Source organism: Homalodisca vitripennis, chromosome 6, assembly GCF_021130785.1.
Source record: "Homalodisca vitripennis isolate AUS2020 chromosome 6, UT_GWSS_2.1, whole genome shotgun sequence".
Classification (NCBI taxonomy): Eukaryota; Metazoa; Arthropoda; class Insecta; order Hemiptera; family Cicadellidae; genus Homalodisca; species Homalodisca vitripennis.
In genome coordinates, this window is record NC_060212.1 from 35,564,347 (window position 1) to 35,618,372 (window position 54,026).

At 32.6% G+C, this 54,026-nt stretch overlaps 1 protein-coding gene across 1 annotated transcript; it reads right to left on the reverse strand.

The window, feature by feature from the left end:
- Positions 1–2,761: 2,761 nt before the first annotated feature.
- LOC124364273 (UNC93-like protein MFSD11) lies at positions 2,762–40,353 on the reverse strand. Its single transcript, XM_046819619.1, has 8 exons — positions 40,180–40,353; positions 20,578–20,747; positions 18,916–19,092; positions 17,163–17,428; positions 13,884–14,006; positions 8,168–8,342; positions 4,699–4,834; positions 2,762–3,385 (listed from the first exon to the last, which is right to left on the reverse strand). Exons 1-8 carry the CDS (start codon positions 40,285–40,287, stop codon positions 3,218–3,220), a joined length of 1,323 nt encoding a protein of 440 aa, XP_046675575.1. The 5' UTR covers positions 40,288–40,353; the 3' UTR covers positions 2,762–3,217.
- Between the last annotated feature and the right edge of the window lie 13,673 nt (positions 40,354–54,026).

Genomic DNA, 54,026 nt, shown 5'->3' on the forward strand with positions numbered 1-54,026 from the left:
ATCCACTACATTGTTGTATATACTTGCAATGCATGGATTTAACCTGTTTTTACGTTTGGTGCTGTAACTCAGTTATTTGTTATTCAATCTTTTTGAAACAAAAATTGTTGAATTGGTAATAAAATACGCTAAAAAAAGTTTATTCTGGTGAATTTGTTGTCAATGTAGCCGTTTTAAAGCTAATACAATTTGAAAATTTTGAACGGCCGCCATTTTGAAATGCAATGAGATATTTGTTTTATTTTTTCACTGAAAAGGACCAACACTAGGTTAACATAACTGTTAATTTTGAATTCTGTATCTTAAGTGGTTTTTGAGTAGTAATTTTTTTCCCAAAAAACACATACAGACAGACAGACGCTAAACGAAGTGAAATAGGGCACCTGTTATATTGCATTATTTGTTAGTTTTGGCTTGCTGAACAATGTGGCAAAGTTTGTTCGAATGGTTGCTGGACACCCTGTATATAAACACACACACACGTATATCCTTCACTCATTATTTACCTGTGACTAAAGTTTAATTTATTCCTAAGTAAGGGAAATGTATATGTAGCTGGGTCATGTATCTAAAAATAACTAACATTCAGTTAAAAATACTTTTTGGAGTCAGCAATTTTGTAACACCCTGTAATTAATTCATATGCCACTAAGATTGTTTAGATAGAATTTTATTTTCCTTCTATTTTACACATTAACCCTTTGTGGATGGCTGAAATTTGGCAAAAAAGTATAAAACGGAATATATCAAAATATGTTTTTCAGTACACATTTTGGTATAAAACAGTGTGTGATAGTAAATCTGTACCAAATAATTATTTCACGGTGGTGGGGAAAAAAGGCATTCTGATATATTCAACTGCAATGTCATCAAACGCACAAAACAAATTTCTATTAAAAATAATTAATTATTCAGTTTGTATTTCAAGAGTATGTATGTATATTTTCTTAAACTACCTCTTACCAATACTGTTTTAAACATTTTTAAATAAAGAATGAATTGGAATGGTTTTGCTCTGATTTTGCGGATATATCTATAAACCAACCACTACAAATATAGCCTCTAGCCGATATATCCATATATACCTGTAAAGGGTTCAATAATAATACTTATCATTTAAAAAAATATGTTAATATAATTACTAATAACTTATCAAGGTGACATCCAAAAATATAAAATGGATATTTGAATAAATATTCAATACAGTTGTTACAGAAATTATTTAACATGTTACCATTTTTAAGTAAAAAAGAAGAGTAAAATTTATAATAAATATATGATAAAGAAAGATACAGTACAATTTAGTAACATCACATGTAGGCTAAATGTCGTCAGGTTGGGAGATATATTTCTAAAATGTTTTGAGGCATTTTCTTACTTAATAGAAAAGCCAAAAAGGTCATTAACTTCAAACAAAATTATACCCTGTTTAGTCTATTTCCAATATATGGACAAATATGTTATCAATATAATAATCTAGTAGATTTTAAAATTTATCTTTGAACTAGCCTTTGATAGCCTTGTACTTATACAAAGGTCACCAACAGTTTTGAGATTATAAGATTATAAGTTTTGTTTGTATAAGACAAGAACGTAGCCAGGAAAAAATTTGCAGGGGGTTCTAGACAACTGATATTTTCCCGTACTAGACAGAGAGTAAGACCCCATATTTTTTCTTAAAAAGTTCTTGACCCGTTTCTATGTTGAGAACAATCTTTTAGTAGTACATGTCAGTAATACTGAATTATTTAAATAATAATAATCGTTTACTAAAAAAGTAATTGCATAGGATCCAGTCCCCCTTGCTGGCTATGTCCTTGGTACAAGGTAACTTAAGTGTATAATATTTGTGTTCAAAGTAATAACTCTAGCATCAATGCAATATTGTGATGTGAATTTCCATGTATTGAAAACACTCGGCTTCTAAAAACAAAATAACTGTTGAGCTGTTATTTTAGTTATAGATGATAAGTTGTTTTCTTTTGGTTTAGGAATGGCCAGAAATTACGCATAATGATATTAGGTGAGTTAGGCAGTAGTTAGTTATATCATATTGATGGCTTGAAGACTAAAGTTTGTGTTCGCACTGTAAGGTATTGAGGTCAAGCAGAGAATTTCTGCACAATTTATGACCAAAACTGTTGGTGAACTTGTGGAAATTGTTTTCCTTCAGCTCTAATAACCTTTACCAATCACATAATGTGGGTATGTGGGAAGGATTGATTCAATGTGAATGTTAAGTTTCGCTCCAGTTCACCTTCCTCTTAGTGGAGCATTTGGAATCTGACGTTGTTCACAGATTTGATGCCTGGAATCTGAAGATATGTTCGTCTGAAGAGATGCTAAAAAAAGTGGGTGACCAAGAAGCTGAAAATGTTGTTATGTGTAGGAAGCTCGGTTGCTCCACTGTGTTTAGAAATTGTGACAATGAGAATACCTCTTCACCTAGATTACACTATATTTTGTAGTCTAGGTGTCTTTGATGTCGAAACAATGTAAGGAGTTCATTTTTAGCTTCTTGGGTGCCTACAATTCCAGGAGTCAAGTCTGTGAACAGCGTCAGATTGCAGACACTGCTCTAGGAGGAAGGTAGACTGGAGCTAAACTCAACGTACACTTCACCAACCACTGTTTCTATCAGTTTTGGAGTCTGTAAATCTTTAAACATGTATATAGGACTCGAAGATTTGTCAATGCAGGATCTATTCTCAGATTTTTGTTCTCTTGTGAAGGAATTTAAGTAAAAACAATATTTCAATCCTTATGGAAACTCATTTATTGTGTTGGTGCTGTCAGTGTTTTTTAACCATAGTGCATGCTCATTATGTAGAATCAGACTATGACTTCAGCACTCAACAACAGTGTGTTTAATGCTGATTCAATACTGAAAGTAAATTTGAGATCTTTCAAATAATCTCAAGTAGATGTTAACAAATTTTGGGATATTGTAGAAAATCACATCACAATAACTTTATGCCTTCATTCTTTTTTCCTTCTTATCTTTTTGAACCTCTAGTGCACAAAATAATATTGTAGATCCTATAGCTATATATAGTCACAGATCAACCCTCTCAGATAAAGATAGTTGATTATCATAGTCTGTCCAACCCTAAATTTATCATGGGGGATGCTTTTTGGAGTGCCTACAACTCCTGGACTAATAAACCTCACCCTATACCTGACGACCCGTACTTTTAAACACCAAAGTCCAATAACATCAAAGTTTTGTTTGTTCTTTCCTGTCTTGCTCAGCTCGCCTGTGCATGTCCAAGCTGACGTAGATGTAGCAGAAGGCTCCGAGAGTCCCAGTGATGGTCAGGACGAGCAGCTGCCAGTAGAGGCCGATGTAATTACTGCTGAAGAAACCCACTGCAGAAAATAAACTCTGAAAACAGCACAAGTTAAGGGTATTATTAAGTTTCAAAAGTTCCTATGGTTACTAAACTTAACTTGAGACAGTTTTAAGTATTGATCAAAAGCAGTAACCATAGTATTGTGGACATCATTGTTACAAAAATTCAATTAAAATATATTCCATTATTTGGTTTAAATTAAGCTGCATCTGCAATCACAACGTTAATATAGCATGTGGCAATGCAAATGATCTGTTTTAGAATTACACACAATTCCATCTAGCTGATTTTTCCATGATGTGTTTTCTATTTTTTGTGTGTTTTTTTTCTAACATTGTATATTTTGATTGTTCTAAAATCGTGTTATATTAGGGATTTTATAAAATATGATAAATTTCATATCTTATTTCAGAATTAAAAATTCTGTCACATAACATAACAAATTCTGGATGGTAATACATAGTCTACAGTAACAGGTGACTTGTTAATAATTAACACTTGAGAGTCACGCTCTCTGAAATTTGTCACAATTTTTGAAATTCTGTTATCTATTATGATTAACAATATCAGCACCACAGGAACCCATCTTACTTCTTCTCACATCTGTCTTTACATCTGTTAGTCTGTTATTCACTTTGTTTTCAAAATAATTTGAATTAATATGTCCTCGCAGCCAATTTGGCAATAGAGTGAAAACCACATACGTTTTCCTGTCTATAATATTTATTTATAGTTTCACCAAATAAAATAGAGATATTTTAGCACACAAAAAAGCCTGCTTATAAAGTTTTCCACAAATCACTGTTTCCAACATAGTCTTGTGTGTTACCTAGTTGACGTACAAAGTTAGAGTGACGGTCTTTTCGCCATGGCCACCACCAATATCAGGGGATTGGTCAGGGGCTGTATCAGGGGAGCTGGTTAGGGGAAGGCAAAGAATGGTGTATCAGAAGGATCAGTGTCAAACGAGTGTTGATCATTGTAGTGTCATGTCAGGAGGATAGTGAGCTATAGTCATGTCACGAGCTGATTCACGCTACAGTGAAGCCGTGAACTTCTCAGCACTTTCCCTTTGCCCTCATTTCAGCTTCCAGAAAGAAGAAAACAATAATACAGAAACGTGAAAACACAGAGAACTCTTGGTCACATATAAGGTTTCCCGCTTGTAGCGTTGATGCAGGCTGTCAAAACGGGAAAACGTCATAAACGGGTTCAACTGTATTCTGTTCCAACAAGACAAGTTTCTCTTGTTTATGTTTTACTCATGTTTCATATACTTTTATGGTATTATTAATTTTAATTGATAGTGCTAAATTAATTTTATTTTAAATTACACTATACTTACAAAGACAAAGGTGAACATGGCACATCCGTATACGCTGTCGTTGGGGAATATTGTTCCAACAATAGATGGAATCATGGACATGTATATTCCATCTGATAATCCAATAAGTAACGCAGCAACAACTGCATTCCACCAGCTACAAAAAAAAAAAATATATATATATATATATATATATACATATTTATTCCTATAAATGAGTTACTATGATTTTAAATTTCAAATAAGTGTTTAAAGATTGTTAAGTCCACTAATAGAAATGCTTCTTTAATTTCAAGCAAAATTACACTGATAAGTAAAAGTATTAGTACTGACTAATAAATGTATTAGTGATTTTATTGGCTTAAACTGCAATGAAACCTGTTATTTATTTTTCTTATGTAATTTTTATTTATTTATGTAAACTTATTATAACCATAATTTAAAAAGTAATCTGCTAGACAAACTCAATTTTACTAGTTGAATCTGTATAGTAGTAACCTCAATAAATTGAATTTAGTAAGCAAAATAATTACTCATATGAAGATAGTAATTTTTATGCTATTGTCAATTATGTACATTTTAATAGATAACCTTTATGTTAAGCTATGGTCCTAGCTACGAGGCCTCAAACTATACCTAGGGTCAATGTGATTTTGCCTCCTAGGCTGTGGTCTCATGATAGTCTCATTTCTCTAGCTACATGGCCCCACACTACACCTAGGCTCCGGGTTACTCTGCTTAATAGGCTATGCCTTCATAAAAGTCTCATTTCTCTAGCTACAAGGCCTCACACTACATCTAGGCTCAAGGTGGCTCTACCTAAGAGAGCTCATAAAAGTCTTATTTATCTAGCTACAAGACCCCACACTACACCTAGGCTCAAGGTGACTACTTAAGAGGCTGTGGTCTCATTTTCTAACCCACAAGGCCCCACACTACATCTAGGCTCAAGGTGGCTCTACCTAAGAGAGCTCATAAAAGTCTTATTTATCTAGCTACAAGGCCCCACTCTACACCTAGGCTTAAGGTGACTCAACCTAATAGGCTGTGATCTCATAAAAGTCTTATTTCTGTAGCTACAAGACCCCACACTACATCTAAGCTTAAGGTGTATCTGCCTAAGAGGCTGTGGGCTCATAAAAGTCTCATTTCTCTATCTACAAGGCTTCACACTACACCTAGGCTCAAGGTGGCTCTACCTAAGAGAGCTCATAAAAGTCTTATTTATCTAGCTACAAGACCCCACACTACACCTAGGCTCAAGGTGACTACTTAAGAGGCTGTGGTCTCACTTTCTAACCCACAAGGCCCCACACTACATCTAGGCTCAAGGTGGCTCTACCTAAGAGACTGTGGTCTCATAAAAGTCTTATTTATCTAGCTAGCTACCAGGCCCCACACTACATCTAAGCTCAAGGTGACTCTGCCTAAGAGGATGTGTCTCATAAATCTTATTTATCTAGCTACAAGGCCCCACACTACATCTAAGCTCAAGGTGACTGTCTAAGAGGATGTGGCACATTAGTCTCATTACTCTAGCTACAAGGCCCCACACTACACTTAGGCTCCAGGTGATTCTGACTCCTAGGCTGTGCCCTCATAAAAGTCTAATGTCTCGAGGTTTAAATCCCTACAGTAGGCCTACATCTAGGCTCCAGGTGACTGTGCCTTCTATGCTGTCTTATAAAAGTCTCCCTTCCTTGTAAAAGACAGAATATTCATGAGTCTATGCTAAATATTCGGATATTCTCAGACTGGTAATAACTCGTCCTGAAGCACTTCTGCGATGCAATGCCAGAGCATCACACCAACACGGAGAGCTCTCTTTCTTTATGCTAGATCTTCCGTTTTAAGGGTTCTCACAGAGTTTCCCCTTCCTTCATTGCATGCCTGATTCTAGTAGGCCCTCTGATTGAATCATCACCCCCCTATTGGAAATATACACAAGATTTGTTTCTACAGGGATGATTATGCTATTGTTTATTGTAATGCTTTTAATTTTCACATTGCCAGTATATTTTGCCTTCTCCGAACAGGATGGTTGTTTTGTATTAATTATTTATTAGCGCTGTTTAATAGATTTCGTGTTAAACTTGGCCGTCTGTTCTTGCCAGAGTATCTGCCCTCTGAAATCAGTATCAGACAAAACTCACCAAGCACTCTTGAGTCCTGCCCAGATTCTCCAGGTTCACTTGTGAATGCCACACCATTTTGGAGCAGATAAAAACCATTGTCTTCAAACCAGCTATTTCATATATGATTCCTGTGTTAATGGCACATACATTTGCTTAAAAAGCAGAGATGAACATTTAAAGAAGCAAAGACCACAAATCATCTTCTGTAATTCCTTTCTCATTAGGAAGATGGCAGAAGCGTCCCCCTCAAACCGATATCTATGTACTATAGTGTAGGTTTTCGCAGGTAGTGCTTTTAATAATCATAGCTTTTTGAGCATTTTCTCTATAATGCAAATTGATTTTCAGTCTAAAACCTTAACTCATCATCGACCCAGCCTCACTTTGGGTGAAAATATCTGTTCAAAGTTAGCAATAGTTTATTTAATTGAACATATAAAGTTTAAACTATAAGGAAGGGAGAGATATCACCTGTTATCTTTTGATTAACCATTCCAAATTCAGCATGGCCAATCCGTCCCGATGCTTGATTTTTGGAGCTTTAATTCTCATAATGCCATGGTTGGTGTAATCTACCATTTGTTATTTTCATTTTAATCTCTTGGACTCTCTTGTGCTCTCTGCACAGATCTACTTCTAAATAAATCACTCACTCTTTTTTTAATCAATCTCTATTTGAACCTCTCTTTGTTCTTTTGAGTCCGATCCTTTGATGTATCTTATTGTGTGTTGTGAAGTCATTGGTTCTCACAAATATGTACTATTGTGATGATATAGTACTGAACAAGGTACAGATGACCAACACATGCGTAGAAGCTGGGAAGTTGGAGTATTTTTGGGATGCATGTGCCCTGCCTAGTCCAAGGACTCCCTCTTTTGGGTGCCTTCTTCCCCCTATGCTCATGGTAGGAAACATCCACAAGTGAGTGACGATTTGGCACATTCAATGTAACCTCTCCTATTTTACTGCAACCTGCTCCTTACCACCTCTCTTAAAACTTTGGAAGTTAGAGACCTTGACTGGTCCTCCAAATCAAATGTAAATAGGTTTTTTAAATAAATAATTATTTGTAATCTATATATCCATAAAATTCTCATTAAGAAGCAGTCTCAAAGAAATATCTATGGCTTACATTGGTGTACTCTTCAATTCCCAATACAGAAGTTATACCCTGTTTAATATCAGTAACTCAGGCAACTACTGAAAAGTTTAGTGGTAGCCACATGATTCAATGGAATAATCTACGGGTTTTCAGGAAATCAATTTTAACCTCGCACAAACATCTACCTCAAATTTCTTAGTAACATAAATATTCACTAATCTAAGTACGTTAGCTGTATTTAAATCTGTTTACCTGGCCGGCAAAATACTCAAGTCATCAGTTTCCCCGAATACAGAGTTGTTAGGCAAATTTAGATAAACCATGACAAACGCTGCATATTCAATAATCAAGGCTACAAGCACAACGGTGGTCTGTCCATATCTCCACTTGGCAACCCTCTTGCCCAGGCAGATCAGTCCAATCTCAGCTGAAACCAGTGGCAAAAAATAATTATACTTACATTAGTTCATAATCCATACATAGTTAACAATTTTAACAAACTAATATAAAAATATTTAAATAAATGTAAAAACTAATAAAAACTTAAAATATACTACAAGTGAAATGCAAATTCCTAATTTATTTAATACAATGATTAATATTTAATTACATTAAATTACCGTTATTATGATCGGATTGTACAAAATTAAATTTTTTATAACTGCTCTGCTTCATGAAGTATTTAGTTATGTACAACACAACACAGTTTATATTGTAAAATTTTTGCTTACTCTAAGTGAGGACACTGCTCCTTGCTGAATTTAAAATCATTTATTTAAATAATATTTAGCTTCAGGACTGTTGCTTTTTATTTCATTACGAGCTACACGTTGCAATAACTAATTATTTATTATTCTTGTGCAATACATTATTTTTATGCTCTCTCATTTGTATATAACAATTTTTATTAACACTCTTCCACTTGTGGTATTTTTATTACGAGGTTGTAGATTTGCATGTGGATGACCTGGCTATAATCCCTACTCTTAGTCATTGGCTGAGCATTAGCAAAACAAATTACTCAAAGTGCTGGGAAACATTTTTATACCTGTATGTTTGTCTGCAGAATATCTCAAAAACGAGCTGACCTATTGGCTTGAAATTTGGAATGAAGCCTTATGTCTATATAGACAACATTGAGTTCAATGATGGTGCTTTTCACTCTGTGTGATTTGCTGAGTGTTAGCGAATAATTTTACATTGGTCTAATGGGTAACCATGATGGCAACGATAAAATAAGAGAATAAATAAGTTAGTACATAGGCTGAGTACAACCATATAACATTTTAACATGTGGCAAATTAACATATGAAAATATGCATTAAAAAGAAAAAATAATAGAGTGGAATGTCAATGTTAAAAGTTAGTGACAAGGTTTGATTTCAGCGCACTCTTGTGTTGTAGTACCCTAATATATGTGCCAAGATATATAGAGAAAGAATGTTTTGCATGTAACTTCATTTCTGCATGGACCAGAATGAGTTCTATGATGGTTCATGTCCAACCATGGAATTTGGCTGAGCGTCATTGAAGGCTATCACTCAATAGGCTAACACAATTTCTCTTCTATCTGCCAAGGAGATAAAAATTCAAGATATTTAAAATTCACCATTATGTAGTCATTTGAGCTTGTTACTTAATTTTATTATTTTCTGAGTTTGGAAAGATATTACCATACAATTTCTTCTCAAACTGCAATAGGGCTATTTATTTTACAATGTGCAGAATAAAACTTAAAATGTCCGATGAACAGATTTTATTTCTTATTGATATATTAGTTCTTTTAGCTGTTTACAAGCAGTTCCACATCTTTGAAAATTTATTTGACACTGTCATCAATTTTATGGATATTCTTAGAAACAAAACAATACAATACAATTCTGTTATGTACAAAATGTTGTATTTAAATTAAATGTTTTTTTGTTACGAGATGGTGTGTGCAATGACATACCATCACCTATGATTTTTTCATGACATATGTACATCTTCATAGTTATAGCAGTATTTTTGGTTGTTTACAGAAGTTGGTTTGAGATCAGTTTTGATTGTATTAAACAGTCAACTGGCCACTCACCTAAGTCATTAATACTGCATCACACTCGATGCCCATGTATTTCCTCCATTTATAAATAATAAGCATCACATCAAGAATTCTTAGTTATAACAATTTTGGTTATTTTAACATTTTTATTTCCCAGTTTTTTGTGGCTTTTATTCTATTTTGCACTTTTATAGCACATCTAAAATAATCAGCTTATTCTTTACATAAAATTATAGTTTCTTTTTTCAGTATCATATTTGCCTATTTGATTCTTTAAGGACCTTGTAGAGACATTCATAAGGTTTTTTCCTCAATATGTTATCCATCAATCAACCAAATTCTTTGTTTAAATTAACATTGTGTACATTAATGATGTCTTGACAAATTCAGGTATTTAAAGATATTCCAAAGTATGAAAAGACTTCTGTAGCAGCTAGGCCTTAAGTGATGTCTTCAAATTCCTGTCTTCTACATATATCTTCTACAGGTTAGCTGTATAGTTTTCTTCCCATACAGATAGTTTACTTTTCAACAGTATCAGGTGGTATGTAGATAAGGCATAGTCATAAGGGTTTCTAGTGTAATAGTTGTGATTGTCACGTAGATGGTCAGGTTTCTGAGTTCTCTAAAGGCTTGATGATATAAGACGGGGTTCAGTCCCGCTAGTATTCAAACTGCCTTTTTTTAAAGGACTAGAATAAATTCCCTGTTTCCTGCTAAAAAGTTACCCCAAATTAATAATCCATACCTGAGTGAGATTAAAAAAGAGAGAATATTCTGCCCTGGTAGTACCACTGTTACAAGAGATTTGTACTCTTTTAAGGGCATAGATACTAGAATTAAGCTAACTACAGAGGTCACAATGTGTGAGTTCCAAGAGAGATTGTCATCAATTGTAATGCTGACATATTCTGCTACATTTTCTTGAGTTATTTCATATAAGCCTTGTTAATCATTTGTTCTTCAGCCTTTCCATATTAGTTGCTTTGTTTTATTCTCATTAAGAACTAGGTCTCATTAAAGTGGGCAGTATTGTTTTGTCATATTCAAGGCTATGAAATAGTTTTCATTTCAAGAGATATTGAGTATTTTGCAATGAGAAGGGCTGTATCATCTGCATACAACGTATATTAGTCCCAGTTAAGAAGATAACTTGGAAAATCATTTCCTAGCAGAATAAAAACCACTGGTCCAAGTATAGATCCTTGATGAACACCTCCAGTGTTTGGGAATAAGGTTTATCTTACTTCAGTATGTGTTATTTATTGTATAGTTCACTTCAACTATAGTTGACAAACCTCCAGGTAGAATACATAAACATTACTCCTTTTATGGGTCGTTTTAAATTTTTGTTGATTTCTTAGCACTGATTCACAAATCATTCCCATAGGAATTGTACAGTTGAAATGGAGCTATGAAAGTTATGTATCTTGAGAATCTTCAATAAGGCTATTGCCAAAATAATCCATTTTCTGAGTCTATTTTACTGGAGTATTCAGCTCTTTCGTCCTGACAATAACAGTTCTATTCCTGAAACTGAATATTATCTTGATGTGTGTGGATTAGAATAAACAAGCCAATTTGCACTTTTATTTCATTGTTTTTTTTATATTGTTACATCCCCATTTTTTCTTCTTAATTTTTGTTAATGCTTATTATAATAGCATCCTGTAAAGGTATTGTGTAACCTCTTGCATGTTATCAAAAGACTCGTTTGTCTTGGCATTTAAAGGGGCAGCATATACACAGATATTGTATACAATAGGGTTTATCTTTCCCTTCAATTTTGTATTTCCCTTCGTGGTTCTGGACCCTTTATTCAATGTATATAAAACGTTCCATATAATTTGCTTCATTAGGTATAGATTGTTAAGATTTTGGTATGCATTTCCATGCAGTAATATAGCATCAAATTGTTCTGTGATAAAAACATTTTTACTAAAATCACTGTTTTTGTACCTTAACTTTAATTTTGGTAATTGAACAATATTGAAACATTCTTGCCTATTAACATTGAAGACTTTGTTTCTTGATGTTTTAACAGGTGATTATAAATTGCATAAGTATGTAAATGCATAGTTAGTACTTAAATCAACTGCAGTATCTCCGTGTGATAAGATTAAATTATTTTGCAATACAATTTACTAATAACTTGTCTGTCCAGTGATTAACACTTCACATGAAGGTTATTTGTTGTATAACTGCATCAATATCCACACCTTAATCAGACAGGTTTCTGAAAGTTAAAAGATTTCTTGTAGGAATTTCTTTTGCCTCAGCTATGATGCAGAGTTTATTCTATAATTTAGTTTGTGTGTCCAGATGCATCTCAGGCAATATAGGTCGATGACAGAGCATGTCTTATTCCTATTAAATCGTTTTAAATTAATGAGTTTAATTACTGATTACTATATTGTATCAATAATAAAGAATAAATTAATTGTTGTGGAGGGACCAGGATTTTTCCAGACGTTTGTGATCATTCAGTGATACAAGAAATCAATAACACAAAGTTCGTTTTCGATCTGCATTGTGATCTCTCTCTCAGGTGGATAACTAACATAATAAACAACTACGATCTAGCGTAAAATAAACGATAAAATAAACTGAGCGTCATTGAAGGCTATGACTGGTATTCTCTCTATAGACTATATAGTTTAATGTGTCAAAACTATAATTAACTATAATTGTTTATGTGTCATTTATCCAAATTATAATTAACACCATCAACTAGGAGACTCCAGTAATGGGAATTCATGTTGAATCCTATTGAAAATTGGAGAGATGTTTCTTTTCCACAGTAGTTCTGGCTTGACATTCTGTAGTAGTGTTTTGAAAAGATCTATTGAAAGGAAATTCCATTTTTATCAAAATAGTTCACAATTTTGTAACAGTTCAGATACATTTTGTTTATTTTTGCACTTAACCCATCTCTCTGTTGGTAATGGTGGAATCGTATTAAGATTTCTTGAATTTATTTTATAATTACAGTTTTATTCATATGATATGATGTAGTTTTAGACTTGAACTTAATCATTGTAAATGATTGTTTTTAATGTTGTAAAACTGATTTATATAATAATATATTTTACCTTATTCTAATATTAATTTTCAAAGTTATAAAACTGCATTGTAATCTGGCATTTCCCCAGATACACTTCACTGTAGTAATCTACCTACTTTAAAAATCCACATTTTGCTTTGTTTTTATAGGGCACTCTGACATTTGTCCACACCAATAATAACATCATTTTATGTATTATTATTATTATTATTATTATTACCAGGGCATGCTTGGCTGTTTGGCAGTTTGTCATTAGTTTCAGGTTTATTACCTGAAAATATAGTCAGCCCATTTAAGGACTTCTTTTTTTTTGCAATAATTGCTTTTACTATCTAAGGCATGTTAATTTTGTTCTAGGTCAACCTAGATCAAGGTGTAACTATCACTTACATTTCAATTTTCAATTCCAATTTTAGAAATGTATAGGACCACATCATCTCCAGATGATGGTTGATAATCACAAGTTTTTGTCAGTGTATGAAGTTCACTGTTGTGAACTTTTCAACACTTACTTTGAACCAGACCTTGAACCTTCAGTTAGCACGTTCACCTTTAAAGAAGTACAGATGTTCCTTATAGCAAATGTTAAGAAAGGATAATTATTGAGTCTCTATCGTGCCTGGTAAGTTGAGTTTCTGAAACAGCTTAGAAGATAATGGAAAGGGTACAAGAGGAGCTGCAGAAAAAGATCGAAGTATTGACCCATGGCTACAGAAAGCTATCAAGACCATGAAAATTGACTTACAAATAATTTTTCCAGCTCTAATAAAATTATTAACCTTATGAAAGGGAGAAGCAGTTTGGAACATTGAACCAAGGATACAGAAAGCAATCAAGGCTGTGAAAGTTGAAAGTTAACTTACAAATAATTTCGCCAGCTCCAATTATCAACCCTATGAGTGGAACAAGCTGTTTGGAGTGATCCAACTGTTTGGTGAATCCCACACATGATCCATATACACCAGACATGAAGCAGATCTGAAGACCTAAATCAATAAAGAACTGTAAGGAAAAGTATTGAAACATTGTAATAACATTACTTTCTTTTTCAAACCAAGCACAGTATTTTGTGGTGAAAATGATAGAATCTTTCGTTTCAGTGGAAACATTAGTTTTGTAACCCCTGTTCTGAATAAAAAAAGTTGCCCTTGAAAATGATTGTACATATATGTGTGCAATTATGTTTCCACCATAAACATAAACATAAGCAAGTTTATGATCAAATAAATGGATCATTTTGGATCAAATTTCTCATACATTAAATTCTCAGATACATATTTTAAAAATGTTTTTCGAATTATAAATAACATTTAATTAAAAACAAACACTTTTGATTAAAAAAAACAGTTCTCTGAGAAACAGGCTCCACAAACCGTCTTCATTAGTTATGTACTAATAAGATAGTACAAACATAAATCCGAAAAAAACTTCTTGTTCAAAAATTATATGGCAATGATCTCCAACTACAACCTATGGGCCGGGTCCGGTCAGCAAAGATTCATTATTCAGTTTGTGAGTAAGTCAGCTAGCTTGCTGACTAAAATATTAGTTAGTTATTAGTTATTTTCAAAATAATTCTAATAGTAGATTATTAGGACAATCTAATAGCAATTTTCATTTACGGTACTATATTAAAGTATATTTTACTGTAACTATTGGCACCTGCTAACTACTTAAAGCTGATAATGTTATGCATTTAAAACATTTGAAAAGATAAATACCACTATTTCTTTTAGATTCTCAAATTATTTTTAAATGGAAATTTGTTACCCAGATGATATTTCGAGGTGGTATTTCTGATAGTAGCTTCTATTGTGTAAATAGGTTTGCAATGTTGTTACAGTTAAAAAACTACATAATGTATTTATCTCCTAAATGTTATCTGTTTATTTTTTATTCGCTCAAATAGTATCTATCTATCTTAAGAATGAGTAATAAAGTAACAAAATGTCCATATATTATATTCTTCAAACCAGCACATCACTATTGGTGCCATAACTTGGATAAACATTATCCAAATCAAATATTTACCATAAAGTGGACTACATTGTCAAAGATAAAACTATCTACCAGACACTAGGCACTGAGGGGATAGTGTGGACCCATTTTGACTTAGAGCCCATTAAGTTATTTGTCTGAAGTGTGCTGGTTGCCTGACCAAACAAATACTAATGGCTGTCCTCCTAACTGATAACAAGGTCACATTTAGATTGTGAGGGTTACTTGTTAAACTTTGCCGGTTTTGAGCATAGAACCTTTTTATGTAGATATATATTTTAATATATAAATTTAGATTTCTATAACTAAACATTTCTTTCAGAAAGGTCAAGTATGACGTAAAAAAAGTCCTAGAAATCTTATAAAAGAAACACAGATAACAATTTCTAACAATTTCAAACAATTCCATATGTAACATTTTATATATATATATATATATATATATATATATATATATATATATATATAAATACTGGATGACTGGGCACAGGTATGCATATAAACATAAAAAAACAGAGCAACCTGTAGTGGCACATGGCTTAATACATAATTTAAATTTTGAAGAAACATTTTCAGTGAAACCAATTAGAAAAATATCACAAAATTTAAGTACACACAGTCTGAGAACCATGGAACAAGCCCATCAACTCATCACTAAATCAAAATTTCCAAGTGGATTAAATTTAAGGTGACTTAGTCAACAAAGTGAATTTATAAAATTAAATCATATGTTCACCATTGTACATAATTCATTCTTATTTTTCATGTTCTGTGTTGATGTTTTATGTTTATTCTGTTCTTATAGCCCTATTTATATAATTTTTGTAATTTCCTGAAGACGGCTTAAGCCGAAATATAGAAAATGTTTATTACAATAATTGAAGAATTCTTATTGAAGATTAATATATATATATATATATATATATATATATATATATATATATATATATATATATATATATATTGGGTGTTCACAAAAAGGTATCACAAACTTCAGTGGGAGATATAGTACTCATCATTTAAAACAAAAAATGCCCTATAAACACAGGTCAAGAAACGTCTTGTTTAGCCTCTAGCTATTATTTTGCATTTTGTATAAAAAATTATTATCTCTAAACCTAGTAAAGTATTACCTAATATAAACCTAGATTAGGTACCAAATTTGGTACATAGATTGGATTAGGTAAAGAGGAAAATTGAACAAAATTATGATCTTATTTGCTTTAATAATTTAAAAATATATTTTTAATGTCAAACAACGTAAAAAAACCTGCATAGTTATAACATTTTCTAGGTACCAACTATTTTAAAATTTGTATACCAACTCCAAGGGTACTTTTTCAATGAAGTCCATCAACACATAAGTGAGCATGGGCATTTTAAAGATACGTTTGCATATGCCAGGAACATCAAACATGTCACAGCTGAGAGACATCACTTATGTGTATAATACCATATTTTGTATATATATATATATATATATATATATATATATATATATATATATATATATATATATATAATATATACAAAATTTACGATTCTCTACTTGACCACTTTTATATAGATATAATTGATCTTTTATATTTATTAATTATTCCCACAAAAAACGATTTTTGTTATATTAGGGCAAGATGAAAAGAAAATCCTGTCTTAATCCTAAAAGGATCTTTGCACTATTTCCAGAGTGATAGGATATTCAGGATGGTAAGGTTCGGGGTAGAAGCCGTCGCCACCTTTCAAAATCCCATGAGAAGGTATATTGGGCACTGTCTTCTCACCTTGGAAGAAAAGGAGGCTAGGTCTGTTCCTGGCTCTTCCAGCCAAAGTGGGCAGGTAAACAATACTCTCTTATGTTCAGACTTGCAAAAACCTTTAACGCTAAGGGATCCCATCCTCTCCAGCTGTTATCCTTTGTTGTATCCAACAGCCCTTTTTACCCCAATATCTTGACATTTGCAGTTAATGATGTGCCATCAATGGATACCCGTTGGGTTGCTAAGATTTAAGTAACAATCAGTTACTGGTGTACCCAGAATAGATTCTAGTAACAGGTATAAACCAACCTGCAGTGAACTCTCCTGGAGGAAGAAACTATTCACAGTAAATAAAACATCTAAATTAAAAACAAGTGGCCGACTTACCCATATAAACAAAAGAAATAAATAGTATCAACATATACTTTGTTGTTGCTATTTCCCAAGTTTTCTTGAGAGCCACAATAGGACCTCCGTGGTCTTCCTTGATCTTCTTCCCGTCGCTACTCGTCGGAGTGGGCAGAAAGCACATGATGGCTGTGGCAGCTATAGAGATGCCCAGCAGCGCTAGGATCACAGTGGTCCTTGTATCTCTGTCTAAGTGATCTTTACCCTCCAACACTAAGTAGGCAAAAATATTTCCATAAAACATTCTGAAACATAGTATAAATTGTTTGTTGATAGCAATTAATCAGTGCTATATACAAATTCTATAGTATGTTCGATGATGGAACACTTAGAAAAATTTTGAAAATCTTAATTGCATTGCAAAGTTTAATGCGTTTTGAACAGTTAGATCAAACGTTATCAAAAGAATATTTTCCTACATACACGATTATAGAGGAAAATTAAGTTATTTTTGAAAATGAGCTGCCTCAATTGAGTGTTTATAGTGAACTATGAATAAAATGAGTGTTAAAGCTCCCTATAGAATCCTAATACAATGTAAACTCAACCTGAACCTAAAAAAGGGTAGTTATTTAATAGTTCAATTACCAAGAAATATAAACCCCTGCAGTTTGATATGAGCTTCAAGCGATTCAAAAAGCCTTTAATCAAATTGTATTGACTAACTGTTAATGCTAATCTTCAGTCATCATCTATAGTATCTTCCTTAATTGTGCCCAAATTTACCATACATGTAGACACCCAACAAAAATAGTTGTTGGAAATATGTACCAAATCCAGAAGATATGTAAAAAAATAATGGCTCTCAGCTGCAAGAACACAACATGGTATCCCACATGGGATAACAAATTAAAAGAAATTCCTTCTTCTTTTAATTTGTTATCTTAAAGGATACTGTGAGTTAAAGAATCTGATATCGTTTAGAGAGGAATTTGTAACTATATGCGTTGTCCAAAAGCTGATGGTACTAATATTTTAGTTTTATGAAAGACATTTTTTTCATACAGAGATTTTTCTAAGACCAAAGAATTTTCAAAGGTAAAATGTATTAAATACAGATGTCTAATTTAATTAAAAGATGGGTAAAACAAATAAGAGCATTTTTTTAGTACCTATTGAATTTATGTTCAAGATGTTTCACAGAATCAATAGGAAACTGTTTTTAAAACTACAGAAGTGTTAATTTAATACAAATTTTGAGTTCAGCTCCATTTTACCTTCCGTTCCATTTAGTACAGCATCTGAAATCTGAAGTTGCCTTAAACTTGATTCCAAAAATCTGGAGCCAACATCCATATGAAGAGATAATAAAAAGTCGGTGACATATATGAGCTCAAAACGATTTTGCATTGTTTTGACATCAGAGACACCTAGACTATAAAAGTAAAATCTAAATGAAGAGTTCTCATTGTCCCAACAGGTTTTCTCATAAGCGGAAGTTGACTTGAGCTGAACTTAACATTCATATTGAATAAACCCCTATATTATGTGTAGTATTAATTAATTAAATGAAAATAAGTTGCAGGCTATGTTGTTAATAAGACATCTATCTGGTATCTATGCTTTAAGATAGCTATCAAGAGCTTCTAATATCAAATTTATTTTTCAACTATTCATTGAAATTGTGAGCCTATAGAATGGAATTTTGCCAGTATCTGACAACTAAGTTGCTTGATTACACTGCACAAATTTGAATAAAAGCACACATTTGTAATGAACCAGTTTGACTTACGCAGACTGCCATATGATGTTGAATATGGCTAAGTTCCTTGTGAGCGTCAGGCTGGATGAGATGAGCACCATATAGTTGCCCTGGGTGGTCCACAGCATGGAGGCACTAACGCCACAGCACACTGACCCAACATAGAGAAGCCAAGCCGACTCTGTCAGGAACGATGCTATGAACAAACTATCCATCAATACAGACATTGTTAACATTACTGTTGAACATTAATATGATTCATTTACCCTAGATGTCCACGTTAAAAAAGCATTTGGTCATGAATAAACTATTTATTTTTTGTTAAAATCTCATTTTGCCCTCCTAATGCCAAAAATGGACTGAAACTGAAAATAACTTTTTTGTGTTCTAGGCATACCCGCAGAGGCGAGGCAGTTTATACTCGCTTTTAGGTAGTATTTGATTTCAATAATTAAAAAAGTGAAATTTTCAGAAAACAAAAAAGAGGAAAGATATATTAAAATTTAAACAACTACCTATGAAAATATATTTCAATTTTCCACAATAAACTAATCATCTGAATTAAAAGCAAATTATCACAATAGATGTGGAATATCTTAAAGCATAAATTGTGCTTCATGAATATTTATCCGATGACCTTGGTAAGATGTGCACACTTAGGACACGTGCAAGCCACTTAGTACTTTATAGCAAGCGCTTGAAAGGTAAACATGCATGACAAACTACTGTTAAGAATTGTTGACTCAAAACAAGAGGTATTAAATCGTTAATATCCCAAAAAGAAATTGTATTTATACTTTAATCAGAAAATGCATTAATGAGAATTGTTTACCTGTATGTATTTTATGATTTTCCATATGTTCAAATAGAACTTTTAATTTATGGCTATGTGCTCAATTGAATTTTTAATTTAAATATTTAGGAAATAAATAAAAATAAGGACTTATTTTTGACAAATTTCTTTATTATAATTCCCTTTTCCAATGATAATTCACAAATAAAGACCGCCATTGAAATATTTTAAGTTGGAGCATGCTCCCTTCAGAAGGCATTCTTTATAAATTGTTATGACATAATAAGTATAGGTTCCAGTTACCTACAAATATCACCAAAATTGTCTTTCTTTATTTTGAAATCATTCAAAAATTAGTGTTTTCTATCAGCGATTGGCGAACCATGGGGTCTTTACCACTATGTACAAAGTGTAGGTACACCACACCATGTGATGCATATCAAGCTTTGCTAAGTTTGCATGCAAAATTTCAAAACTATAGCTCATTTCATTTTTAAGGTGTTCTGGAGACTGTCACTCATACAAAAATATAGTTCCCATCATGCTTACCAAAAAGGCCAATGTAAAAATATTCACTAAAGTTCAGTCAAATCACATATAAAATGAAGCTTCATGCACAATTTCATGTCTATAGATCAGTTTGTTTTGGAAATATCATGCAGACAGACAGATGGAAATTTAATTTTTCCACCCCCATGAGTGATAAGCTTTGCTAAAGCTCAGCCAATAATTTATTCTCTTATACTAGATTTATACGAACGTTGCACAAAATGCTTACTAATATGTGTAAGACGTCAGTAAGGGAACAATGGCAACCATGTTGTGTGTAGAACCACTGAAGTTAAATCACTGTCACATTTTGTAATTTAAAGTAATCCTAGCTATTTTGTATTATTTACCTGTAACCCAAAGATCCAATGATGAGTGTTATTTTTGGACCACATAAGCTGACAATCGAGGGCACCACCCACATGAATATGGAGAAGGCAATGTAGAGAATGGCCAGACTGACGTAGCCATCTCCTGTAAATGATGGATTTTCTGCCTGCGTAGACGCAAGGAACAATTTCTGAAACAAAATACAAGAATAATATGTTTATTCTCTTTTGGTTGTGGAAAATCCATCTCACTTAAAACTGCATTCTATGTACAAAGTTAAGTGAAAAAGTATTTAGTAAACAATAGACCAATTTCTTTTATAACGTCATATTGAAAACACACCTTTGCCATAATGGCAAGAGTTAATTCAATGTGAATATTGAGTTCAGCTCAATTTCACCTTCCACTTGGTGCAGAGTCTGGAACCTGACACTGCCGGACACTTGAATACTGGGATTTGGAGTCCACATCCATCTGACGAGATCCAAATAAAGTTAGTGACAAAGAAGCTCAAAACGAACTCCTTGTATTGTTTCAACAACGCATCCACCTAGACTACAAAATCAAGTGTAATCTAGGTAAAGAGTTGTTCTCACTATCTGAGTGTACCATGAAGTTTTCGACACAATCCCAAAGTACAATGGAGAAACCAAATTTTCTACACACAACACAGCTATGGTGGGGAGGGTTGATTCAACGTGAATGTTCAAGATTTTATTGTTATGTGTGTTAGGTTGTTTGGATTCAGTCAAACAAGAGTAGTGTAGGTTATATCTGACAATGTCATCTGTTTTATATCTATGCTATATTATCATGAAACGTTTGTGACAATAAAGATTTATTATTATTATTATTATTATGTTGAGTCAGCTCTATTTCACCTTCCGCTTAGTGCAGCAACTGACTGTGCCATTTTTAGTCAGCATTATATCATCTTCAGTTTTGGTTTAATATCTGTTGACCGAAGATAGCTCTCCACTGTGAGGCCAAAATATTTCAAGAATTTAATTATGTTAACAATGTTTTGATATAATGTGTACATGAACCGGAAAACAGATTTATTTCATATTTTCTGTTCTGTGTTTCCATCAATCTCATTATTTGTAGCTTGCATAATTCCTTTTTAATTGTACATGTTAAACTATAAAAATAGAGTTGAAATAAGAAACCAAGCTAACTAAAGATGTCTCAGATGGATATATACACCAGGACATCCTATTCAGTGATTTAAAATGTAGATGGATTAAGAGCCTTGGAGTTTTTCTATAAACGTAGTGTATTAAACCTTTAAAGGCAATTCAGTTGCAATTCAGCATTCCTAGTGTCCTTCATAGCATCTGAATAGTGAAGACTGTTAAGATTCCCGGAGAACTCTAAATGACGCTCAGCTTAGGAAAGGTATTTGGCATTAATTAATAAGATAAGGATACACTAAGGCAGGGACATATCCAGGATGGTGATAAGGGGACCAATACGCCTCCCCCTGTCCAAATTTCGACTGAGTATTTTCAGTCGGACATAATAGCTCTCAAAATTCTAACAAAATGTCAACACATACTTGAATATATATTTTTAATGTTTTATTTTATTACCTCCAGGATTATCACCTTTCCAAAATAAATTTTTGGAAAAGCTCCAGTTTGAAGTTTATGTCTCTAATAGTGGTGTTCTTTTTCTGCATATAATTTTCAATGGTGATAAAATAGAAGCCTCCATATGAATTATAGGTAATTCTTGCAGGACATGAAGTTAAAAAAGCCTGGCACAAGTTATATCTATAGATTTATTAAGTCCTAATATTATCCAACTAAAACTTAACTTTAACTTTAAAAAATGCTTAATTTATTATACTCTTAAAAACTGCTTAAACCACTGTTGAATTTTTGTTTGTTGCTGAATTGCCCATTCTAACCACAATTATTATGACATGTACATCATTGTACAATGTAATTCATATTTGTATTCATCCCAAAAATTTATGAAATTTGATTCATTAAAAATCACAATTGTGTTATTATTAGGTTATTATAAATAAATCAATAATCTGTGTTCCAAAATGTTTACAAGGCTCTTGATTTTAAACCAGTACTATGTATGTTACACATAAAATTGTACTATGCTTAAGGATGGTTTACCAGTGTTTACTGATGTGTAAAATTTACACACTTATTCTATTAAATATATGTTTAAATTTAACATCAAATATTAAATTAACAGGTTTTGCACTTTGGTTTTGTTTCTTCTTTTTATAGACAAATAGACAAATTCTTTATTTACAAATTCTTTGAGAATTGTAACTCGTCAAAATTTGTTACAGATCATATAAATACAATTGCGTAGTTTACAAACAATGAATTTACAGGTAAATGTCCAGTTTGGTTGTTAGTTTTGCTCTCTGTTCAGGTATTCTTCTAACGAGTAGAATGGATTTTGCAGCAGCCACAGCTTCACCTCCTTCTTGAATTTTGCCGCACCATGTCCCTTCAGGTCTTCTGGCAGGTGGTTCCACAGTTTTAAACCCATGTAAGAGGGCTTCTCCTCAAATAGAGAAAGTCGATGCCCAGGAAGATGAAAATCTGTCGCTCGTCTTGTGTTGTAATGATGTGTGTTACATCCTCTGGGAAAACCTCTCTCGTGCACACAGGTTACTGCCTCCAGCACGTACAAGGATACAACCGTCAGAATTGAGAGGTTGATAAAAGCTGGTCGACAACTCTCTCTTGGCTGTAAGTCAGCAAGTGTTCTCACTGCTTTTTTCTGTGTTACCAGCACACGTTGGAGATTTCCTGCAGATGAATTACCCCAGACCAGGAGACCATAGCGAAGGTTCGATTCAAATAAAGCAAAGTAGGCTGTTTTTGCAGAGGGTACATCACTTATTGATTTTATTCTTTTAACAACATACAGTCCAGTACCTAATTTCCTGCACAGGTTGTCAATGTGCGTTGTCCATTTGAGATCTTCATCTATTGTCACTCCCAAGTACTTTGCCTCTGATGCTGCTTGGACGTTAGGCAGGTGCACAGTTTGTTCCTTTTTTGGGCCCAATATGAGTTGCTGGGTTTTAGCTTCATTAACTACCAGGTTATTAATATGGCAGTACTGTACCGCCATGTTCATTGCAGTGAATGACTCTATCTCCAGGTTTTCTGGGGTTCTATCGGCTAAAAGTAGAACGGTATCATCTGCATACATCAGAGTTGTAGCAAATTCATCTAAGTATATGACCATAGTCCAAAACAAGATTATGGCTTTCATACAAAATATTTATTTTAGTACCTTCCCTTCACTATGAGGGGAAATGTCATGTGCTGTCATTTATCAGGTCAAAAAACCGTATAATACAAGATTATAACTTAAATGGCAAAGTAATTACAAGAGTTAATTCAATAAAAGATTTAGGTGTTGTAGTTAGTAGTGATTTATAATTTGCCAATACATAGAAAACTGTGTCAATTCAGCTAGTCGTATGATTTATAATGAGAGAGGGGGTCAATTTTTAAAATATCAGGTCTTTTATCACATTGTACACATCTTTAGTCAGATCAAGACTTGAGAATGCTGTCATTGTGTGGAATCAGATGCATTTAATCCATGAAGAAATTATTGAACAAGTTAAAAAAAGAATTTTGAGATATTTATATTATAAATGCTTTAATGTATATAAATATTTAGTACCATACAATGAGTTGTTGGGAATGTTTGGGGTGGAGAGTCTGAGTTGGAGGATGCAGTATTTGGATATTAAAAATCAGGTTGGCTGATTTAAACAGTAAAATCATAGATATCGTTCATTGACAACAGTATTTTAGATTTATTTCAATCGTTACAAACAATGAACTGTCACATGTGGCTGACATTGTCAGTACAGTCACCTGCATGTGACTGACAACATGACATTGAAAAGTCACTTTATCACCAACACTCCTTTCAGTACATGCACTTATCTTTTTGATACCAATTTGGAGGTTACGTTAATTTATTTTGGAAGTTTGCTACATTTAAAGCAATTAGACTATGTTTTACAATTAACCATTACCAGTACTTAAATTAATAATAATTACACCTAAAGCAATAAAACGTGGATAAAAACAGCAAAATCCCATTTAACAGCATGTAGTATTTAAATAACAACAGTCTATCAGGTAAAATATAACACTGTTTTACGTCTGGAAAATCAGTAACAACTGAATTTGAACTTGAATCTCTAACTGAGTCAGTAAATAAAGGCAAGTGTAAAACAGAAATTTCTATGGACCTTGCAAAACATTTTGATAGTGTAGGCCATCCAATTTTAATAAAACACAATCACTGCAGATTTCAAAAATGCAATTAAATGGTTTAAGCCATACCTTTCAAACTGAGCTTTTGTATGGCAAAAGGGATATATGCAGTAAGTCATAGGAATTCATGCATACCATTTTTAAAGAACTTGCAATAATGACCTTATTATGTATGTATATGTATTTATAACTGTGTTAAAGAAAATTTAGGTAATTATTAAAACCATCAAGATGTGTATAGATGTAGTATAAGGCAGAGATATATGCTTGACCAATTTTCTATAAAATTACAGAAAACAAAAAATGAGCCACAGTACATGAAAACTAAATAACTGTATTTAATTAGTTGCCTGAGGGAATATGGGGAGTTAGTATTAAAAGGTATAAAATTATTATAAGCAAATTGCTAAATGAAAATTGTTTTTACAGCATTGATGATTAACTAATCTTTGATGTTATTTACTTAAGATTTTAAGTAGTATTAAGTATTTATTATTCTGTTTTGTGTGTGTATTTATTTGTTGATTTTTTTTCTTAATCTTGTTAGAATGTTATTGATGGTTATCTTGGTTAGATAATTTTTGTTGACTGTTTTTGTTGAACCCATTTTGTTAGAAGTATGAGTATGAATAGTTTTAAGATGTATTAGCTGTCTATGGTTGTAAAAATTTGACCACGTCTATTGCACAGTTGTTTTCTAATGACAATAAAGATCTGAATCTGAAGCCAATTCGTTGAGATTATTCACTTAAGCTGGCTGTTCTGGTGGCCATCTTGATTGCAGAACAATATTAAACCTCATGCACTTTTACAACCTTATTTTTAGTACCACAATTATGAGTAATGTCTCATTTTAAATATATAATTAATAACCATACAAACACTTTTTATGTTATTAACTCCACTTATAGGGTTATCTATATATATTAATGTAATGAAAGTAACTTAAAATTAATTTAAATTAATTTGAAAGGGCTTTAGTTACTTTCATTACATTAAAACACTTTTTAGTTTTTTTTTAATATTTGTATTGGTTATTCAAAAAACTAAAGCTTTAACTTCTTTGTAGTTTATTGTTTTCATAGTCCAGATGTATACATTTTACAAAAAAGATATAAAAAAGTTAATGAGCTTATTAATAATACATTTAAAGTGAGACATCTCCCAATAACGCTAAAACCAATAAATGAGGGTAAAAAAGTGTGTATGGTTTAACATTGTTCTTATGCTGAAAACCTCAAGGTCGTTTCACTACAGCTGGCTCTTAACAAAAAACCTAGCCATATACCCAAAACTAGAAACAAACACTTTTAACACTCAAACTATTAATTTTATGAGGCCCCCTTTATAATTGTACCATTATAGATAATTTGGAAAACTCACAAACGTTTTTTCCACAAAATAACCTTTTCAATTTAATTTCATTTAATTAGAGAGTATATGCAGCTTTCTAAAAAATCACAACTTATTTTTCAATACAGAAAAACTGAATTTTCCAGATTCAAAAAAAGTCAAAGATAGGTGTTACTGAAGTATTGATTACATATTATTATCAGGAAATGTACTGATAAAGTACTAAAAACAGGTTTAACACATTGATTAACATTTAAACTGGGATGAACACATTAGTTAAGTACTATTAAATTTAAGTTCAGATGTATAACCTCAATATAGGATGTCTTATTTCTGTTACAAAAAAACTTTGGGAAACATACATTTTGCAAATATTCATCCTCATTTCTCTTATGGTATACTTTTTATATCGAAAAAATATGAACAGTATCTCTCCAGATCAAATTTTCTCTGGAGTCTCTGATCTGGTTACTCTTCGTGAATTGTTTCAGCTCACTTTCTTGCAGAATTAAATTGTCATAACTGAGTGAGTAAATAATGTTTCACTACCATAATCAATAAATAAGTCTCAAAATCATCCGTTAAGAAAGAAATGAGATAATGATTTATTTTCGATAAATATTTACAATTTAATCATAAATTACTCATTTGAAAATACTAAACCATCTTTAACCAGTTGCGATGGTTTAGCAATACATAAAAAACATAACTTAGAGTCTACCTTTACAAAATAAATAGTGCGACGAGCTCGTGCAACATCTTAACCAACACAGTATGTACACTTCCTAAATCAATAAAACAACATACAAAAAACAATAGTCAGAACATAATTAGACAAAAGCAAAGCTTCACTTCTAATAAAAAAATATGTGACATCATAAGTAACATAACAAAATGTCGTAGCTAAGATATAATCAAATTGAAATTAACAAAGTTCCACAAAAGAAAATACTAATAACAATAATGATTGAACTGTAATATTGTACTAAGTATCTGTAAAAGAAACAAAAATAGCATAATCTTACTCAAAATATTATTTCAAACTTATTCACATTCAGCAAAATATACCAAATCAGACTATCTCAGAATATGTATCAGTATTGACGTGTCCTCAAAGTTAAAAAGCCATTGCTTTAATTTATTTTTAAACCTAATTTTTTATCTACACAATTTAATGTCTGCTGGTATTTCATTAAATAGTTTTGCACCTAAAAAAATAAAAGATCTTGTCATTAAGGATTTTGAAACTTTTGGTTTTCTTAATAAATTGGCTGATTTACTACGTGTGTTATGATTATGCATTATAAGCTCGGTTTCATTATTGCCACTACGAATAAAGAAAATTTGAAGAACCTTGAAGATATATAAATGTTGTAAAGGTAATATATTTAGTTGATTAAATAGATTAAAAGATGATTCTCTTTTATTTTTATGTAATTTAATCCTAATATAATGATTCTGCACTGTTCTTACTTTTGTTATTAAATTCTTGAAAGTTCCTCCCCAACAATGAATGCCATATTGTAATTTAGAGTTTATGAGAGCGAAATAGAGTATCTTTAAAAAAGAAAGAATCATCATGAGAAGTTGAGAAAACCTTTCATTTCACTTAGTTCTAGAATGACCTTCACACTACTTCGGGATGTTCAGTAAGGGTAAGATTGAGATAGTAGCCGCCTCCTATTAAAATCCCATATTAGTTCCATCATGGGATCATCATGGGGAAGGATAGCAGGCACTATATCTCAATTCTCAATAATGTCACCTTAGAAGAAGAGGAGGTTAGCTCTTTTGAACCTTCTTTCAGTCAAAATGGGCAGGTTATTTTACTCCTTCATATGTCATGTTAGGCTTGAAAAAACATTTACATGAAGGAAACCCCACCAACACTTATACTACAAAATAAACTATTTATCAACCTTTTTACTCAATATCTCATTCAACTTTTGTGGTTAGACACATGTAACTCTTTGACATCCATTGGGTTGCCCAAATGTAAGTCACATTGTAGTGCCCAATGTAGGCAGATGAACCCTCTTGGGTTATCTTATTAATATACAAAAAAACAAAAAGATAGCCCAAATTGGAGTCTTGAGGAACTTCTGAACCGGTATAAAACTCTCAGAAAATACTTCACCAAAGTCAGGCAGAAGTCAACTTGATCGTACTTTGTAAGAATGATATCCAGGACATTCTGACCTTGATGGAGCTGGGACAGATTTTGAATCTTAAAACAGAACATATTCTATTCCTGGAATAAAAACTGTGCCCTTGAGTAAAAAACGTTTATACCAGTTTCTAGCAGCCTAGAAGATGACCTTCTGGAGAAGATGGCACTCCTCCAAACTAATTAAGCATCGTAAAAAGAACTCCTAATCCCATTTACAAACTAATAAAAAAATCTCTAAAAGAAGAGACATTTCTTAGCACGCTGTTTATTTTAAGTACAAAAGTGGCCCGAAGATGATATCAAATCTTTTTAAAGGTATAGAGTAAGTAATATAGTACATGCCTATAGAACACCTACATTGGTGCAACATTCAACATACAGTGAATTATCCTGTTTCATTAAGAACAGGATTAGAACACCCACAGTAATACAATTCGTTGAAGGCATAATTGGTTCTATAACAAGGATGTAGCAAAGTGTCATGATCAACTTCAATAAAACACTTTACTGCTTAAACAACAGATGATAATTGGAAAGCTTAAATTACTGGGAAATACCAACTGCTTCACAAGTTATCCTGGTAAAAGAAAACAATTAGTAGACAAAGATAACTAACTACTCACAACTCAAACTAAAATCTGAAGTCCTCCCAATGGGAAGAGGTGTACGATAATGATCTATTCTTGGGTCAACCCCCTAAAAATGTTATGTTAATGGTTTTCAAAGATATATAGAGCAGTTTTATTAGTCAATAATGTTTGCTAATAATACAGCAAAACTAGTTGCTATCAAAACTCTACAAGAATTGAAATAACTTGGTAATTCAATAATAATAATTGAAATAATAAGGTATAATTCATCCTTTGTGGCATACAATATGGTAAAACAATATTATTATAAAAATCTCCCAGTTCTTAAAGTAAAATTTACCAACTTGTCGATGGACACTTCATATCCCAATAATTACTACAGTCTCGTAGAACTAGCAACTTTGAATTTAAATAAATACCTTGGCATAATTCCTGACAATTTCTCATATGAACAACATATAAAGGAAAATATAGATTTACACCTATAAAATGTATGTTTTGAGAGTGCCAAAGCAACCCTTTTGCATTAAAGATCTATTTGTTGACCTCTAATTTGGAGTATTTAATTTAATTACTAGGTGCTTGTGGATTGCATTTAGATTTTTCAAAAACAACTTGGGAAAATTCTCAGGGATTGAAAATCATATGAGCTAAGATTGTTTGACATCATACTGCACTTAGCTCCTTTCAGTAAAAGGTCTTACTTCCTCAAGCACGCTTGAGCTTTACAGCTGTTTGGGTAGTAGATTTTTCAAGTAGTGAGCTGGTTGGTGCCATTAGATCTATTGGATGGATCAGAGAGATTTAGGAGTAAGTAGGAGCCTTTCTAAATTTAATTTAAAAGGTGTGAGCGGTAACCTCACTAAGTTTAACAGGTGTGAGTGGGTGCCTCACTAAAAGTAAAATGGAGTAAGTGAAAGCCTAGTTAAACGTAAAAGGAATTATTTTTAATTATAAAAACTTTATTCCAATACATTCTCCTCATCATGTTTTTTTATATGCCCAAATCAATGAAATCCAAGATAAAAGTGGGCTTCAAGGATGTAGCCAACAAAGGGGTACAAGGTGTCCAGATTCCCCCCAAATTTAAAATTTTTAATCAATCTTATAGTAAATGATTATTATTATTTAAATGATTCAGTATTACTGACATGTACTGCTGAAATATCATTCTCAACAAAGAAACTGATCAAGAACTTTTTAAGGAACAAAATGGGACCTTACTCTCTGTCCACTACGGGAAAATAACAGTTGTCTGGATCCCCCCAAATTTTTTCCTTGGCTATGTTCTTGGTGGGCTTTGTTTTATTTAAATATTATAATTATCATATTATTTGCTACATTATTAGTGTGATAATAATGAATAATTCATCTATCAAAGTCAGTTGTCACTTTATTGTAATGTATTGTCTGTACTGATGTCAAGTTATCAATTGAGTATTAAAAAATGTTATACTTATATTGATATGATTATAAGCTGATGTGTTATTATGTTAAATTTCTATGTAAGTATATTATGTGTTTTAATAAAAATGTCAATATAAAATGTTTGTCAATAGTTCTAAAAAGATTAAATTTGAAACACTCCTTTCTCATGACTTAAACAGAAAAACAAACTCACTTTCATGAAGATCAACCACAGAGTTGAAATGGGATTACAACCCCTAGAAAAACTATATTTTGTATTTCAAATACTACTTAAAGATCCACAATTGAACTACTTGTTAACCTTACCTGCAGCTGACGGCCTTTTTTCAGTTCCCTGATTTGGTTACAGCCACAAACTGAGTTTAATAAGTAATTACTAAGTTTAATATTACTTTGTAGTATAAAGAAAGTCTGGACAAAGGTATATCACGTTATTGCTGAAGTCAAGACAAACACATTTCACCACATGAACAATTTATCAAAAAATAAATTCACTGAAAATCAAATGTTTGACTTTGAACTATCTTTAGATAGGCTTGAACATGTATTTAAAATTTTTTGTTTCCTGAAACAATAAAAGTAACAATAGGCTTTAGATATTTTGGAGCGTTTATTCGATTTTGTATTGTTGGCTATTCGCTGAGAACTTCATTGTGGGCTTTGTCTTGTCACAGTAAATCTGCTATAATTCAGTTATTTATTATCCAATTTAAATAATTTTTATATCATTACATTTCTGTTATAATTATCTAAAGAAATTTATTCTTGCAATTCTTTAGTAAGTTGCTGATGTTTAAGATTCAAACAAGTTTTAAATGCCACTGTTTTGAAAGTATTAAAGATAATATCATAACTTTTCTTGTAGTAATTGGTCTTGTTACCATTAACATTATATTTGCTTCAGATTTGGTGAGATTTCATTTATTGTGTTTTTAGATATTAGTTGTTTTTATAAAAAGCACATACAGACAGGAAGATGGAAAACTAAGCACGGAGACCCATGTTCATATTGAAATGTTTATAACTTGATTGGAGCAATAATGTGATACCTTTGTCCAGAATTTTATGGAACACCCTATATTATTACAATTTAGTTTGTATAGAAAACTGTTTAAAAACTGGGGAGACACAAAAGAATTGAACCAAATGAGTGGCATGGAACATTTTTTTATTTAATTAAATGTTTTATTGCATTAAAGAAAATACAAATTCTATCCCAATCATCATAAAGTTTATAAGCTAACTTTTGCATCCTTCATTATAGTGGCTCTCGTTGAGACTTACAGTTTTTCATTCACCCAAATTCTCATTCATTACATAATTTTCCCACTCTAATCACATGGTAAGTCAGCCAATTATATGGCCTTCAAATCGTTTACCATGAATTTGTCTGTACTATAAAAAGCTTTTGAGCGTGATTTTCAGACGATTTTTAAATGCCTTAGGCATTGTGGCATTTTTATCAAATTTGAAAATTTGTTGACGAACTGAACTCCTGCCTAGGAAGGCAATCGTTCATAAGCGACCATCCTGTGTCTTCCAGTACGGTAGTTATTCCTGCCTCTGTTATCTTAAGAGTGTACGTTACTACTTCTTATGACCTTACATTTTGATTTGAAAAAAGAGATGTTTCCAGAATACAGAGACAGGGAAGCGTCAACAATTTGAGATTTTTTAATAGTGGTCTGAACGACTCTCTCTGCTGAAGTTTTGCAATTATTCTGTTTTTTCTGCAGGGTGAACATTCTATGGAAATGTATGTTTCCACAACCTTCCCACAAGATCACTCCGTATGAGAGATGTGGGTATATTATTCCATAATACGCAGTCATCAGTGCCTGAATTGGGCAGTATTTGGAAAGTTGTCTCAAAATATAAGTGCCTGAAGACAGTTTTGAACAAATATTGTACTGTTATTTTTTTGTTATTTGGGCGACAATGCAAACGCTTCTACGGAACCGGAAATATCCTAGAAAGTAGATTATTATAAACGGAAATAGACACTGTTTGACCGATGCAGACTTATCAGAACTATGTAATTATATATTTTCTTGATCTGGGCATCAATGTAAAAGCTACTACGGTGCAAGAAATGCCATGGACAAGTACATCGAGTAACTTTAGTTTTTCATATCGACGTAGATATAATTTTATGGTCGTAACATCATGGTAAAGTCTACTAACGTATGGAGTATAATGTTACCTGCACTTAATTTTCAGGAGTATTTATTTATGCCTTTTGTAAAGGGTATACCTATAACGGCTCTATTTCTCAATATGAAATCATTTGCAAAGCCGCCGGAACTGTTAGTATTGTTATAAAATTATTATTTTTACCCAGGAATTTTCAAAAATTCACAATATATACTACTATTAATATTTATAAATGTGTTCAAAATGTTCAACTTCTGAATATTTTATGAACATAAAACTGACAGACTTGACCACGGATTCATGAGACTTACTTTTAGATGTGTCATCAGGCACTGCGTGTAAAGGTCTTGTTTTGTTAGCTCAATGTTTTGTTTGTTCAAGTCGGTTATCTGTTCTTCCATATCTACATGCTGTTTATGCATCACCATTACTAATTCTGTCCCGACTATGCTAGTTGCTGTGTGTTGTAGGTTCTTATAGGTTATAACTTTAATAGTTGATAAAATAGTTGTATGACAATAATAGGATTTAGACAGTGGCAACATATAGAATGAAGTAAATACCATTGACATAAAAAGACACCAATAATAACAATAGTTTTTTAAAATTAACAGTCAGTTTTATTGTTCCCCAGTGGGCCACGCATTCATATAACAATGTTAATAAGTGCATTTTATTCATTTAATTTTGATTTTTTAAACACCTTTTATTCTTAAGTGTATTTTTAATTTTGGTAAATTCTTCTTTACTTGATTGGTTTTACCTCTCTGAAATTTCTAGTGAAAGATTTGACAGTGAAAATGTGATTTTTTTAGAACTGAAGTAAAGCCATGTTCAATGTTATAGATTGAGAACTGATTCGGGTATGTAACCTTTTGTAATGGAACTAAATCAATCTTGGAAATTAAAAACCATAAATTAATATATAATATAAACATTTTATTATATCCTTGCTAATTTGTTCGCTTTTAATTTGCTAGACAAAGAATATACTTTTTATCATACTGCACAAAAAAAAACAGCTGATTTTAATACTTAAATTCAAGCTATTGTTTTTCGTTACCTTATCGCAGAGATCAGAGAAATCAGCTGGCGCACAATTTATATTTTCAGTGCGCTAACCTCAAACTTTAATCTTTTAGCAAAAGTAAATGCAAAACTGATGTTTTTATGTAAACTGGACAGTATTACATGTTGAGTTATTAGGTAGTCCTCCTCCGTAGACTAATGGTTATAGTCTCAGTTCTCTAACAGAGTCATCACGAGTTCAAATCCTGGGGAGGTCCAATCATGTACTTTGACAGTAAAATCCAGTGCACTTCGAAGCCGGCATAGCTGACGCTGAGGCTTAAATGAGATAAAAAAGTTATTAAGTACTCAAAAATGTCAGTTTCAATTTTACTTCCTGTATTGTAATAACCGTTGTCCACTACACGGAGCAAAAGCCTTTAAGCGCTAAATCGTACTTTTGACCTTGGCATCGCCTCGTTCTTTAAACACGATAGCGCACTGAAAAATACCACTTTTGCTTCTAGTGATGAAAAGTACCATTTTCTAAATCGAAAATTTCAACTGATTACTTCGCCTAACTCATCAGCTTCAAATTGCTCATAAATCTTCCTTTGTAACCTCTTTGTACTACAACGACCTTTCTCAAATCCATCCTATTGTTCTTTTTGTTATTTTTTTTGTTTTTTTTCTGTAAATAAACCACTACTAAGCCAAGTTGCCTGCATTACTACAGGAGTAACAAAACTCTCTACACAAACTTTAGGATACTGTTCCATGTACCATTTTTTTAATTTCAGAAACCCATAAAGATATAAAACTCAAATTTGTTAAAAATATTTTTTAGAATTTAGAAATTTATAAAGCTTAATACCGTGAAAAATAAAAGTATTATGAATATTTTAAGGAATGACAAAAGCTGATCAATTTAATTACAAACTTTTGACACCTAAAACATAAAAATTTAGATGTAAGCTAACTGTTGTAGTGCACAGCAAAGTTTTTTATAGTTTACACGTTTACGGCATGATTAACTACATATTAAAATTTTTAAAAGCATATATCTGCAGTCAAAACAGGCTGATTTTTATGATCTGGTTGTCAAAATTGTCATAGTTAAATCTAGAAACGCTTGTCATTCTCTAAATGTTTTTATAATATTATCAGGTTTTACGGTATTTTGGGTAAACACCTCAACACCCACCATCTTGAAACGTGACGTGATCATACAAAATTAATTTTTATCTCCATTTTAGACTACAAGAAAAATAATTGTACCAAATTTGATTTTTATATCGTTACTAGTATCTGAAATAAAAAAATAAAAATAAAAAATCACATATAAACACAAATGGTGATCAATACGAGACAGACCATTGGTTGTTTTAGTTTTTAGCTCCTCTTGGTTCATACAACAATATCCTAAAGTTTGTGTAGAGAGTTTTGTTACACCCTGTATAGTGAGAAAGGCATCCCAGAAGTGCAATACTGAACTTCTATGACAGGCTGTGAAGAAACATTCTCCTACGTAAAGCTCCAATCAGTGACGAGGCCAAGAGGAAGGAGCGTAGAGTCATTAACCTCCGATTGTTTAATTGACTGAGCTGCGATCATTGTCACCTTCGTTTGAGCCTAACAACTTTCTCTAACAATTATTTATCTCTTGCTTCCTCGTTGTCAATCATTACATACATTCCCTGGACAGAAAATGACAACCTATTAACACTGTGCTTTGAAATTATTCAGAGGCCACTCTGTTCCTAGCTACTATTTTGTATTGGGCTACACTGTATAAATAGGTATAAGAGGGAAACACAGGGACCTGTCCTCCCTAAGCGCATTTTATTTCAAAACGATTTATCGTCATTTATTTTGATATTTCTGATTAAAAATAAAATTTCTGTCGGAATTTTTAAATCAATCACAATCAATATTTATACATTCAAACCTTATAGCTATTGTAATTTACGAAATACACGGCACTGCACACATAATAATTAATTTTGTTCGAAACGCTACATATTTGATTTTCACCGTAGCAAATAAAAAAGTGAGGTTAGTTCTTAATATTACACGCGGTTTCTACCTGTAGGGCCTACTATGTACTTTCAGTAACCCAACTTGTATTGGATTAGAATCTTAGATTATAGAGAACTCCTAAAATTGTACAGGTACGTTATAATTATTGTTACTCGTAAACGAGTCCGAATACTTTGTAACAGAAACGGCGGTAAACGAGTAAATTATCTTTATCGTACCGGCGATGTGATCAGTTGTCACAGTAGTAAGTGAGTTGCCTAGCTCTGAGTCTGAGCAGTTCTGTACTGTGCAGTTTGTTGTCAAATTGTTGCCACTACAAGGCAATACCACTCTGGCGATTTGCGTGTTACGAGAAATTATCGGTCAAAGCAAACTAAAAATTCTGCTAAATTTAATCTGTGTAAAATATTAAACATTTTAAATGTTAGTTAACAAAATTACAAGATAATGACTATGAGCTCCATAACGTGACTAACATTGAATTTTATGGACCACGCTGTCAAGAATAAAAGTTACGATGATAATTTTTTTTATTCTGAAATTACGTACTCAAATACAGTCCACTGGTATCTGTCTTGTATAAACATTTGGTCTTACCCAGATTACAAGTTTTCGAATTACGTATATTCAAAATTAAAGTTTTGTTTAAAAGCGCCAAAACCGGTGTTTTGTATTGTTACCTGTATAAAAACTGGAAGTTATTGTTAGTAATCAGTTTTATATGTCAACACTAAAAAATAAAGAACCTAACTTGTAATATAACTCCCGTTAATGCCTATTTGTTAGTTCGTGTTCGACTTTCAAACTCGGATATCTGTAATTTTCGATCCGAGAGTGGACATCAAGATTTAGCTTTGGTCTTTTTTTGTAATTTAAACTATTTTTCAATATTTTCTTAATGTTAGACTATGATTAAAGTTTGTTGTCATATAAACTGTATTTGTTGCAGAAGACTGTAATAATCCTAGTATACGTTTATGGTTATTAGTGGTAGCGTGGTATTACTGTAAACTTTATACACGCTAACCTGATCTTTGCCCTCATTTTATTAGTTCAGATGTACTATCAAATAACGATATTAGGGCCTAATATTTTAAAAATGTCCCGGGGGAGGATCCCCAGCCCCCCTTCTAACGTGGAAGATTTTCCAAAATTCTCAACTCCCGGTTGTCCGGACACCCCCAGAGAAGATTTCTGGGTGCGCTACTGTAGATACATAAGTACTTATTACAAACATAAAAGTTCAAGTTAACATTTACGGCCGCTCACGTATTCTGAGCCTGAATTTAGGTCGGTACTTTCCCGACCTCAGATCACATCCCACATTTGGGAAAGTACTGATCGGAAATGAGCCTGGCCATCAGTGTGGGCTTTGGTGGCCCCGTACTTCTGGCGAAAACAGAAAACCATCCCTCGAGATAGTACCTAAATTCAAGTTCAGATCACGTGAGCGCTCATAAAGGTTACCTTTAACTTTAGTACTACTAGTAACATATTTATGATAACCTAATCTAAACCTACTTATATTGCAAAATAACAAATAGTAAATAGGGACAGAGTGGCTTCAGGATAATTTTCAAAGTACAGTATTCTTATCGGGTAGAAATCAATACTACTTATAGCGCCAGAAATATCGCAGACCAAAAATAAACGCTTTTAAATCTAAGTTGGATTCCAAAACCCAAATATGTACATATTTTATTGGTCACCGCAACAACATAAACTCAAATGTGGAACAGTAAGCGGAATTAGAGCGGAAGTGAATTTAATCAGTCTTATCTGACTCTTTCGGACCTCATTAACTTTTTAGTCTTGTGTAAGTTATACATTTTCTTTATCGAGACACAAAAGCAAACTATCACTATGGCAATAAAAATATCTTAGACAGAAAGTAAATTAAAAGAGACGCTTTTTAATAAAAGTCCGTTTGATTGGTAGACATTTTCTTGATCAAGGCACATGTCAAATTCAACTATGGTAATTGAAATACCTCAGATAAAACATTAATCTAAACAGGCGGGAGCTGACACTTTTTACCAAACTAGGTTTTTGAGACTTATATATATATATATATATATATATATATATATATATATATATATATATATATATATATATATATATATACTGAGGGACAAAAAACGTGGGACACTCAATATTTTTCAATCTTTTAATGTTTTAATTGATTTAAAACCAAAAACCAAATTGAAGTGTTCTTTACACATTTTTGCAACAGACGAAGAACAATGTATAAAGATTTATTCGTAATTAGAAGTTAACTCCTAAAAATACTTAAAATTAAAAAAAAGGAGAAAGAAATTAAATGGTTAGAATGATTTTTTTCTTAAACTTGGAGTAGTCCAAAGGCGTTTTAGTAACTTGTGTTCCCACCTCGGGCTCTGATGACTGCCTGTAGTCTGCGACCGATGCTGTCAATCAAGCCCCGTATCACCTCCTGGTCCAAGTTATTCCACTCCTCCTGCAGGGCCTGGCCAAGCTATTGCAAAGATTGTAACTCACCTCGACGATTTCTAATTGCTCTTCCCATGACATCCCAGATGTGTTCTAATGGATTAAGATCCGGGCTGTGTGCGGGCCATTCCATTACTTCGATTCCAACTTCACGTAAGTAATTTTGCACCACCCTTGCGGTGTGTGGACGAGCATTATCTTGCATCAGCATGAATTTAGGACCCACAAATCCCGCAAAGACCACTACATGTTCTGACAAAACCTCTTCCACATACCTTTCAGCATTTAATGTTCCTCTATTAACAATTACAAGCTCAGTGTGAGCCTCTCTTGAAATTCCTCCCCAAACCATCATGGACCCACCAGCAAAACTGTCTCTTTGTGATATTGCACATTGAGCAAACCTCTCTCCCGTCTCCACACTCTTTCACGACCGTCTGGTGGTCTCAGGGAGAACCGAGACTCATCGGTCCACAGCACTGGGCTCCACTGCTCTGCGGTCCAATTTACGTGAGTTCGAGCAAACTCCAAACGAGCTCTTCGGTGGCGCGGGAGCAGCCTAGGACCTGTAGCTGGGCGATAAGCTCTAAGTCCCACCTCCTGTAACCTTCTTCTAATTGTTCGTGTGGAAACATTCACTCCACGGGCTCTCATAAGCTCATTACGAACTTCAATAGAAGTTCGGAACCGATTTCGCAAACTTACTGACACAACAAAACGATCATCTCTGGCACTTGTTGTTCTGTTACGGCCTGATCGCTGCCTCCTTTCATAACTTCCTGTTAATCTAAAGCGAATCACAGCTCTGCTTATGCTGGATCTAGGGAACCCTGTGATGTTTTCTACTTCTCGCAATATTAAGCCACTATCAACTAGAGCAACGACGCTGGCACAATCTGTTGGTGACAAAGGCATTTTCTGTTGTTGTCTAAGCTGGGAATGACCTGCAGTAATGGATAGATACACAGACTGAAGCAGGCAATGATCACAAAGGGGTTGAATGTTCTCTTCTCAGTTGATAAGGAAGACATTACGTTAGACAATGATAAGATTAGCAATATTAATAAAGTAAGCAAGATGTTACAGGATACATTTGAAGCAATCATGTGAGAAATCAGCTACAGATAAGAGAAATGTAGAAATATTTAATTTTAAATACAATATTACACAGTTAAAACAATTTATAAGCTTGTCCTACTTTTTTTGTCCCTCAGTGTATATATATATATATATATATATATATATATATATATATATATATATATATATATATATATTCATACAACGTAATCTAAAATAGAATCAGTTAACAATTTATTTACGGTATGAGTCTCTCGACTATGGATACGCTAATAATATGTACCTGATACGTGTACTTATGTTTTAACAAAATTGCAGGTCTCTATCAATATCTAGAAAACATCTGTCTAATCACAATGTAATGGATTTTTGAACATTTCCAAATCAATCTCGATAAATACAGTGTAAAACACAACCCATACATTTACAGACTACTCTGGCATGATCATCAGAACCCTGACTCGCTATGAACCAATACTTTGATTACTTACTACATGGGAATATTAAATAACCGGTTTAATACAATTTTTGATATTTCCAAATCAAATTTGATCAAGTAACTAACCATTAATTTACTAGCTGTAAAAGTCAATTTTGACAACTGGATGATTGATGTAACAATTTATAGGCATAACTTATCATTAAAATTGTCAAATCATCCACAACCGATCACCGCAAAAAAGCTTCATTAATTTGTAGCTCTCACTGTAGAGTAAAATAAAAAGTTAAATGTCCAATAGTTTATCTACAGTGTAAAATTGCACCATATACGAAACACGAATGCGTTAAGTTTAAAATTTTTTATTTTAAAATTTGGAATATTTATTAAATTTTTATCTATTAGTATACAGTTTAATATTTTCAGTTTTCAAAAGTTTCGTAGACTGGAAATTTTCATTCTGTTGTTTTTGTTTATCATGGCTTTGCATTATATTTATGTGCACCACTAACATGAATTCAACAAAATTGTATTATTTCACAAAAATAAATAAATTAATACAAAGGTGTTGTATTTATATAAAATTATATTGTATTATAACTGACCTCCAAGTTTGACAAAGTGTAGAATCCAGAAAATAACACCATAAAGCATACTCCCATGTAGAAACTTCTCACTATCTCACTGTTTAACTTGGGCAAGTGGTAAACCATGGTGTGATCACTGTAGAGCCGCTGCTGGTGTGATCACTGTACGGCCAGCCGGTGTAGTAGTGACAGACGGACAGGCAGACTGAGCCAGTACTAAGGAGGAGGGGGGGGGTGTTACAAACTTGCCGTCTCCAACACCGAGCCACACTCAAACAATTGTAACTGTCAAAAACTAAGTACTGCATATGTTTACTTCCAACCTTGAGTAAATAGTTTGGTTTGTTTTCTGTTTGACTTTCTGTTGTATCCAGACATCACAAACGAGATAAGAAATACACACAACAACAACAGAGAATGATCAGAAATTATAATGATTTATTCCTTCATACAAATACAAGTACTACAACATTAAATCGGTAAATTCTTAGGAATAGCCTATACTTTTTGCAATACTTTTTGAGTCCAGGTGTCAGTAAAATAATTCTTGCCACTTTCCGAGGTGTCTGAAATTCTATTCAACTTCAGAATCAGAATTAACATTTAAAAGCAAAAATACAGTTTAAGTACAATTCATATTTTCGTATTACAATAAGGATAACTAATTTTCAAGCAAGCAATATGACCAACGTTAATACACATTTTCTTATTTATACATTATTACACACAAAATAATTTCACATTCAATCTCATGTTCATACTCTCATACAAATTCAAACACATGCTCAGTTAAAACACAAGTTGCATTGGACTACGATGTCTTCTAAAATCAGAGTTTTAAAAATGAATTCTATATGCGAAACAAACAAAAATTATTTTACTTTAGCTAATGGCTCAACTAAAAAGCTAACATTAATTCTTTTAGTAAGACATTAAAATAAAATGTTATAAAATATATAATTTTTATTTTTATCTAATATTAAAATAAATATTAATGTATTAAACCATTTTGGGCATACGTACTGAAAACAGAGTCTAAATATTTCGTTTTTACTTTTGGTACTCTAAAAATTTTCTATTTACGTTCCTTGTTCCGTATACAAGGAAGTTTGTACTTTTATTACCGCTTGTTACATACAATAATTTAAGTACTTTGTACAAATGCATTAATCCAATTAAATTAATTCAAATTATGTTAGTGGCTGAAATGTAAAATAGTTCTTTTTTATTTCTTTAATGGTCTTTTTTATTTGTTAACTACACAGGCCTCAAAAACACAGTAATCAAATAGCACCTTTTCAACAAAGTAAAATAACTTTCCTTACCATTTTAGTGTTTGAAGTTATTTCAATAAAGAACATCTCAACTCTCATGAGAAGTGAGTAAAGAAGATTTCCTAAAATCATTAAGATACTACTTCACCATAATCATGTATAATTAGAACGCACAAGACTTTATAAAATACAATTAGGCTATACATATCGTGTATGATTACTAGTTGTTACCTGCGGCTTCGCACGCAATCTTAAATATGGAAGTTCTTATACTACTTTACTAAAAGCACTCACTCATGATGTAATTTGATGGAGTCCTAGGAAATTTTCCAAACATATTAAGTAGGCATAAATCAGTTATATATTATTTAAGTGTTTATTGTTAAGAGGATAACAGTTTAACCTGACTTTTCATCAAGTTTTGCACGTGTAGGAGCCTTTCTTGGTATAATACACTATATTTCCGACGCCACCGCTGAGTCTGTCTTGTTGCCCTGAACAATAAAATACAAATACCGTACTATAATTGCGTAAAAGATAGGTGTATGACTACCTTTATTCCTTTTCATATGGGCTACTTATGTAACTATCGGAAATCTACTTAGCTCAAAAAGCGTCTAATTCCGACTCTCGCAATCTATTTTCGGTCTATAATATTTCCAATGCCATAGTTGAGTCGTCCCGATGAAAAAACATACATACGTAGGATTGAGAATCCAATTACGGCCTAGGGGGAAATCCTACTACGTCATATCTACTTCCGGTGTAAGGAGGAAATCCTTATTAAGTTCTTGTATGGTTTCAAAATAAACGTTTATAAGGTTATGCATGGTAGAAGTCTTGTTGTTTTTTGGACTGTAGTCTGGGAAAGAAGGCATATCTGGGAAGATCGTTGAGGCATGTTAGTGTTTATTTCTTTCACAATGTCAAGGAAGCACAAGTTTTGAATTCCTCAAGTGAAAACATTCACATCTTTGTTCATTAAGGTCGGTTTAGAGCAGTGTAAATACTATTAAGAATGCATTAATGTTTTTCATTCGTCGCTGGTGCAATCTGGAGTACAAGTGAGATATTAACTTTGTCTTAACTCGTATTTGCATTATACAAAGCAAATACGAGCACGCAATTTCTTGTTGAAATCCTGGGACACTATATACTCTTCTTATATGACATTTTAAACACTCCTGAGATAATTAATAGTCACTCAAAGCTATTCCAATATCCTGATCCATTTTATATTTAAATTATTAAAATATTTTGTATACATTGAAATATTTTAGTTCAGAGTTCCAATATTGTGTAAACTACTAGTTATAAAATATTAGTAGTCTATGGCAGAAGTTCCAAATACTTAAAACCAGACGCTAGATGAAAATCTAGTCAGCTTAAAATGTTCTCTCTATAGTTTCCAATCCTTGTTATAAAGCCAGTCAACAATATCCTTTTATCATTTCAGCACTTCACCAACTTGACCTTGGCGTAACTGATCGCTGTTGCAGTGATATTCTATAGTTTTCTTTGAATTAGTAAAATTAAACAATTTTGTGTACATTAAGCAGTTTGAGATTTGCGTCTTTGTGTAAAGTACCAACATTATAAAATATTAGTACTTCCCACTAATATTATAAATGCGGAAGTTTGAATGTTTGGATATTTGGAGGTTTGTTCTCGAATCACGCTGAAACTGCTATACGGATTGTGCTGAAATTTGGAACAGGTATAGCTTTTGGTCTGAATTAACATTTAGAGTGCTTTTTACCACCCATAACACATTCATTTCACCAAATAAAGTCTAATTCAAATTGAAAAATTAGTTTGTTATATTCGAATGTTATGATAAGAACGAAACGTATTTTGACAGCTGTTGACAGCTATAGTTCGTGTAATGCGGATAGGAAATAAAACATTAACATATAGGTCTAAATTTTAATCCAGATTGCGCCAGTGACGAATTAAAATCATCTAATGCATTAAATACTGTTATAAAACTAACCTTAATGAACAGAGGTATGAATGTTTTCACATAAGTTACTTTAAACTGACGGGCCTCCTTGACATTATGATATTACATTTTAATAATGGCTAATGGAAAAACAGAGAAATGAATACTAACATGCCTCAACGATTCATTCTTTCCCTGGCTACAGTCCAAAAAACAAGTGTAACGCAAAACTTTAATAACGATTATTTTGGAAAGTTGCAAAAACTTAATAAGAATTTCCCTCTTATACCGAAAGTACATAGTAAGTAGGTAGGACTCTCCCCTAGGTCGTAATAGGCTTTTCAGTCCTAATTATGTGTGTATTTTCTTCATCAGGACAAGGTAAACTCAACTATGTCAACACGATTTTGACCAAAGTAGATTTCCGAGAGCTAGATAATCGAACGTATATAAAATTTGATCGAGACAATATTGCAAGCTAAACTGTAACATAGTAGGTAAGTGAATTTAAATGATCTTAAGTAGGCACTATTTAACCGAAGTAGGCATCTCGGTCCATCCAACGTATATATATATATATATATATATATATATATATATATATATATATATATATATATATAAAACAACAAGGCAAACTCTACTATAGTACTGGAAATATCTTAGACCTGAAATATATGACAAGGACTGGAAATATACGCTTTTTGACCGAAGTAAGTTTCCGAGACCTGTGTGATCTGAGATTTGTGTTTTCTTGATCGTGATGACAAGGCAGATTCAGCTGTGACGTTAAGTATATAATTAATTAGAACCAGAAATGCTCCTGCACGTACCAAACATTATATAATAATTAAGTTAAACTCTGATAATATTTACCACAAACTTAAATAATATCTACCTGATGTATGCCTACTTACGTTTTAAAATTTGTATAGGACTCCCATCATATTACATCATAATTGCTTTAACTAAGTAATATCAGGACTTTGGTTCTAAGATTTCGTGCGAAACAGCTGGTTATGGCATAAGTTTCATATTACTTATAACAAAAGGCTAGGTTATAATCTCTGGAGTTTGAGTTTCTAAGCCTTGTTATAAAAGCCAGTGAACAATATCCTTTTATCATTTCAGCACTTCAACAACTTGACCTTGGCATAACTGATTTCTATTGCAGTTGTATTCTATAGTTTTCTTTGAACTAGTAAAATGAAAATATTTTGTGTAGATTGAAACGTTTTAGATTTGCGTCATTGCGTAAAACACCAATATTATAAAATACTACTACTTTATGGCACACTTACACTTAATGACTAATTATACTTAATACTTAATTATTACTTACTTATACATACAATATTCTTAAAACCAGACGTTAGATTATAATCTAGTCAGTTTAAAAGTTTCTCTTTAGTTTCAGTTTCCAATCCTTGTTATAAAGCCAGTCAACAATATCCTTTTATAATTTCAGCACTTCAACAACTTTGACCTCGGTGTAACTGATTACAATAGCAGTTTAACTGCATAGTTTCTTTGAACTAGCAACATCCATAATAGCTAGTTCCGTCGCGTCTCCCCCCCCCCCCCCCCCCCCCCCCCCCGGCAGATACATTAAACTCCAGTTTCCTCTTCTAAAGCACTATTTACACTGATGACTCAAGGAGCTAATACAGGGAAACTGTGTCAATGTCATCCACTGGTCCAACCGATGTTTAAATCGCAGGATGTACTTATTTACTTTCACTATCGATTTCCTTATTTAATTCCTTTCACCTAAACCTGAATAATCGCCGAGGTGGAACTAATTTTACAGGTTATTAAATACGATGCCGATCACAAACTGGACACTAACGCGATGATCTGTCTGACATTATTGCAAAGTATTGACAGCAATAATTGCCAAGTATGATGTCTAACGACATGACATACTGAAGAATAGATTAAAAATTACAAAGGTGAAATAATATTTGTACATCAGAATTTGTAAAGAGGTGTTCCTTTGTTGGTCCGTTTTGGTCTCCATACTTTACTCGTTTTGTTGTCTGTTTATACAATTATGCCACTTAATATACTTGGAACAAAACACTCGATTGCACAGTCAAAAATGGCAACAACGCAAATAGTAAAAAGTCAAATATATATATATATATATATATATATATATATATATATATATATATATATATATAAATAAGGCTATTGCCATTTATACAAATTTAATGTAAACAAAAGTCGTTATACAGGTATTTGGTCTTCCGATCATATGTTAGTTTAGTTATTTAAACACATTATGTGACAGATACGGCCAAATACAAAATAATTGAATCGTAAAACGTAAGGGCTCCGTGGTGTAATGGTAGCACATTCACCCGGCAAGTGAGAGATTCGGGTTCGAGTCCCGGCGGAGCAAGTACTTTTTGTGATTCAATTTTTATTGAAATTAAATAAGACTATTGCCATTTTTACAAATTTAATGTAAACAAAAGTCGTTAGACAGGTATTTGGTCTTCTAATCATATGTTAGTTTAGTTATTTAAACACATATGTGACAGATACGGCCAAATACAAAATAATTTAATCGTAAAAAGTATATATATGTATGTGTGTATATATATATATATATATATATATATATTCTGAATCTCGGAAACGGTTCCAACAATTTTCATAAAATTTACCATGCAGGGGGTTTCGTTGGGCGACAAACGATCTAGCTAGGTTTCATATTTTTTTAAAACGTTGTTTTACTCGTGTTTTAAAGCAATGAAAAACTCCTACAAAGTCAATATTTATCTATTGTTTAAAACATCGCATACTTTCTAATTTTCAGTTTTACGTCATCAAAAACCCCACAGTATACAACAGTACGCTAAGTACAATATTAAAAATAGATCGCGTTTGTACGTGATATTGATGCTGACTGACAGTCATAGTGTTATACTCAATACTGACGGTCATACCATCTACGTCTTCTATTAAAAGTCCAACTGTTGATGGTTACTAGTAAAATAGTATATTGGTTAGAGTAGTGTGTATGCAGCAGCTCCGTGTGGCGTAAACCTCTTTAGCAGATGGTTTGGTCTACGTCATATACTTTTGTGGGAAGACAAATTATATTTTTTAGAAAGTAGACTATATTATGGTTTCATTCGGATCTATTTGTAATATTTGTAAAATTGGTGTTGTACCGTTGAAATAAATAAATTATTTTGGTTATTGTGATATAAAATAAAAGTCCTTTATGATACGGTACGTAAAAATTTTAAGATGGCCGTTCAAAAGTTCCAAAGAGAATATTTATTGTCCAGTTACATTGGACAGTAATACTGAAAATTGTTCAGAACCTCCGCTCTTTTTTATTTTTTTTTTTTATTTTATTTTTAAGATTTCGTAATCTATTAAAGTAGCAGCAGTTTTGACTTATCCACTATACAAGAGAATACTTTTGCAAACAATTTCTAACCGTGTTATCTATCCCTTTTATTACATAAAACGATGGCAAATATCTAAAATCCTGTTATCCTTTCAAACCTTCCATCGTCAATAACAAAGAAATTTTAACTGGTTAAAAAATCAAGCGTGGTCAAATATGCCCTGTGGGCCACCCGTTTTAACCAAAAGTTTCAATAAAGCATAGTTAAAATGAATTTTTACAGATTTTTCAGTCTTACAACTTATTTTGCATTATTAATGTAAGTGATATAAAATGGTTATACCATATTTTTGTGGCGTAAGATCCCATGTAAATTGAGCATTGTAAAATCTCAACACTCTTAGAATCTAATTATGTGTTTATGACGGTTTGAACCTTATATGTTTTCAAGACTGTGCTTGAAATCACAATCATGTATTATACATTATATAAAACCACTAATGAATCGTCTCATCATCACCTCAAAACTATAATGCATCTTCGACATTTCAAGAACAGTCATAGCCTATTGACATCTATCTACCTTCCTTCCGACCGTCTTGGAATATATAATTTATTCATAATAGTTATTATTACCGGAGTTTTAATTGTTAGATTGCATTTCAAATTGTATTAGCATACTAACTATGTTAATTACGTAATACTACTTTGACCTTAACTTAACTTTGACAATATCGTAGAACTGTCCTTCAATTACCTTAGATAAACAAACAGCAATTCTAAAACTCAAAGTGCTTACTGTTTCAAATTTGATATACTTTGGAAATTTTGACTAATCGAAATTGGGAATATTGTAAAACTAATTTTTCCAACTAATAAAATGTTCATCATGACTCATAAACTCAAATTTTCTGAAACTCCACGGAGTAATAAGGCCCCATACTCCAACACGACTATGTAATTTAATTTAATTTATTAATAATGTTATTTATAATATTATTTATTTATAACTAATATTTATTATTAAATCTATTTAATTTACACTATTTATCTTATGGCATGACTAGAGAAGTCGTCTCTCAAACATGTCCCACATACATATTTGAATCATAAAAAAGTAAATGTGGTAAACTTAGATAGCAATTAATGTTTCGGCCACTGGCAAAGGATCGTACCTCAAAAATTGGCTTCTTGGCACGACAAAAAACTTAAAAATACTTCATCTATGGCTACTGAGATTATGGGTCAGACGGAGGTCAAATTTGACCAATCGGAATCGACTGGAAGGACCACAAAACTGACGACTTTTAGAGACCTTGGTACCTACTTTGGGATATAGCGATCCACCTCACTTCACGGGTTTATCTGGAGTCACTTCAAGGAATTTGTTTTTAACCTTTTGGAAGGATTGTGAAGGAAAAAGGAAATTTTCCGGACATTTGCCATCGTTCAGTGATATAAAACATCAGTAACTCAAACTAGGTTGTAATTATGTGTTAGGTTAGTTATTTACCTGAAGAAGGGATCAGATTGTAGATCTCGAAACGTAGTGTTGCTGATTTTCTTGTATTACTCAATGATCCGGAAGTAAGGTCCGGAAAATCCTGTTTCCTTCACTTCAAGGAAGTCTCAGAAAAAAAACTTTTTTATTCCGGATCCGATCTGAAAAAGTTTTTTTCCATTACACTTTTGTTCCCGATTTTCAATCAATGTGTCAAAGTATGATACATCTCTATAAATATTGTGTGTCGTTAAAGAAGATACGATGCCGTCTAAAACGTTAGACTTACCATATATTTCAAGGCAGATTTTCCTTAATTTTCTATTAAACCACAAAATGTTTAGCCACAAATAGAAAAAATCCTTGAGAAATTATGTGGCCAGAGACTTAGAGTTATCACTCCTCCTAATCATTAAGCAATTACCCAAATTATCTAAAGATAGGAGCAGGACTTGTGTAACTTCTCAAGGTCACAGATGAACTATGTGTAGATGATGCGATTTCATTCATTATTATTATCTGGGTACTAGACGGGAAATGCTGCATTACATGGGCACTGAATTCAAATCCTGTTATGAATCCTGTCTGGTGAGAATTACATTCCCGAGAACCGTAATGTAATTTTAATATAGCACACAAATAACCTCCATACTAATTGGGAGTTCCTGACGGAAACATGAGGTAATGCGGTCGCCCTTGTAGCAACACTAAAGCCGGGACTGTGTAAATGAGGACCGATCTTAACCTCTAGAACACATTTTGAGTATTTTCGAGTATAGGCTAAATATATAATTTGAATTTCATACTTTTGCCAAATTACTTCAGATATTCATGCCGAACCACTGGTGATCGTTGTAAATTTTTGTCATATGATGGATTGTATGGTCCTTCCAGTCGATTCCGATTGGTCAAATTTGACTTCCGTCTTATCCGTGATCTCAGTAGCCGTAGATGGAATATTAATTTTAAGTTTTTAGTCGTGCCAAGAAAAACATTTTTGTGATGTGAACCTTTTCCAGTAGCCGAAACAATAAACGCTATCTAAGTTTACCAAATTTACGATTTTTATGATTCAAATATGTATGTGGGATATGTTTGAGAGACGACCTAACTAGTCATGCCTTTAGACCGATAGTGTGAATTAACTAGCCGAGTCGGAGTAACCAAATTACAGAGAACGGGGCCTTATTTGTCGTTGAATTTTAGCCAACTTTGAACATGTCGAAGCGAACACATTTCAATAATTTTAATTGTTATAACAATAAACACGTCTTTATTGGGGCAACTAGTATGCTCTAAAATGGATAGAAACCCTTTTAATTAATTTGAATTACTATAAAAATAAACACGTTTTTACTGTAGACGGTCCATATTCGAGACAACCGGTGCGCTCTAAAAATTAACCGGATTTTTTTAATTAATTCTGATTACTATAACAATAAACACGTCTGTATTGTAGATTGTCCACATTAGGGACAACTGGTGTGCTCTAAAAATGGACCGTACATGTTTCATTAATTCGAATTATTATAGCAATAACACATATTTATTGTAGATGGTCCACATTGGGGACAAATGGTGTGCTGTAAATGGACCGGACTGGAGCGGACCTTAAATAATGAAGACGAAAGCTGCAGAAACAATTCCTTCTGGTAAACTCTTGGCGTGACGCAAGATGACTCCCCAGCATCACTCCTGTGATGACTGGATCACGTGCGTCCCGAATTAGGAGTAGTTACGGCAGTGGAATAAAGAAAGTCCGTACAAATCACCGCTCTTGTGACTTTTTCTTGGTTGATTGGTAGTACCTGTGGAAGCCATTGTTTTTTTTTTTAACTACAACGGGTCCTACTGCTACGATTAGTTTCGAAATAAAACACAATTCCAAACATGTTATCCGGCTCAGAGTATGCAATGAAGTCATGAATGCGAGCATGCATAGGGCTAACAGCTAGCACAGAATTTCAAAATCCGCGCTCACAAAATTATTTCCTGAACTTTTCACGTTTTAGTTTTTGTACAGTTAGTTGTTTTCCGGCGAAAAATATTTTCAATTCTTTAAAATTGCGTATTATCAGGTTTGTTCTAAGAAATTATTAAACACAAAATATTAACATTTTTCAAACTGTATACACTCTTTAATAAGTCTATCAAATTAATTCTATTACAGTTCTAGAAACACGTACCAAATTTTTACTCGTAAGTTAAAACCCTACTTGAGCTAGCTCCGTAGCCTGAATTTCACCTCTTAAGTATGTGTAGAATGTGATGCTTATGTTAGTAATTAATTTTGGACATATTTTGTAAATCACAATAGAGATTTTAGAAAATGTTTAAAATTAGGTTTAATCTCATCGGTAACGTGGTCCCTATCAAAGCTGTGAACCAAGTTTCAAATTCTTTTACAATTCATTATTGTATTTAAAGCTACGTACTGTCAAGGAGAGAATTAGTTACAATTCATGAATGCCAAATCATTTATGATACCTCGAGTATTTTCATCAGCTTTGCTGAATTAATAATACTTTATTATCTGTTTCGATTAATTTGGATTGTTCTTGTTAGTACAATTTAAAACTGTGCATTGTTACTTCTACAATCTAACAAAATTGTATGACGTTACTGCTGGTTAAATACGCAATAATATTTACAAATACGTTAGGTTTATTTAGTTCACTGAACAGTATACGTTTAAATCAATAACAAAGATTAAAGTTTTTTACTATAATGCAAGAACGTAGCCAGGAAAACATTTTGTAGAGGGTTCATAGAACTGATATTTTCCCGAAGTGGACAGAGAGTAAGGCCGAATTTGTTCCTTAAAACGTTCTTGACTCTTTTCTTTGTTGACAACGATCTTTCAGCAGAAATTTCAGTAGTACTGAATTATTCAAATAATAATAATAATTTACTAAAAAAAGTTAATGAAAAATTGAAAATTTGGGGAGGTTCGGCCCCCTTGGACCCCTCGATAGTTACGGCCTTGCTATAATGCCATATGCACCAGCGTCACCCTATATGTTATGTATAAAACTTTTCCTATTTTACTTCTACAGATATAAAGCCCACCAAGCAATATTAGTAAAAGTTATTTTTTACGGCCGATCTGAAATTAAACAATAAGCAGACTAGGTAATAATATTGGTTGTGTGTGCTTTAAATTTAAAAAGAAAAAATTAAACAGCCAATTTTGTGACAGAAATGTTTAAGCGAGTTTACTAGAAAATAATTTTGTACAGTCGTAAATTGCGCTAAAGTTCGTCATTGATTTGACATTCAGATTCGCTAGCTCAAAAAACCTGAACCTGACCGGTTTAGCAACAAGTCCAAGGACGGAGGTTTTGTCCTAGCCTCTCCTCAGGTTGGCTCTTCTCGGGATTCCAGTCCCATCAGCCTCTACCGGTTTTATAATTGATAACCATAATAGTGGAGGCAATAGACTCCTCTTTTACTGCAAGTAGGGGTCACGAGGAGGTATTAAAATTAAGTTTATTTAAAAGAGAAATGTGTTAGATTTCTTTATAATAAATAATTTGAACCAATTTCGTGGGTTTAGTGGAGGCATACGGACAGACAAGTCGTGGAATTGGTCTGCCGCGAGGGCCTGAGGCAGATTAGAAACAGGTCAGCGAATTCGAATGTCTGCATTGTAACAATACAATTGTCACATGCACAATCTTCTCTCTCCTGCTTGTATCCTACCCACCTCCCTCCTTCACCCGAATCCTGCCCTTAGTAATTTAATTGGGACCATGAGGACTGTATCTTTTCCATGTTAATTTTTTACAGTTTTCTAAGAAACCATCAGATATATTTCAACGGAGTTTTTTCCATGTATTCTTTACATAGTAGTATACTTCAACATATGGATTTAAAAAAGTATGCATAAATAACTTTTTTTATTTTCAAATTAAACTTTATCTACAAAGATTAGACTCATTAATTTTCTAAATTGTAAAGAAAAATAATTTTGTCATTTGCCTGTGTTAAAGTGAGCTAAGCATGTGGGGAATGTGTGGTAAACATTTGGTTCAACGCAGTAGTTCCTGAAAAAACTGGGCACCAAATTATAAAAACATAGTTTTTATGAAACGGCGATGAAAGAAATAAATTTACAATGGAGTTAAATATTATGCTGACAGGACTTTTATTGTTTAAAACACGCCAGTTCTTTAGCTTGGGTCATCAGGGTCTTATTCAGTGTTCTCCAACTTCTCTGCCTTGCTGGTTTTTTCATATCTGGCGAGCTGCGTTTGAAATTCTGGATTCTGCGTTCATCCGTATTTTCTTCATGCCTGATGATTTTGTTTTTCAAAAGTCTAGCGAGTTGCGTTTTCAAAAACCATTCACTTAGTTTGCATTTACACTGTGATGCCTACAACATCAAATATACTTAATTATTTATTAGCTTAAATTAATTTTAATTTGTGCATTCAATTATTTGGTACAAAAGACCTTCTGTCTATACATCAAGGTGGCACTTACATTTTGCCTATAGCATCAAATATACCTTAATTATTTATTAGCTTAAATTAATTTTAATTTGTGCATTCAATTATTTGGTACAAGCCAGACCTGTCTGTCTATACATCAAGGTGGTACAATCAATTTTGGGCTGAGTATTTTTTAAATATAATAGTCACAATCCTTTAAGGTACTCTTCCTGAAGACAGAAAAAGGAACAAAAACGTTTTTGGTCTAATTATCAACAACTGAAGTATTGTTTTTGGGCCATTTTATAATCAGGCCCAGTGAAAAACTGTTGATGATGATTTCAAATTCTTACCTAAGTACGGCATGTGAAATAAGATCGGAGAATTGACGTATTTTTTTTATTTTGACAAGCATGACTTCATTTTTGCAGTATGTTTAAAATATTGCGGAAATAATATTGATTTTATATATTTTGTAATTAAAAATATGTTACTTCCTTTGAGAAATTATATCTAAAGTTTGGTGTTTTTAAATGATAAAAAACGTATTTATAGAATATGTGATTATGTTTTAAAAGACACTGCGCCCCTTCGGATTTCCAGTCGCTTCTTGCAACTCTGCTGAACAACGAATAAAATTGACGAAAGTTGTAAGGCAATTTGTAAGCGTCATTTTGTTTAAACCTGTTGCCCTTCTTCTTTTCCCTTGACATCAAAATGGCCACACTACAGTTGCTAACCCAGGATTTGAGTTCATAGGCTCATATTTCATGATAGGACTTACTTCAGTTTATCAAAAATTTCGAAAGCTTTGCCCTCCCAATCACCTGTGTATACATACGGATGCGTATTATGGGCGGTTTCAGATTAACCTCGTATGTTGGCTCTCACAGCGAGGCCTTAAAAGTTAAAAAGCGACGCGGTGTTAACAGTAAAACTTTGATGTCACTTTTTGATACCGACCGCTTAGTGATGGGTCAGAAATATTCCCCACTGGATGGGAACTTATGAAATATGAATATTCCCGGGAATATTTCTTAGGCCCAAAAACATCACCGAAAATTGAGAATTTATGAACATTTTTTTAGATTTTGAATGTTTTAACACTTACCGTACCAATAGTTAAACCTTTAAAACTAAGTAAATCCATAAATTTTTATCATTCTATGCAGTAACTTCCATGTTAAAACATGTAAGACTTTTAAAAATATACGTATTTCCTAGGTATAATTTTTGTTAACTAGCAATTTTTTATAATTTTACTGCTTCTTTATGCTTTTTAGCTTTTCAATTTTGTAATTATTAGGCCAGTAATTGCCAACGTTGCTATTACTGATTAGTACAT

Excerpts from the sequence above, each read along its gene's own strand:
- LOC124364273 (XM_046819619.1), bottom strand. The coding sequence starts at position 40,287 with ATGGTTTACCACTTGCCCAAGTTAAACAGTGAGATAGTGAGAAGTTTC. Across the intron at positions 19,093-20,577 it reads ATTGGATCTTTGGGTTACAG|TTTGTTCATAGCATCGTTCC; the intron begins GTAAATAATACA and ends ATTGATGGATAG. Across the intron at positions 4,835-8,167 it reads TTGAGTATTTTGCCGGCCAG|CTGGTGGAATGCAGTTGTTG; the intron begins GTAAACAGATTT and ends TTTTTTTTGTAG.